General features: G+C 43.4%; 2 protein-coding genes, 1 long non-coding RNA gene and 1 pseudogene across 6 annotated transcripts; 2 read left to right on the top strand and 2 right to left on the bottom strand.

Annotated features, from left to right (window-relative positions):
* Window positions 1-2,619: 2,619 nt before the first annotated feature.
* On the bottom strand, window positions 2,620-11,407 carry LOC311428767 (zinc finger CCCH domain-containing protein 11A-like). 2 transcript variants are annotated; one of them, XM_084540056.1, is made up of 6 exons: window positions 10,866-11,067; window positions 10,660-10,721; window positions 8,359-10,115; window positions 8,150-8,176; window positions 7,664-7,726; window positions 2,620-2,909 (listed from the first exon to the last, which is right to left on the bottom strand). In XM_084540056.1, exons 3-6 carry the CDS (start codon window positions 8,728-8,730, stop codon window positions 2,754-2,756), a joined length of 618 nt encoding a protein of 205 aa, XP_084396182.1. In that variant the 5' UTR covers window positions 8,731-10,115; window positions 10,660-10,721; window positions 10,866-11,067; the 3' UTR covers window positions 2,620-2,753. The 2 variants fall into 2 exon arrangements, with proteins under 2 accessions (XP_084396182.1, XP_084396183.1); XM_084540057.1 differs by lacking the exons at window positions 2,620-2,909; window positions 7,664-7,726; window positions 8,150-8,176; window positions 10,866-11,067 and adding an exon at window positions 11,136-11,407 and having other exon boundaries at window positions 8,651-10,115.
* Window positions 11,408-12,112: 705 nt separating this feature from the next.
* On the bottom strand, window positions 12,113-19,710 carry LOC311428757 (zinc finger CCCH domain-containing protein 11A-like; annotated as a pseudogene). Its single transcript has 8 exons — window positions 19,658-19,710; window positions 19,096-19,270; window positions 18,776-18,895; window positions 17,873-17,996; window positions 17,240-17,442; window positions 16,576-16,695; window positions 15,990-16,070; window positions 12,113-12,138 (listed from the first exon to the last, which is right to left on the bottom strand). The product of its transcript is annotated as a zinc finger CCCH domain-containing protein 11A-like (transcript).
* A 9,516-nt stretch (window positions 19,711-29,226) lies between these two features.
* On the top strand, window positions 29,227-31,651 carry LOC311428766. Of its 2 annotated transcripts, XR_014687879.1 has the most exons (4): window positions 29,227-29,367; window positions 29,810-29,969; window positions 30,830-30,921; window positions 31,349-31,651. It is a non-coding gene; the product is annotated as an uncharacterized lncRNA (long non-coding RNA). The 2 variants fall into 2 exon arrangements; XR_014687880.1 differs by having other exon boundaries at window positions 29,227-29,969.
* Window positions 31,652-34,952: 3,301 nt separating this feature from the next.
* On the top strand, window positions 34,953-62,057 carry LOC311428770 (ubiquitin carboxyl-terminal hydrolase 17-like protein 6). Its single transcript, XM_084540060.1, has 24 exons — window positions 34,953-35,119; window positions 36,624-36,828; window positions 37,975-38,134; window positions 38,468-38,581; window positions 38,678-38,826; window positions 39,769-39,911; window positions 40,971-41,017; window positions 42,016-42,169; window positions 47,709-47,800; window positions 49,392-49,629; window positions 50,368-50,568; window positions 51,157-51,267; window positions 51,427-51,529; window positions 51,734-51,801; window positions 51,958-52,028; window positions 52,560-52,642; window positions 53,561-53,672; window positions 54,050-54,190; window positions 54,385-54,485; window positions 54,949-55,090; window positions 55,771-56,052; window positions 56,851-56,939; window positions 59,074-59,385; window positions 61,322-62,057. The coding sequence occupies exons 10-23, from the start codon at window positions 49,401-49,403 to the stop codon at window positions 59,291-59,293; spliced, it is 1,953 nt and encodes a 650-aa protein (XP_084396186.1). The 5' UTR covers window positions 34,953-35,119; window positions 36,624-36,828; window positions 37,975-38,134; window positions 38,468-38,581; window positions 38,678-38,826; window positions 39,769-39,911; window positions 40,971-41,017; window positions 42,016-42,169; window positions 47,709-47,800; window positions 49,392-49,400; the 3' UTR covers window positions 59,294-59,385; window positions 61,322-62,057.
* Window positions 62,058-70,000: the final 7,943 nt, after the last annotated feature.

Here is a 70,000-nt window from a genome sequence, read left to right as displayed (position 1 = left end):
AAGTAACAAGTGAAAAATAATGAGGAACAAACATTTTTCCAGCTTTCTTCAGTTAATCAAATCAAGTTATCAGTCTCTCAAAGAGAGCAAAGCCTTGAAATCAGCTGTTACATGAACTAACTAAATATTAAAGTTCTGTAAAGCTGCCAGGAGCTTTGTCAGCAAGCGTTCTCTTCCACATCCTCAATAATATGACCTGGAGCACATCTGGAAGCCTGAAAACGGAGTCACTCCTTAAAAAAACACCTGATGATACATGCAAGTCAATAATCAACTATGGCTACAAATAACTTCTCTAGAACACAGTAAGGACGCATTAAACAGCACGTTCCAGGCCCTGTGGGTCTTCGATTTCACCTACCTGGACAACCTCAGCAAAGTTATCGATCTTCAAAGGCTTCCAGTTAACTGCTCCTGTAGGCCGAACCAAGACTGAATCCGTGAATTAATAATAAAGGGGTAGGAAGAATTTTCCTCCTCACTTTGCCAAGGGAACCTCTCATCCACAATTCAAACAAAGGATGCGCTTTTAAACAGCTTATAACTAAGAGAGGAAGCAAGTCCATTTGAATGCTCTCTCAGACTGGATGCAGCCACGGTTAGTTAGCTCTTCAAAAAAATAAAAAACAAAAACCAAAACAAAACAAAAACAAAAAAAAAAACAGCGCATTTAGAGATGAACTCGTGATTCAAAGTGGCTGCAAAAATGAGGCTCCATCTTCCACAGCCGGACAATTTAACTTTTTTTTTTTTTTTTTTTTAATTTAAAATTCAGCATGTTCCAATCTCTGGTCTTCAAGATTTCTTCACCTATTAAGAAAACACAAAAACCTTTCCCCGTCTTTATTACCTGTACAGCAAAAAACATACCAGTGCATCTAAATCCACAGATGTGCATACGCATACACACATCTGTGTTTATACACACACGAGGAGGGAGTGAGAGAAAGTTAGCGAGAGCGACACTGAAAATCAGAATTTTTGCCTTTTCGACACAGAGAGCGCGTAAAAATTCTCTCATTTTGAGGGAACTAGAAAAAAATGGAGGCTCTGCAAAAGATTTTGATGAGTATGCCTTCGAGGCCGATGCTTTGTAACATGAGGGATCTGGGGGCCAGCACACAAATATGCATACGGATGTACATGCATACAGGATAAACATATCTATACACACAAGCGTGCACAGTAGATGTTGTATGATCTCCATATCGAGAACAACTCGTAGCCCTGATCAGACATGTAGAGTTGCAATCAATTAACAGCAGCAAGACAGCAGATCAAGGGTACAGCAAGCTTTGAGAGGCAGGGGAATGCTCACTTTGCCAGTGGCACGGCTGCATGATACCAAGGATTTTGAATTACTTTGATTTTTTGGAAGCAATTTGGTTTTTCTTTCTGCGCTGTAGCTGTGGTGGTTTTACCGTGCTGGGCAGCTAAACCCCACAACCGCTCTCTCACTCCCCCTCCTTTAGATGAGGAGGGGGAGAAGTAAAGCAAAGAACAACTCACGGGTTGAGATAAGGATAATTTAATTAAAGGGAAAAAATTATAATAATTAAATAAAGACTACCATGAACTAAACAATTTAACTAAGGGGAAATAAAAAGGGAAAGGGGAGGGGAAAAGGAAAAATAAAAAGAAGGGAGGAAAACAAACAAACAAAATAAATGAAGGCTATATGGAAGTGCAGAGGAAAGAAATTACTCTCTACTTCCCACAAATGAGCCATGATTGACCACGTCCTTGAAGCAAGGCCTCAACGCACGCAGCCGGTGTTCGAGAGGAGGACCGACGTTTTCCCAACGAGAGCCCACCCCTCCCCTCTTCTTCCTGTTTCCACCTTTTATTGCTGAGTGGGACATCACATGGTATGGAATATCCCTTTGATTGGTTTAGGTCAGCTGCCCTAGTGATGTTTCTCTCCTCACCTTTTTGCCCACCCCCTAGGAGGGTTAGAGAAAGGCCCAATGCTGTGCCACTGCTGCTCAGCAGTACACACAACACTGGTGTGATAACACTGCTGTTCCTGCTACAAGTACAGAGTACGGCACTGTATGGGCTGCTGCAGGGAAAGTAAACATTCCAGCCAGACCCAGTACAGTAGCAAATACCACAGGTTTGCCATCACGTGCTGTTCCCTAATCCATATATCCATCATCAGCCATTGCTGCAGGATCATGAAAGGTTAGAGAAGACGACTTAGGTCCAATTTAACAGCCAATGAGTTTTCGATGAGCAGAGCTGCAACAGATTTTATTTCGCCACAAGCATTTTTTTTTCTTTTTTTCTGATATGAAGTCAGAAATTTTGATTTTTTTTTTTTTTAAAGACACTAAATGTCACAAAACCTGCAACCAGACCAGATAAAGTTCAATTCAGAGTGATTCTGAATCCTTTCATTAAAACGCTGCACATTTCTGTGCAAATTATTTCTGACTCTTCTGGACAAAAGTGGATGAAATAGTTCTTACAAATTAATAATAAAAGGTTGGAAGCTTTTACTCACACAAACACTAGTGAATTTTCCAGGAAATATTGTTTTGGCAGGGAATTTTCCCAAATCTAAAATAAAGAGAGGAAAAGTTGGGTTCTCATATTAGTTACTGCTTTTGACTGCTGGACAAAGGGAATAAAAACAGTAGTTAAGTGCAAGGTTTCCTTCTCTTCTTTAGTATGGGTAGGAATCGTCACTTCGGACCTTTAGCACCTTCAGAAACACACCCAGTGCCATGCAGGTTCCTCTGCAGCTACTTCTAACAATTACTGGTGCTCCTTAGCATGGAAGTTTGACTCAAAACACTCTCCAGATTTAGCTCTTTTGACTGCCCAAGGAGCTCATCATTTTGCTTGTTGCCTTCCATTTTCCTGAACACACCGGGAACGCTGTTCAGAATCTGAATGGATCTGGTCTAAGGAATGGGAAGAAAGCAAAACCAACGATACCTTGCAGTATTCCAAATTCCAAAAAAGCAGTCTCATTTTAAAAAGGACCTCAAAAGCTTTTTTTTTTTTTAAACTGACATCTGCCAACATAGCAATCCAAGCGCTAAACCAACTGAAGTTGCCCCTGAAAGCCTGAATAAAAATGAGTAACTCTGGTGCACTCAGCAGGTCTGTAATAGAAGTTGGTAAGGGTTTTAGATTTCTTTTTTTTTTGCTCCAGGGTGCTGGTAAAATTTTTGCATTAAGAGATTTTGAACCTTTTGTACCAAAGAATTAGAGATGCGCTACAGTGCCAGTAGCTGGGGGTCTGGAAATACACACCAACAAGTGTCATAAGCTTTGCCTTTGCTGAAGGAAGATGAATAGTACAAAGAAAATCTGTCTAGTTTGTTTTACAGGCTTGTCTTTCTCAGTACGGAACAAACTGACCTCCCTGGTCTAACTTTGCAGTGCCTATTCTGCCTTTGTCCTGCAGAGAAGAGCAAGAAAGGAACAAATCTATTTTTGCACCCCAAAAACGCATTAGAGGAGGATTATCACACCCACCTAAGGGTACTTCCTTGTTTGTTTATAAAGCACAAAGCATTTCTCTTGGACAGTCTCTGTTGCTGGCCTCTTTTGTGCCTTCCATTTATAATAAAGATATTAAGATGCTTACCCCTTGCTTGTTTTTTTTTTTTTTTTTATTTGTTTGTTTGTTTGTTTTTGTTTTTTTTAAAGAACAGTGGAAGTGGAGAGTCGGATGACAAGCAAGAACAAACACTAGAAACTCCTTGTTCTGCCCCTGCTTTTTAATCACCCAGCATCACCCCGGCTGCAAAACAGCCTCTGCTGATTTACCTGCTTGTTAAAGCACCCCACAGGCTGCAAGTGCGGTGTGCTAGGTGTCAAGTTATATTTAACGGTGCACACGTAACCATTCATCTTCCCACAGTCGAAGCACAGAACAGCCTCTTGCTAACACAACTCATCCCTGCTGCTGCAAGAAACCCTAAGGCCTGCAGGAAAACCTCAAGCTAAGAGTTCCAAAGCAAAAGCAGAAAACGCATCATTTGTACTCTTTCTATTTGAGGGAATTCTAGCTGCTAAATGCTGCCTACATCTGAGGGCACGTTCTGAGGCTGCCGGGAAGGACACTCAACACCCACTGACAGCAGGAGTGCAAAGATGCCAGCCAAGAAGGCAAAGGTTAGAGCTGAACGCTGCCTCAGCTTCCTCCAGCAGCCAGCTGGGGGTCACCTTTCACCACGCTCTCTGAGACTCGGAGCCCCGAGTTACCGCAGCCGCCACGTACAGCTGCTCCTTGCTGGCCCAAACTATTTGAACAGTCTTCAGACTTCAGGGACCTGTTTTACGACAGCCTCAAGATCAAATTCATCTGTTCCTGAAGGCGCTGATCGTCCTGCTGTTTCTGTAGCTGTCAAAGAACAATCCTGAACTGAGGCACTCGTCTGATCAAACAGTGCTTCGGCACAGATTTGTCTTTAGCTTGACACATCAAGGTGAAGAGGAATCGATTCTTGCAAGCAACCTCTCAAGCAGGGATCTAATAAGGTGACCAAAACGACAGATCTGTTGTGCAGATCTGAGCACGTCACTCTGCAGGGAATCACTTTCAAGCCTAAGATGTTTCACCCATCTCCCTGCCCCAGAGCGACACAAGGAAAGCTCTTAAGCAATTGCTAGCCTCTCCTCAGTGCTCACGAGTCCCAAATCACTAATTTTACAATATATAAACCATGGCAGCTGGCACCTAGATGGCACACGGTGACACTGCACACGTTGGCAGTGCTGTCAGGAGCTGGAAAGTCAGGGGTGAGGGGGTTAAGGGAAAACCACACATCAGTTTAGCAACTTGGCTCCCGTAGGATACTTCCTACGGCAGGAGTTTTAGCAAAGTCCCTCCCTCAGAGGGACCTGCTGGCTAATTAAAACAGGACTTCTGCTGGAGCAGTCAGAAGGCAGCAGGGTATCAGGAGATATCCAGTGGGCATCACCGTCAGCCTGTGGCAGTTTGGGGTCCAGGTATCAGTGGTTATGCGTGGTTTTCTCTGCTTCACTTTCTCCAAAGCTGTGAAAAAATAGTTCTTTTACAGCACTGTACAGTCACACGTTACGGATGGAACCAGCTGCATCAACTTCCAGTACGACGGTGTTGGAAAAAGGTGCCTTTGGTGGTCAGGAGCACAACAGCTCTGGTGAGGTGTTATTTAAGTGTGTTCTTACATCTGAGTTTCCTCATAGCAGTATGTAGCTGAGGGGGTCCAGGTTTCCCAGGTAAGATTGATGTTTTTTCTCCTACCAAGCACCAGCTCAGTATACAAAGCTCTGTTAATAACACCCAAGCGTGTAGATGTTAAACTGAAACTGCTTTTAAACCTATTTGTTGTTACGAAAATAGCTTAATACACCATCTTCACAGGGTAAAAATTCACATGGAAGGACAAAAAAACCCAGAAGCGCTTCCTGAGCTTCAGTTTACCAACAGCACCATCGGATTTAGATCCTGGCCTGGCAGCCAGGATGCAGGGTCTGTAAGCATTGCTGCGATGTGCAAGTGCCAAGGCAGGTTTCTGGCCTGCCCTGAATAAAATACCTTTTTTTTTTAATACAAACAGCGTGCCAGGTACGCTGTAATGCCAATGTGCCAGCTCAATAGAGGATGTCAAACAACAGAGGCGTTTATCCTAATTTCTGGAATGAAAACACTTTTAACAGCATTCTTTTCATGAAGAAAACCCTCTCTATCTTCTCCAATGCTCCAGGATCTGCTGCAGCTGCAGCAGCCGCGCTGGTACAACCCACATCTTTGCCAAATCTTTTCAATAATTGTGCTTTACCTCGGCAATGTTGAGGTCACTCCTCTTCCTCCTCCAGCTGAGCAAGCAGCTCGCTGGCTCTGCCACACCGCAGGTGCGGAAGCGAAAGCTGGGAACACAGGAGTCAAACTCTCAGTGCTCACAAAGCCACCAGGGCAGAGGGCTGACACAGAGGCACCCCGGATCCGCTCTCCCTCCCCGCTGCGAGGCTCGCAGCAGCCCCAACCCGAAGCACACACAATGCTTCGCATGGTGATGTCACCGCTGATTCTGAGTCCCCACGTGAGGATCTGCTTCACCACTCTCAACGTTGGTGTTGGTTTTTGATTTTTGTTTTTTTTTTTTTTTCTTTTAAACATTCTCAGCTTATGGGAAACCATCAGGTAAACCACAGATCGCTAGGGAAGAAGGCCCACACGAGGGAAGTCCGTGCTTTTCTTCCAGGCAGTGGCACGTGCTTTAACACGCCGCGTTCGACAAAGCAGCTCTCCCCGTTTTGCTCAGTGGCAACAGGCACGACTGCAACGCACACAGGTGTAGGCAGCACCTGCAGGTCCCAAACCCTTAACCCGTTTTTAGAGAGCACCAATTTTTTAAGTAGTGCTTTTCCCTTAATCCATGACCCCTTCTTTCCTTTATTTCTATCGGGTGGCTCTCCTCCATTTTCCTCCTCAGTGTCTGAGCAGACACTGGGAATCGTTTCCGGAGGAAGGGCACGGCTGAAGCTCCTCCATCTACTCTCCGAGAAAAGAGAGTATGTTAAAGAATACATCTTTCCTTTCTTTTCCCTTTTTTAAATACAATTTCTGAAATCAACGCTGCGGCCTGGCAGCAAATACCTACGGGACTAAAGGTGATTCCTCATCCCCACTGTAACGTTGTAGTTAACCTCCCAACGAACCCATCTCCCCAGGAAGCGGCCATTTGAGATGGGAAGGGGCAGAGCAAGAGGAAGCTCTCCTTAGCCTAGCTCTTCCCCCAACACCACCTCGCCACCCAGCACCAAATTCAATTCACCTGCTCCGCCCGATCACTCGAACGGGCGTCCGACGCTGGCACACGCCGCAGCGGTGGTTCTGACGTGCCTTAAATCACCTCTCCGCAGAATATCTCGGGTCTGTACGCTCAAATAACGCAGTATTTGAGAAATAACGCCCAGAGCTCACACTCTGAGTGCAGCCCAACAGCACCGAAGCACCGGTAGGCTAAACATTCCAAACCTGGCAACAAGGCTGACCCAAGCAACAGCACGGAACCCTTCTGCACCTTCAGCGTGGACATCAGCGTAAGGAAACACAGACCTCCTCGATCCAAATTTTAAGCGAGAAACGCAAAAGGTCACCCAACCGGCTTGTTTTCAGCAAGCTAAAGGAGAAATTAAGGCGACAACCGGGTGCATCCAGAGTTAGTCAGATCCTGAAGGCAGTTCCTTGGGGGAACGGAGGAGCAACGCGCCAGATGAGGGCTGCCTTACAGCGCACCCCTTAGAGGCACTGCTACGGAAGGAAGGCAGAAGGTTGGAACTCGAAAGAACTCGCAAGGCGCCCGTTAAGGGGGAAATCTTTCATTTTTTTCTCAGCAGAACCTCCCCTCTCCCTCCCCCCCCCCCCAACCCCCCCATGAAGGCAGACCGGGGACTCTTTGCTTCCTTAGGGAGAGGGCAGGGACGGGGCAGGGTGGTGGGACAGATGGCCAGAGGTTCGGATGGACGGACAGACAGCCGGACAGAGGGCCCAGCAAGGCCTGACGAAGAGCTCAGGAGCGGGAGGGAAGGGCAGGGCGAGGGGAAAGGCAGAGAAGTACAAATCTCTTTTTCCTTGTGATAACTTTTCTTGACCAAAAAACACGATTGTGAATGAGGCAAAATGAAAGATGTAACATGGGGACGTGCGGATACTCACGATGATGCAGCCTTCTATCCGCATGTTCACCTGCTCATAGAGCCACACCTGGATCCTCGACCTCTGCAGAACGAAGGAGGAGAGTAAGTCGGGCCACAAACACTGAGCACTTTTGTTCTCTCATGTGTTCAGAAATACCTGCTAGCCACAGCCACGACAGCTCCCAAACGCTCCGAGGAGCAACTCTCAGGGGCAGTTCCAATGTGCAATCTGACATTTGAGCGTTATACCATCGGGTGAATACTACACGTTTGGTGAAGAACACGTTTCCAGTCACAAGGGAACACCCCTGCACGCCCGGCTACACGAGGGGGAAATGCCGGGCTCCTTGTGCCCACCAGCACACCGCACAGCTCTCCATCCCCCACAAACCCGTCCCGGGACACAGCCAGGAGCCGAAAACTCACCGAGGGGAATCCCCAGACCCTCCCCACTCCCCCCACACTCCCCAAATCCCCATCCCCGCCCCCTCCCCGCGGTACTCACGTTCTGCAGGTAGCGGAAGATGAGGTTCTGGGGCGCTGCGTTAAGGGCTCAGCACGGGGACGACAGTTCCGGGCTCGGGACAAGGCCCCAAACCCCACAGCGAGGCCTCAGGGCCCCGCGACAAGGCCTCAAGGCCCGGGCCGAGCCCCCTGAGGTCCGAGCCGCCCCCCACCCACCTCCCCGGCACCCCCCAGCCGCAGGAAGGATACGATGGGCTGCACCATCACCTTCTGCACCTTCTGGCCCTGCCCGCGGTACGCCATGGCTGCTGCCGCCTCGCCGCTCCCGCTCCCAGCACCGCAGGCAGAAGAGGCGAAGGCTGATGGTAGAACAGGGCTTCTTGGGGTGAAGGGAAAGCGAGGGCAGGTGGGCGCAGTCTCTGAGCTCTCCTCCTCCTGAGTTTGCTTTTTCTCCCCCATTTCTGAGCCGCCAGAAGTCCCCGTGAAGTCCTTCGGCACGATGAAGGCCTGCGTGAGCTCCAGCAGCAGTTTCGTCGGCGGAGGTTTTCCCTGGTGGGGCCGGGGCGTCACAGCACACACACACACACACACACACAGAGACGCGTGGTTTTGTCCAAACATTAAGTATTTACAACAAATTCGACAAGCGCTTTTCCTCTGCCAGCAGCAAATGCCTGAGGGCCCCCACAGCTTCACAAATCATAGCGGGAAGTGCCTACCGTGCCGCGAAAAGTTCGGAAAATAATTCAAAATTGATCTGCTAGGGGAAAAAAAACGATGGCTGGTGGCAGGGTACACAATACACCCGAATCTCAGCTCTGTCCTCCGCAGGGTCAGTGCCCACGCCCAAGTGCGATGCTGATGGCACCCGAACATTTGCTGTAGCAGGCAGCAGAGCCAGCAGCTCAGGGGAGCAACTTTTAAAACCAAGAGGCACTTAAACAACCCTTCATCGACCCTGTGACTGCGGCAGAGTCCCGACTGCTCGCCCCGGAGTCCTCACACAGGCAAAAAGCACCAACCAAAGCCTGGGGGAACTTTGGTATAGCACAAGAGAAGGGAGTGGGGGTAGTGGAGCCGCATGGCAGAGCTGCTGCTTTTCACCATTTGATCCTCCCTGATAATTGAAAGGAAGGCTGGGTGGGCTGACCCCCACCCCCATTCCTGGCAGCAAGTTTGGTCCACAACACACTGGAACAACGATTCTGCTCCCTCCCACCCCTACAGCTTCATCATCTGACACGGGTACAGTCAAAACAATGGCATACACGAGTAAAAGTCAAGAGTTGACATAGTAACTCCAGGATTTGGCTATCAACTGTCCGAGAAATCAGAACACCGAAGCTTCACAATGTGCCCAACATCGAGTTGTGCCAAGGGCGGAGGAAGGAAGAAGCTTTACATTTAAGCCTTCAGAGCATCGCTCCATCAGAAGATCGATTTGCAGCCACCATGGCGTGCCAATGGAGATCTTTCTGTGCCAAAAGAAGTGCTTTGTCCTCTCGATATCGAAGGTAACCACCTATAGTTACAGAATGGATGCACAAGACCTTAACTCTGACCAGCAGGGAAATTTAGGACAACTGAGGGCAGATCCTGCCAATTTCTACCACTTCGGACTGTGCTTTAAGTCTCATTGCAAAGCCTCAGTTAGAAAAAGGATCACCTCGGGGTATCCAACAAGAAGAACAGTTTTAATTTTTTTTTTTTTTTTAATTATACCCTAGGACTACGCAGTTCAACTGTCAATCATCTCGGAGAGTTCAAGGAGGAGGTCATCCTCGTCCTTCCCTGGGTCTAAGTCGATTTCGGCTTCCAGTCTGCCTCCTGAGATTTCCCAAAGTAGCTTCTCAAAATCTTCATCCGCAGATAAGGGCACGTTCCCTGTGGAACTCAGCCAGCGTGTCCGTGCCTCTTCTGGCTGGGAAGAAGCTGAGGTCGAGGTCTCGAGATCCATCTCCATCTGCTCCTCAAATCTTTCCGGGCTTCCAAGACGCACTTCAGGTCTTGGGAGAGCAAGAAAGAACAATCAGGATATGCCATTTCTTAACGGGAAATCCTTTTCCTGCAAACCGGCTCTTAAAACTGTAGGCAAGCCCTCCTATGCTTCAATCTTACACAGGGATTGTTATCAATCAACCCAGGGCTACATTTAGAGCCCGATGTGTTACCAGGTACATTTTTCAGTCTGGGGGTTTATCTGTGAAGCCAGGGCACCTGGAGTTGAGGTGGCATTCTTGAGGACCAAAAGGCAGAGGACACTACTCATCATCTATCACCTCACGAGGAAGTAGAACTTCACCTCATCCTCGTTCAGGTATTCAGACAACCCAAGAAGTCACCGGAAAGCTGTGCTGACTTGCAGCATTTCAAGAAAGCCTAATTAAGCAATCCTGCTAGCTGCTAGAAAGTGGTTTCAGGTGACTTATTCCTTTGATGGATTTTGGCTTCAATTATCTCAGAACCCTCATTTTTTCCCACATGTGACAGAACTTATGTTTCCCTGGGGATATACACTGATTAAGAAAAAGAACAAGTTGGGGTTGTCACCTGTTTTGGGGATTTTCTTCAAGTCTGATGGCTGGGACGTGCTCCGGCACGTCTGAAACACCCTAGAAAGCAGCAAAACAGTATTTATGACACATGGGTAAAAGATTCCTTAATAGCTTTTTCCTCCACACTGCTTCTCCTCTGGCATTGCGGAGCCGTGGCCAAAATACAAAACCAAGGTGCTCCTGAAGAAAGTTCACATTCACCTGGAGGTTACTCACGATCTGGTGTCTTTTAAGAACATGGCATTAATGGACAAAATCCCCCACACCAGAGAAATCACAGCATCAGAGTACCGGTTAAAGAGTGCCATTCATCTCATAAATACAGAAGGGTTCTACAAGCATCCTGGAGACAGCTACTGGATTTCTAAGGAAACAGAAGGCCTGCAGAACGTTTGAGTTTTCCACCTTTTCAAATAGAGGAGGGTAGAAATTTAACAAGGGATCCATCGCTGCATTAGCCCCTGGCCTTACCATGGCTGCTTTTCTGGCTGGAGGTCCCATCATGTCAGCATCAAAGGCAGTCTGTAGTTCCACAGCTGCTATGGCAGACGGGTAACTCCCAGGTGCCTTACGTTTCAGTGCCTTCTTCTTGGGGAAAGTGACTTTCCCACGCGAAGGCTTCGCAGATGTCATAAAGTTGGCTAGAGTAAAAGGAAGAGAGAACTGATACAGTCTTGCTCTGCCTCAGGAAAAATCCAGGTTCTCTTAATCATTTCCACAGTCCTTCTACACACTTAAATGCATTTGGCCAGCACAATTACACCGCCATTGCCTGGATTCTCAGGAATCTTTTCCACATAGTAAACTCTGTCTACCAACAAGCCATACAAAGGAACAAAGAAACCGAAGAGCTACAGTAAATAATAATCCAGGACAAGGGAAACCTCAGACACATAGCAATCCTAAGTGCAAGCTAGGTTCACAAATATAGACAGCTTTTATATTTAAAGTCCCGCTCCCGCTAGGAAAGGAAAAAGCAGCAGTTATAGTAGGACAAGAGTGTATGCAACTCTTGTACCAGCTTCCTCTCCCTTGCAGTGATGTCCCACAGTTAAGTTGTTCTACAAAGTCCACATTTGTAGTGTCATTTTCTAGTCTCCCGTTCCTTACCTAACATCTGGCTGGCAGGAAAAGAAACAAACTAAGAAAAAGAAAGTACACCCTTCGCTTCGTAGCACTGCGTGGCAAAATGCACCCAGCCAGAGTTACAGCATGAGAATTGTCATCTTCTGTCTGTATTTCAGAAGACAACCTAAGTAACTCTTAACCTTCAACACTTACTTTTAGCTTCCTGGCCCTGAAATTGAGCTGCCACTTTCCCTGCTGGTTCAGTATTAAAGAAGCCAGCAGTAGATTTGACAGCAGCTTCCTCCTGCCGAAGCTTCTCTTGTTGTTCTCTCTGTTGCCACTTCTCCCACCGTCTCTCTTCAAAGCTCTTCTCTGGACATTTACGAGTTCCACTCTGCCGAGTGGGCTAGAAGGAAAGAAAAGTAGTGCATGAGTAGGACAAAAAAAATAAATAAAATCCGTGGAGATTTCGTTAAGAAAATCTGATCAGCAATCCCTCCAAAATGGTCTTGATGTGGAACAGCATATTAATCTCGTTCAGGTTACTGTTGGTTTTTTTGTTTGTTTGTTTGTTTGTTTTTTTTCCCATAAAATTCTGCCTGTAACAAGAGCCATGCTTTACTATGGACGCAGTCTCACATATCTGCAATATCCACTATGGCAAGCTTCTTTAAACAGCTAGGGTGTTCTGCTGTACATCTATTTATCACATTCTTTTTAAGCAGCAGAAAGTCATACAAGTTCCCCTATACAGTATCCACTGACAGATTGATTTCCTTGAACACAGAACTCTGGCCTTCTGTATTAAATCCTTCATGTCTGACAGATCAAGTCAGTAAGAACAAAAAGAATTCCCTCCACGTTAACTGTGTAGATTTCAGCTGGTGCTAACAGGGTTTCTTTCTTGCTGTGGTATAAACAGACTGATTCCAAGTTTGAGGATTACAGAGTTGTCTGGAAATGCTGCTGGCGATAGGATTTAGACTGCACTGCAGCTCCTACCAGCTGCTGAAGGGTAAGAACACACTCAAGAGGGTGGCACACGGTGAGTAACAAAACTTGTCAGAATTATCAGAAATTGTACGAATGTATGTGTGTCTTCACAGAGGACTCACCTGTACATCAGGTCCAGAGGAAAGTTTAGGAAAAGGCCGGTTCAATTCCACTGCCTTCTTTTCTTCTTTTTCAGGTGCTTTAAAAAAAGACAAAAAAAAGTGTTGTCAACGGCAGAAATAAAGAAAGCTGGGTACTTGTTTCCTTTGTGCATTTATTTCCTTGTGTCCCATGAGAGAGAGAGAGAAAGGCTACAATGTGCAAGCCATTCAGCATTTATCCATGAAGCAGATCCTGAGCAAACTGAACTTGCTCAACATGGGAAGCACCTCACTGGGGCAGGCATTAAAGCATCTTATTACCTGTTAGTTTTGTGCTCCATAAAGATTTCTGCTCTGCTGGGGCAGGTCCGGGTTGTGCTGAGGGAGCTGGCACATCTCCTTCACTCTGCTGCATCCGCAGAGCTTTCTCACGCTTTATTTCTTCCAAGGTTTTAACACGCACTTCTCCTTCTGGCTTCACTTTTCCTGCCGGCTCCTTCGCCTGCCCTTTGCTGGGCCCGGACAGAGCGAGCTGCTTCTTGGACTCACCCTGAATTTTGCTCTTGCTATGGCATTCTCCTGCTTTTTTCTTCTCTTCTACCAAGCGATTATTCTTTTTTTCAGACAAGGCTTCAGAGAAAGTTTGCATGCGACCTGCACGAGCAGCTCTTGCCCCTGCGCTGGAATCTTCAGTTTTACCGTGCCCTTCAGCCTCAGCTTTGGCTTGAGGTTCGCGTCTCTGAAGAGCTTTCTCACGACGGATTTCCTCCAGTGTTTTCACATGGATCTCTCCCATCGGCTTAGCAGCCTTCCCTGTCATCATCAAGAAATGAGGAGAAGCACCAACATTTAAAGAGAGTCCAGCAATATTTTAAGTCTCCAAAATTTGTCAGAGCACTAAGGAAAACTCATCTTGAGCGTTCCCAATAAATCATCTTAGAACAATATCCTTAGAACAACATTCTCCTCCTCCTCTGAGCCACTTGTATTTTGAAGACCAGCCCTATCCAGAGAGAACTGCTACACAGAAATGCTGCTTTACTTTATTACTTTTTCAGACTGCATTTCAAATTCCTGCTCCTGGCAGTGGTTCTATTCTAATTGTACGTAACGGTTCACAGAAGCAGCTAAAAACCTCGACAAGGCACAAGTAGAAAATAAACACACACCTAGAGCCAGAGTTCTGATAGTGGCTGTCAGAAGAGCTTCAGCACTCAACCAAGAGGCGTCAGTTCTTTGTTTTCGTTTAAATTAGTTTGTAGGGATGTATGAAAGCAGTCCAAGTTCGTGGAAAGGACGGAGGAGAAAGCATATTTAAGATCTAGCTGTTACCTCTCTCAGTACTGGTCTGTTTAGGAGGTAATCCCAGCCTGTCCTTCAGAGACTTGGGAACTCGAACTGCAAAACAGAAAAAGAACGAATTAGGGAGGCTGCATAATGTCAACTTCAGGTTCACATTTCAAAACAAGACAGGAAAGGTAGCTTTGAATCCCAGTGATTACGACCTCAGCCAACATGCAAAAAGAAACATCACTGGAAAAGGACAAACAGAAAGACTAAATACGAAACCCAGGAATCCAATCCAGATGCCCGTTTAGTACCTGTCTCTCTCTTGGGTGCTTTGTCAGCATTTCCCGGAGCCTCTACCTTCTTCCCCAGCCTTTCAGCAAGGCTGCGCTTCACTGGAAGGCTGCCTACATCATCTTCAGAGAAAACAAGGAATATTGTAAGAACTTTTCTTTGCAGGAAGGTTTGAGAACAGTCAACAATAAGCTTCTCTTTTTCAAGCATATTTTCATAGAATTGCCTTTCAGCTGCTAAATGATTTTTTTTTTTTTTTTCCATTTCTGCCGTCAACACAGATCTCCACTGCAATGTATTTTCCTTTCATACATCACAAATACTCTTTAATGCAGTCATATATAGAAGGCAGCACCTACGTAACAGCTCGTAAAAAGTTCTCACCCGCGGAGGCTTTCCGTTTTCCTTGTCTATCAGCAAGATCTACTCGAACCACAGGTTCCTCCCCTAAAACAAAAGGGAATTTTTTTTTCTATTTCACAGAAACCAGTAGACAACAGAAATATTATCCTGTTAGCCCATGTCCAAAAAACCCTAGTCAGACACTGTTTTGACAGCTAGACCACACAAACTCATATTTTAACTATAATTAACATGGAAAAAAAATATTAATAGTCTCAGTGCTTGCTTCAAATTCCAGCTGAGATAGTAGAGAGTGAATCTGAGTCTGCTTGACACCTATACTTTGTGCAGAACAAAGCTGCATAAGCAAGCAGAATATTCTTAGGTGCAAATGCTGAGAAATATTCCTTTCTAAGGTGAATGTCTACGAGTAAAAGTACTTCCACACTTTTTTCCCTTTAAAAGGCATTTGCACAGCTCTAAACAATTTATACACAAACACCTGTCATACTGTGTCCACACCTGCCACTGTACGCCTCTTTAATGCTTCAGAAATTGCTTCTTATATAGCACTGGCTTCTACAGCTCGCTCTTCTCGTTACTCTTCTGTTTTTCAGTTACCCCCCTATTGGCATACTGACACTTTTTTTTTTCTCCTGCCACTGCACTTAACCTGAGCACCAAATCTTTCCAGTACAACCAGGGACTTTAAGCATAAAAGCACGTTTTGAACAGAAGGCAGCACCAGAAGGCTAACATGGGTGAATTGTTTTAATTATTGCTTAACCCTCCAGTTTAGGAGTAATGAAATCAAAACAAAAGCATTCATTATTACCTTTCTTGGAAGACACTGTCACAGTTCTCACCACTGTCCGGACATTTTCCTCTTCTGGAGCAGGAAAAATCATAGAATCAACGGGACGAAGAGAAGATCTTGAAGAACCTTCTGTTCAGAGCAACCAAAACATAAGGAAGTTTACCCAACGTAAAAAACTATCACAAAGAACAAAAAACTTTAAATGATTTGTTACTGTCAAAAATACAGCAAGCAGAGCATGTAAAGAAGAGAGGTGACTAATTTGCCTCTGGTTGCCCTTTGGACTCCCATTTAGAATACCAGCTGGCTGAGAATCAGGTTGCTTTATGCCCCCAGCTAAAAATGGAAGTCTGTCCCTCAAGCAGCTCCCAGTCACCATCACCTGCCGTGAACAGGATAAGAAAGTAGGCAATATTAACTCACCACCGTGTCTCTTATTTTTTTCCTTCATCTTCTGCCATTTGATTTCCTCAAGTGTTTTTATTCCAAAATTCAGATTGCCCTCTGAAAACAGGAAACAGTTCATGAGACAGGCTTAGAGGCACTCACTGAGGACCACAGGTCCTCAGGCTTCTTAGCGCTCAGGAACTTTCTGAAGTATTTCGAATAAAGCCTGTCAACACTCCTCACAAGTGAAAGAGCCATAGAACCAATGGCATTTTGCCCCTCCTTTCATCCTTCAGGGTTCAAAATGTAGTTTTAATTTTAATCCATTTACACAATATTAGATCCCTCTATCGTTAGATATGGCTTATCAACAGTGGTTGCAAGGCTGCACGTGCAGCCATTTAAACTCCATGCTGTGGCCCTGTTTTGTTCTCCAAAAGTAAAGAAAAGGAGTTCACCTTTCTGACCCAATGGGCACATGATGGTATTAATGGCAGAAATGAGATCATGGAAATAACCGACTCCATTCAGCACCCCTACATTTTGTTGTGTTTTTACACCACGCTGCTTTTGACTTAACTGTCAAGTTCTTCTGATTTATCCTACTAAGGTGCTGGCATACCTTGTTTAGTAGTAATAGAACTGCCTTTCCGAGTGGAAATCACCCGTAATCCATTTTTGCCTTCCGCAGCTGGATGCTGGACGGGAGTTTTAGTTTCTTCTCCTTCCTCAGAAAGTTGGTCTGAAGGGGAAAAATCGATTCAGTTATGCATAGACCAGGTTGGTCATGATTACGTAGCTCATGCAGTGACACTTCAGCCCATGGTTCATATAAAAAACTTTGTTGCTGTTTTGTTTTGTTTGTTTGTTTGTTTGTTTGTTTGTTTTTAAACAGCTACACTGACCTGATGAACTCCTAAGTAGAATACACTAGGACAAAACATCTAGGACTCTAGATTCTCTCTGCAGCTTTAACTACTACACAACACATTGCTCTTCAGACAGAAAAAAGAAATTTCCTTCCTAGTTTCACATAGAACTTTACACAAAAGACCAGCTAAAGCCAGGAGTGGTTCTAAGCTTTCCTCCAACGTTTCAGCTTCTGTCCACTGACTGCCAGACAAAGCCACCAGGGACCTGGCCAGACTGCCTGCCCTATCGCTAGTCAGACCTCAGGTCATCTGTGATTTATACACTCATTTACAGCACAGATTCCTTCCAAGAACCAAAGATTTAACACATTCATTTACAGCACAAATTCCTTCCAAGAACCAAAACATGCTCACCATCATCATCTTCATCATCATCTGCAGCATTGATTACAACTGGAGGGTGTGTAGGGCTTGGGACATTTTCAGAGTTTTCCACTTTCGTCACCCCCTTAGCTGTGGAGAGGGATTTGACTGGACAGAAAGTTTGTTTTGCTGCAGTGACATCTGAGCCACTTTCAGATCATCGTCCGCGCACTCAGGCGGACTTGGCAGTGTAGCTAGAGGAAGAGGAGGATCATCGGTAATATGGCAGTTTAAAACTTTGACCACAATGCAAAGAGATGGTAGCAAAGGCAGATAACCCGCACAGACAACGAATTCAGCATCTCCTTTTGCCCATCCCATCACTGCTTACACCGTGAACAATGATTTCCCTTCCAACAACAACACATCTCCCTACCACCCAGCAAAAGCGGAAACAACAGGAAGCAAACTGCAAGGCAAACATCACACAAAGCAAAGAGAAGCTGAGCACGAAAGCAGAAAACAAACACCAGCAGTACACTCGGTGCAGTACACCTATGACTGCAGACCTTTTCCTGCCCTCACAAATGAACAGTTACCTGACGCCCCCTACAGGATTGGCACCCACTAAGTAATACTCAAAATTAATTCTTCAGCGCTTAAAGAAAAAGGACCTAAACTCACTCTTGCTTGGTGGTAAGAATTGTCCATCGATGTAACGTCCCTTTGCATGATGAAAAGCACAGTTGGCTTTCTGACAGCCTCCCGGCTGGTTCTCCCAGTAGCAAGGAATCTCACTGCGCTTTTTCTGAAGACAGAAAGAAAGAAAAGCTCGTGATAACATGCACCTGAGGCTTGCAAAGAGATGCACAGCTCCAGATCGTGACAGCTGTCACAACACAGTGCTGAAACAGCATTCCAAAGGTCAGTTTCTCAGTTAAGTGTAGTATTTCTGGGCATATTCACAAAGTTTGCATAAGCTGTAACCACTATGCACATTTAGTTTGGTCATCACTCAGTTTGAGAAGACAGGCACTCTCAGACATCACTTGAGGGTGGCTTAAACTAATACACCTAGGATTATACTAGGATTATTCAGAGGGAAAAAGAACATCTGAAATTGCCTAGGTTAACCCTGTCTAGAACTACTTCTTGGAGACTTAGTTCTGCTGCACCTTTAACTTTCCCCACTTCCTACCCCAGGCAGCTACAACAGCGTTATCTGAAGGACTGTGGGTCAGAAGACACCTGATAGTTCATTATCAAGCCTGCTCCCATGAGGATAGAACAGCCTGTTTATTACCCCCCTGCTCCAGCACGTTTTAGCAGTCTATTTAACAGCTATTCTGCATCTCTTGAGAAAACTGTCAGCATCTAATAAAAAAAAATAAACAAATATCTTGCTAAGACATACCTAAGGCATTGATTTTATTTCCCTCTGCTTCCTCCCACCCCCTCTCTTGGTAACAGAAACCAGTATGATTTTGAAGCAAACAAATCTATCCTGCAAAAGCGCAATCAGTACACCTACGGCACTGAAAAATGCTTTTGTGGATTTATTTTGAGAACACATTGTTAGGCACTCACGTCAATTTCCATGTGTCTGAATCGGCAGACATTCCTGAAACAACGACCCTCCTGCCACAGCTTGCAGACCGTCTCATTGCCCAGAGCAGCTTCGCAGTGGCGGTAGGCACATTTGTCTCCCTGGAACCAAAAGGAAACCAACAAGGAAAATAGAGTACAGCCTCAAAAATGGCCATGCTGCTGCCTAATGGTGCTACAACTGAATTCACAATCTATCTGGTTCTCAAGTTAACCAAAGACCAGTGTGCTTCCTCCTCCTAATCTACTCCTTCCTGAAAAAAGGGGAAAAAAAAAGCAAAGCAAAGGAAAGCCAGCCATACCTTGCTACAGGTAGAATAGAAATAGAAGTAGCAATCGTCTCCTTGTTTAGACATGCCGACGAGTTCTGCTAACAAGCTCGGGTTCTCTCCACAGGGACTTCCTCTGCTCTTGGAGAGAGCTGTCTTCACCCTTGCTTGGGCTGAAAGTCTTCTACTGGCTTGTGATCAGTGAAATCTTCTTTTTAAAAGTAACCCGAAAGAAAGTAACAAGTGAAAAATAATGAGGAACAAACATTTTTCCAGCTTTCTTCAGTTAATCAAATCAAGTTATCAGTCTCTCAAAGAGAGCAAAGCCTTGAAATCAGCTGTTACATGAACTAACTAAATATTAAAGTTCTGTAAAGCTGCCAGGAGCTTTGTCAGCAAGCGTTCTCTTCCACATCCTCAATAATATGACCTGGAGCACATCTGGAAGCCTGAAAACGGAGTCACTCCTTAAAAAAACACCTGATGATACATGCAAGTCAATAATCAACTATGGCTACAAATAACTTCTCTAGAACACAGTAAGGACGCATTAAACAGCACGTTCCAGGCCCTGTGGGTCTTCGATTTCACCTACCTGGACAACCTCAGCAAAGTTATCGATCTTCAAAGGCTTCCAGTTAACTGCTCCTGTAGGCCGAACCAAGACTGAATCCGTGAATTAATAATAAAGGGGTAGGAAGAATTTTCCTCCTCACTTTGCCAAGGGAACCTCTCATCCACAATTCAAACAAAGGATGCGCTTTTAAACAGCTTATAACTAAGAGAGGAAGCAAGTCCATTTGAATGCTCTCTCAGACTGGATGCAGCCACGGTTAGTTAGCTCTTCAAAAAAATAAAAAACAAAAACCAAAACAAAACAAAAACAAAAAAAAAAACAGCGCATTTAGAGATGAACTCGTGATTCAAAGTGGCTGCAAAAATGAGGCTCCATCTTCCACAGCCGGACAATTTAACTTTTTTTTTTTTTTTTTTTTTAATTTAAAATTCAGCATGTTCCAATCTCTGGTCTTCAAGATTTCTTCACCTATTAAGAAAACACAAAAACCTTTCCCCGTCTTTATTACCTGTACAGCAAAAAACATACCAGTGCATCTAAATCCACAGATGTGCATACGCATACACACATCTGTGTTTATACACACACGAGGAGGGAGTGAGAGAAAGTTAGCGAGAGCGACACTGAAAATCAGAATTTTTGCCTTTTCGACACAGAGAGCGCGTAAAAATTCTCTCATTTTGAGGGAACTAGAAAAAAATGGAGGCTCTGCAAAAGATTTTGATGAGTATGCCTTCGAGGCCGATGCTTTGTAACATGAGGGATCTGGGGGCCAGCACACAAATATGCATACGGATGTACATGCATACAGGATAAACATATCTATACACACAAGCGTGCACAGTAGATGTTGTATGATCTCCATATCGAGAACAACTCGTAGCCCTGATCAGACATGTAGAGTTGCAATCAATTAACAGCAGCAAGACAGCAGATCAAGGGTACAGCAAGCTTTGAGAGGCAGGGGAATGCTCACTTTGCCAGTGGCACGGCTGCATGATACCAAGGATTTTGAATTACTTTGATTTTTTGGAAGCAATTTGGTTTTTCTTTCTGCGCTGTAGCTGTGGTGGTTTTACCGTGCTGGGCAGCTAAACCCCACAACCGCTCTCTCACTCCCCCTCCTTTAGATGAGGAGGGGGAGAAGTAAAGCAAAGAACAACTCACGGGTTGAGATAAGGATAATTTAATTAAAGGGAAAAAATTATAATAATTAAATAAAGACTACCATGAACTAAACAATTTAACTAAGGGGAAATAAAAAGGGAAAGGGGAGGGGAAAAGGAAAAATAAAAAGAAGGGAGGAAAACAAACAAACAAAATAAATGAAGGCTATATGGAAGTGCAGAGGAAAGAAATTACTCTCTACTTCCCACAAATGAGCCATGATTGACCACGTCCTTGAAGCAAGGCCTCAACGCACGCAGCCGGTGTTCGAGAGGAGGACCGACGTTTTCCCAACGAGAGCCCACCCCTCCCCTCTTCTTCCTGTTTCCACCTTTTATTGCTGAGTGGGACATCACATGGTATGGAATATCCCTTTGATTGGTTTAGGTCAGCTGCCCTAGTGATGTTTCTCTCCTCACCTTTTTGCCCACCCCCTAGGAGGGTTAGAGAAAGGCCCAATGCTGTGCCACTGCTGCTCAGCAGTACACACAACACTGGTGTGATAACACTGCTGTTCCTGCTACAAGTACAGAGTACGGCACTGTATGGGCTGCTGCAGGGAAAGTAAACATTCCAGCCAGACCCAGTACAGTAGCAAATACCACAGGTTTGCCATCACGTGCTGTTCCCTAATCCATATATCCATCATCAGCCATTGCTGCAGGATCATGAAAGGTTAGAGAAGACGACTTAGGTCCAATTTAACAGCCAATGAGTTTTCGATGAGCAGAGCTGCAACAGATTTTATTTCGCCACAAGCATTTTTTTTTCTTTTTTTCTGATATGAAGTCAGAAATTTTGATTTTTTTTTTTTTTAAAGACACTAAATGTCACAAAACCTGCAACCAGACCAGATAAAGTTCAATTCAGAGTGATTCTGAATCCTTTCATTAAAACGCTGCACATTTCTGTGCAAATTATTTCTGACTCTTCTGGACAAAAGTGGATGAAATAGTTCTTACAAATTAATAATAAAAGGTTGGAAGCTTTTACTCACACAAACACTAGTGAATTTTCCAGGAAATATTGTTTTGGCAGGGAATTTTCCCAAATCTAAAATAAAGAGAGGAAAAGTTGGGTTCTCATATTAGTTACTGCTTTTGACTGCTGGACAAAGGGAATAAAAACAGTAGTTAAGTGCAAGGTTTCCTTCTCTTCTTTAGTATGGGTAGGAATCGTCACTTCGGACCTTTAGCACCTTCAGAAACACACCCAGTGCCATGCAGGTTCCTCTGCAGCTACTTCTAACAATTACTGGTGCTCCTTAGCATGGAAGTTTGACTCAAAACACTCTCCAGATTTAGCTCTTTTGACTGCCCAAGGAGCTCATCATTTTGCTTGTTGCCTTCCATTTTCCTGAACACACCGGGAACGCTGTTCAGAATCTGAATGGATCTGGTCTAAGGAATGGGAAGAAAGCAAAACCAACGATACCTTGCAGTATTCCAAATTCCAAAAAAGCAGTCTCATTTTAAAAAGGACCTCAAAAGCTTTTTTTTTTTTTAAACTGACATCTGCCAACATAGCAATCCAAGTGCTAAACCAACTGAAGTTGCCCCTGAAAGCCTGAATAAAAATGAGTAACTCTGGTGCACTCAGCAGGTCTGTAATAGAAGTTGGTAAGGGTTTTAGATTTCTTTTTTTTTTGCTCCAGGGTGCTGGTAAAATTTTTGCATTAAGAGATTTTGAACCTTTTGTACCAAAGAATTAGAGATGCGCTACAGTGCCAGTAGCTGGGGGTCTGGAAATACACACCAACAAGTGTCATAAGCTTTGCCTTTGCTGAAGGAAGATGAATACTACAAAGAAAATCTGTCTAGTTTGTTTTACAGGCTTGTCTTTCTCAGTACGGAACAAACTGACCTCCCTGGTCTAACTTTGCAGTGCCTATTCTGCCTTTGTCCTGCAGAGAAGAGCAAGAAAGGAACAAATCTATTTTTGCACCCCAAAAACGCATTAGAGGAGGATTATCACACCCACCTAAGGGTACTTCCTTGTTTGTTTATAAAGCACAAAGCATTTCTCTTGGACAGTCTCTGTTGCTGGCCTCTTTTGTGCCTTCCATTTATAATAAAGATATTAAGATGCTTACCCCTTGCTTGTTTTTTTTTTTTTTTTATTTGTTTGTTTGTTTGTTTTTGTTTTTTTTAAAGAACAGTGGAAGTGGAGAGTCGGATGACAAGCAAGAACAAACACTAGAAACTCCTTGTTCTGCCCCTGCTTTTTAATCACCCAGCATCACCCCGGCTGCAAAACAGCCTCTGCTGATTTACCTGCTTGTTAAAGCACCCCACAGGCTGCAAGTGCGGTGTGCTAGGTGTCAAGTTATATTTAACGGTGCACACGTAACCATTCATCTTCCCACAGTCGAAGCACAGAACAGCCTCTTGCTAACACAACTCATCCCTGCTGCTGCAAGAAACCCTAAGGCCTGCAGGAAAACCTCAAGCTAAGAGTTCCAAAGCAAAAGCAGAAAACGCATCATTTGTACTCTTTCTATTTGAGGGAATTCTAGCTGCTAAATGCTGCCTACATCTGAGGGCACGTTCTGAGGCTGCCGGGAAGGACACTCAACACCCACTGACAGCAGGAGTGCAAAGATGCCAGCCAAGAAGGCAAAGGTTAGAGCTGAACGCTGCCTCAGCTTCCTCCAGCAGCCAGCTGGGGGTCACCTTTCACCACGCTCTCTGAGACTCGGAGCCCCGAGTTACCGCAGCCGCCACGTACAGCTGCTCCTTGCTGGCCCAAACTATTTGAACAGTCTTCAGACTTCAGGGACCTGTTTTACGACAGCCTCAAGATCAAATTCATCTGTTCCTGAAGGCGCTGATCGTCCTGCTGTTTCTGTAGCTGTCAAAGAACAATCCTGAACTGAGGCACTCGTCTGATCAAACAGTGCTTCGGCACAGATTTGTCTTTAGCTTGACACATCAAGGTGAAGAGGAATCGATTCTTGCAAGCAACCTCTCAAGCAGGGATCTAATAAGGTGACCAAAACGACAGATCTGTTGTGCAGATCTGAGCACGTCACTCTGCAGGGAATCACTTTCAAGCCTAAGATGTTTCACCCATCTCCCTGCCCCAGAGCGACACAAGGAAAGCTCTTAAGCAATTGCTAGCCTCTCCTCAGTGCTCACGAGTCCCAAATCACTAATTTTACAATATATAAACCATGGCAGCTGGCACCTAGATGGCACACGGTGACACTGCACACGTTGGCAGTGCTGTCAGGAGCTGGAAAGTCAGGGGTGAGGGGGTTAAGGGAAAACCACACATCAGTTTAGCAACTTGGCTCCCGTAGGATACTTCCTACGGCAGGAGTTTTAGCAAAGTCCCTCCCTCAGAGGGACCTGCTGGCTAATTAAAACAGGACTTCTGCTGGAGCAGTCAGAAGGCAGCAGGGTATCAGGAGATATCCAGTGGGCATCACCGTCAGCCTGTGGCAGTTTGGGGTCCAGGTATCAGTGGTTATGCGTGGTTTTCTCTGCTTCACTTTCTCCAAAGCTGTGAAAAAATAGTTCTTTTACAGCACTGTACAGTCACACGTTACGGATGGAACCAGCTGCATCAACTTCCAGTACGACGGTGTTGGAAAAAGGTGCCTTTGGTGGTCAGGAGCACAACAGCTCTGGTGAGGTGTTATTTAAGTGTGTTCTTACATCTGAGTTTCCTCATAGCAGTATGTAGCTGAGGGGGTCCAGGTTTCCCAGGTAAGATTGATGTTTTTTCTCCTACCAAGCACCAGCTCAGTATACAAAGCTCTGTTAATAACACCCAAGCGTGTAGATGTTAAACTGAAACTGCTTTTAAACCTATTTGTTGTTACGAAAATAGCTTAATACACCATCTTCACAGGGTAAAAATTCACATGGAAGGACAAAAAAACCCAGAAGCGCTTCCTGAGCTTCAGTTTACCAACAGCACCATCGGATTTAGATCCTGGCCTGGCAGCCAGGATGCAGGGTCTGTAAGCATTGCTGCGATGTGCAAGTGCCAAGGCAGGTTTCTGGCCTGCCCTGAATAAAATACCTTTTTTTTTTAATACAAACAGCGTGCCAGGTACGCTGTAATGCCAATGTGCCAGCTCAATAGAGGATGTCAAACAACAGAGGCGTTTATCCTAATTTCTGGAATGAAAACACTTTTAACAGCATTCTTTTCATGAAGAAAACCCTCTCTATCTTCTCCAATGCTCCAGGATCTGCTGCAGCTGCAGCAGCCGCGCTGGTACAACCCACATCTTTGCCAAATCTTTTCAATAATTGTGCTTTACCTCGGCAATGTTGAGGTCACTCCTCTTCCTCCTCCAGCTGAGCAAGCAGCTCGCTGGCTCTGCCACACCGCAGGTGCGGAAGCGAAAGCTGGGAACACAGGAGTCAAACTCTCAGTGCTCACAAAGCCACCAGGGCAGAGGGCTGACACAGAGGCACCCCGGATCCGCTCTCCCTCCCCGCTGCGAGGCTCGCAGCAGCCCCAACCCGAAGCACACACAATGCTTCGCATGGTGATGTCACCGCTGATTCTGAGTCCCCACGTGAGGATCTGCTTCACCACTCTCAACGTTGGTGTTGGTTTTTGATTTTTGTTTTTTTTTTTTTTCTTTTAAACATTCTCAGCTTATGGGAAACCATCAGGTAAACCACAGATCGCTAGGGAAGAAGGCCCACACGAGGGAAGTCCGTGCTTTTCTTCCAGGCAGTGGCACGTGCTTTAACACGCCGCGTTCGACAAAGCAGCTCTCCCCGTTTTGCTCAGTGGCAACAGGCACGACTGCAACGCACACAGGTGTAGGCAGCACCTGCAGGTCCCAAACCCTTAACCCGTTTTTAGAGAGCACCAATTTTTTAAGTAGTGCTTTTCCCTTAATCCATGACCCCTTCTTTCCTTTATTTCTATCGGGTGGCTCTCCTCCATTTTCCTCCTCAGTGTCTGAGCAGACACTGGGAATCGTTTCCGGAGGAAGGGCACGGCTGAAGCTCCTCCATCTACTCTCCGAGAAAAGAGAGTATGTTAAAGAATACATCTTTCCTTTCTTTTCCCTTTTTTAAATACAATTTCTGAAATCAACGCTGCGGCCTGGCAGCAAATACCTACGGGACTAAAGGTGATTCCTCATCCCCACTGTAACGTTGTAGTTAACCTCCCAACGAACCCATCTCCCCAGGAAGCGGCCATTTGAGATGGGAAGGGGCAGAGCAAGAGGAAGCTCTCCTTAGCCTAGCTCTTCCCCCAACACCACCTCGCCACCCAGCACCAAATTCAATTCACCTGCTCCGCCCGATCACTCGAACGGGCGTCCGACGCTGGCACACGCCGCAGCGGTGGTTCTGACGTGCCTTAAATCACCTCTCCGCAGAATATCTCGGGTCTGTACGCTCAAATAACGCAGTATTTGAGAAATAACGCCCAGAGCTCACACTCTGAGTGCAGCCCAACAGCACCGAAGCACCGGTAGGCTAAACATTCCAAACCTGGCAACAAGGCTGACCCAAGCAACAGCACGGAACCCTTCTGCACCTTCAGCGTGGACATCAGCGTAAGGAAACACAGACCTCCTCGATCCAAATTTTAAGCGAGAAACGCAAAAGGTCACCCAACCGGCTTGTTTTCAGCAAGCTAAAGGAGAAATTAAGGCGACAACCGGGTGCATCCAGAGTTAGTCAGATCCTGAAGGCAGTTCCTTGGGGGAACGGAGGAGCAACGCGCCAGATGAGGGCTGCCTTACAGCGCACCCCTTGGAGGCACTGCTACGGAAGGAAGGCAGAAGGTTGGAACTCGAAAGAACTCGCAAGGCGCCCGTTAAGGGGGAAATCTTTCATTTTTTTCTCAGCAGAACCTCCCCTCTCCCCCCTACCCCCCCCATGAAGGCAGCCCGGGGACTCTTTGCTTCCTTAGGGAGAGGGCAGGGACGGGGCAGGGTGGTGGGACAGATGGCCAGAGGGTCAGATGCACGGACAGACAGACAGCCGGACAGAGGGCCCAGCAAGGCCTGACGAAGGGTTCAGGAGCGGGAGGGAAGGGCAGGGCGAGGGGAAGGGCGGCCCCGGGCCTGACAGGAGACCTTGGGCCTAACCCCGGGCAGCAGCTCCGCGTCTCACAGGGCCCAGAAGGGGCTGGTACAGGGGGAGGGAACACCCCAGCCCCCAGCCCTGCCTCCAGGCCCTGCGCCCTTCACCCCCCCCCCTCCCCTAAGGGCACCCCGACCCACAGGGCCCGCGACACGGCCTGCTCCCCCTCAGGGCAGCAGAGGGGAGCCCGGCCGGGCAGGAGGCCTTTCCCCTGCCCCCCGCTGGTCTATGAAGGGCTCTAGTTACCGGCGAGCAGGGATTTTTACTGATACTGGCCGGACAACAAAGACTACTTATTAGAGAAGTACAATTCTTTTTCCTTGTGATAACTTTTCTTGACCAAAAAACACGATTGTGAATGAGGGAAAATGAAAGATGTAACATGGGAACGTGCGGATACTCACGATGATGCAGCCTTCTATCCGCATGTTCGCTGCGCTGCTGGGATAGCAGCTGCGGGAGCCTGGCAGCAGAGGGCAGTGAAGCCAAGCAGCTGGGATCCGTCTCTGGGGAAGGGGGCACTGAGAAAGCGCTTGCAAACGGGGCACAAGCCCTCAGCCTCTGGAGGCGGCGCCTGTCAGGCGTGAAGGAAAGGGATCCCTTCACGGAAGATGCTGTGGGCTTGCTGAGGCTCGAAGAACAGACGGTGCTGGCTGCTACCAGCGTGCTGCAGCAGCGGCAAGACAGAGCCGTGGTGGTTTTCCTCATCTGGGCAGCCGAGCTCCAGCACAAGCGCTCTCTCCCTGCCCCTCCTCCAACGCCAAGGGGAGAAAAGAGGCTGGCAAGGGCTCAAGGGCTGCCAGAAGGACAGGGAGATCACTCCACAAGGAGCGTCACGGGCAAAGCAGGCTCAGCACAGCCTGTTCCAGTCCAGCCCGGGGCCTGCTCCTGCGGGGGCTCTCCACAGGCCGCGGCCTCCTCCAGGCCACAGCCACCTGCTCCACCGGGGGCTCCTCCACCCGCAGGGGGGCTGCAGCGTGGAGATCTGCTCCACGGGGGACCCATGGGCTGCAGGGGGACAGCCTGCTCCACCAGGGGCACAGCCTGCTCCACCAGGGGCCTCTCCCTGCACAGGCCGCAGGGGAACTGCTGCTGTGAGCCTGGAGCACCTCCTGCCTCCTGCTGCACGGACCTTGGGGACTGCACAGAGCTTTCTCACTCCTCCCTGAGCCAGACGCTGCTGGGCAGCAGCTTTTGTTCCCTTTCTTAGATGCAAGATCTTCTTAAATTCAGTCCAGCCAAGTAGGAAAAGTAAATGTGGACAGCTGTATCTTGGCAAAGAAGATAGTAGGGAGCAAGGAGGTTCAGCAGTCAAGGTGGAAGGTGATGCCATGAGGCTTACAGGCTAGTAATGTTCTAGTGAAACCCAGCCTTCCTAAAGAAACCTGCCTGACTACTTGATGTGAATAACAGACTCTGTTCAGCTCTTTCCTAACATAGAAACGGTGCTGACTGCTTCTTCAGAGTAACAGAAGTTCGTGATACTACTGAAGTAGTTGTGGTTCAGATGTAGATCTGATTTCTCGTAAGCACACTGAATTCACAACTGTTGATCCTCCAGAGGAGGCTTTGCAATTGAACACCTGGAGAATAGGTAAATTTCCCGCTGTTGTTCTCCTCTCCTCTTGTTTTGTTTTGTTTTGTTTTGTTTTGTTTTGTTTTGTTCCTAGTAGCATAGGCTTAAGACTCTGAAGAAACAGGCTGCTTTTTTTCATTTCCAGCACTGGCTGTTTCTCCTGAGCCCCGCCTTCTATTTTTGCAGTCATAGGATATGTGGATGTAAATTCGTGGAGAGAGGTAGAAAACTCTTTCAACTGGTGTTTTTTCGGCTATGTGGGGAGAACAAATAGAGTGGCTTTGAATATTCTGGCTCTTATTCAGAGCAGCATGTGGAGGGAGACAGATGCGTTTGCTTTTTTAGTGCAATGGCTTCAGAAGCAAGAGGGGAAAAAACACTTTCTCTGGGAGCTGAAGAAGGTGTCCTAATCACAGGAGAGGTTTCTAAATGGCATATCTTTGCGAGGGTTCCTGTAGTTCGGAGGTTTTTGTTTGTTTGTTCGACGTTGGAAGGTTTTACTCTTAATATTCATGTCCTTCAGCAGAAGTGAGAAATGTGATTTTATTTTGTGCAGTGTCGTGGACCCTCCGAAATCTCCTGGGAATGATGAATACCTCGCCCAGTACCAATGTGATGACCGTGGAGACAAGGAGAAACCAAGAAGATCAAAAGAACGTGACCTCATTTCAAAAGAAACCGTTTTGTCCGGCAAAGAGTCTTGTGAGCCTGGTGAGAAATTGCGGCAAACTTCCTCTCTCAAGTGTGACACTGAATGTAGCTCTAAAAACCTTTCCTCCTCAGCTGTTACAGAGAGATGCCAAGATACAAAGGACAAGACTAAAACCACTGAGAAAGAGCATTACGAATGCAAGAGGGAACATGCTCCTAGTGAAGAGAAGGAGAGTCAAAAAGCAGGTCCTTCCAGCAAGAGAAGGGTAAAGTTGAATACAAAGAATACAAACTTGAGCTCCTGATTGGCTTCATGCTGAACTCTGTGCTGTTCTTGTCCTAATCTTGGTCTCTCCATAGATAATATGGTTTAAATCCAAATAGAATCGTGCGATGAGGAAGATCTCACTGCAACAAATTCAACATCTAAAATCAAAGTTGACATTTTCCGTGATTTTCTTCCTGAGCAGAAGTGTGCAGTACTCCTTTTATATTAACGTAGAGATTATTTCAAACAGTCTTGAAGTGCTTGATGACTTAACAGTCTGCAGATTTATTATCAAATCAAAAAAACCCCGACTTGGTAGACTATTTTTTTCCCAGTTTTGAATGACCACTAGGAAGAAGGTTATTCCGGCATCAAAAAAGTCATGTGGAATGTATCAAAATTTACTGAACCAGTAAGTAAAAATTATATTTTTCTATTAGTTCCATTGTTTCAACTCTTCAGACGCTTATGGATGGCATAGATAACAGAGGGGAGATCGTGGTAATCGGAGCTACCAACAGACTGGATTCTATAGATCCTGCTTTACGAAGACCAGGACGCTTTGGCAGACAGTTCCTCTTCAACTTGCCAAATTAAGAGGTGAGAACTTAAATTCAACGTTAGTGCTACCATGGCAAAGTCCAACTTTATAGGAAAAAAAAATAATTGACAACTTGAACAAAAGAGTGACACGTGGAGACACTGCGTTGTTCCATGGAGGGCAAATCTGGTACTGGATATATATGGTCAGGATGATACCACCAAGTAGTTAGTTCTATAATCAAACCTTTAATTCCCAAAGTTGTACCTGTTTGCTTAATTATTTAGTCCACTTGGGCGCTTTCATCATGAAGTTGTGTTTTTGGTCTCAATCCTTCCCTTATGAGTGAATAGTGGACGTGTTTGCATTTGATTGTGCCCCGGATCAGTGGTAGTAGTTTGAGTCATAATTCTTTTCTTCTTTATAGTAATTGTAGCAATTGGAAGCATTGTGCCAGAAGTGCTTTCTGTGAATTTACTGGCTGGAAAGCAAATGTGATGAAGTAATGAGACTGTCCCAATGAAAGCTTGCTAAGTTTTAGAGAAGTTTTTTGGACAGCAAAGAAATGTTTCTGGATAAATTTTTCATTACAGTATTTTCCTCTGGGTCCTTAGGTCTCGTAGTTTGGAAACTTGTTATTGAAGCTATAAATGCCTTTTCTTTCACTGTAGGTTCCTAGAAAAAGTTCAGTATAACAAATAAGAAATATTCAATTTCCTGGTTGACAATGCAGAGTGTATATTAAATAACTGTAAAATACTTGAAAGTTGAGCAAGTAAGAAAAGTGTATTAGTAGATGAGGGGTTTTGAGGGAGGACTGTTTTTTTTGTCTGTTTGTTTGCCTTTTGGTTTGTTTGTTTCTTGTTGGTATTTTTAAGGAAAACTTGGGACAAGCTAAAATGCAATGATTTTGCTTCAGGGTTGGAAAAGAAATTTTCAAGATTCATACTTGTGACTGGACCCCTCAGCCACCGGACATGTTGCTTGATGAACTAGCTGAGAAATGCATTGGTAAGACTGAAACAGAAACGGATTCTTGCTTGTGACCAAGTTGTAAAGAACCTTAGCTTGTACCAGGCAGTACCCATGCTCTTGTGCCTTGCTGCACAACTAGTCAACGAGGCAGCTGGCACACCTTCATAGCAATCTGAGTGAGATGCTTTCATCTATTTACTCTTTGTTATCGTTCCTCTTGTTGTCTGAGAACATTAAATGGTTCTGGGGCATCTTCCTCAAGAGTATAGTTTTTGATGAGGAGTCTGCTTCAGCTGCATAAGCGCAGGATATCAGGCAGTGAGCAACATGAAACACCCCTGCAGAGCGGTAGCACTTTGAATTCCCTGTTAAGCTGTTTGGTTTTGGCATTACAAATTCTTTAAATGTTGCATGTTGTAAACCTGGGCCTTGACCGATGTAACGTTTGATTTTTGTTTGTTAGGATACTGTGGTGCAGATATCAAATCTTTATGTACTGAAGCTGTGCTGTGCTCTCTACGCCGATGCTATCCTCAGATTTATGCAAGTAGGGAGAAGTTGCTACTAGACGTTAATTCTATTAAAATAAAAGCAAAGGACTTTTTCATGGCTATGAAGAAGGTTGTTCCAGCTTCAAACCGGATCAAGGCTTCACCCGTATAAGCACTATCACCCATTTTCAAGCCACTTTTTCAAAGATCAGTAGAGAATATTTTACAAGTTGTGCAGAAGATCTTCCCGCATGCACAGCTTGCGCTAAAGAAGGACCGACAGCAAGGTATAACCACAGCATCCACTTCTTTATAATTCTGCTAAAGCAAAAACTTGCGGTTTGTGCAATCAACTTAAACCTTTCAGACATAATGGTGGTAGAATTTTATTATTTCCATGTGCATGTCTTTTTTTTGGGCAAGTCTGGAATACAACGCATAGGTTTTATTGTGGATTCGAAACTGAAATGCCAAATGGAAGCTCTGAATGACTCAAAACACAGTAAAGGACGATGCGTTCTCTACTGAAGCATCCTGCTTCTGAGGGCAGCTAAGATAATTAGCATTTGTAGAGGTTGACTTGAGGTTTGAAGTATAAGGCACCTATTTTTCTTTTAAAAATCAAAACTCAGATCTTTGGAGGGGAAGCATTTCTAGGTCAATGTTTCTAATTCCTTTCTGAAGAATGTCAGGACCAGGATACAAGTATAACTGGTCTAAGCTAAATATTGTTTTAGCTATCATCATTTTTAACCAGTCTCCTAATTTAAATGTTTGTGAATCGTACTATACACGTGAGATCAATTAGCATTGATATTTACTAGATGAATGGAATTCTGTGGCCATCACATCCTTTATCCCCATGCTTTCATTGTGGGAACCTCCTCCAGAAAGAAATGGTCTTGTTTGTTTTTGTTTTATTTTAGCTATTTAGCAACTGCAGAAATTGTTCGTAATCTCCTTTATTCTAAGGGGGAGAAAAAAATCACCAAGAGTAGCGTACCTTACACGTACACATCAGTGGGACTTAGTACAGCTTTGTCGGGCCTTGTTCCATCTCCTTAGATCTGTGGTGGGCTGAACTCTAGGAAATAGCTTTCAGTGTGTGCTCTCAAATGAAGAAAGGGTTTTGGCACTGATTTAGAAGCTGTATTAATGGAAGAGAAAGAGACAAAGGCTATTCAGGAAAGTTAACAAACCTCTTTTGCCTTTCAGACCATTTCAATCCTATTTTACAAGATGATATGTTTGACAGTGATGACGATGCATCCTTGGTTTCTGGAGATGAATTAAAAGATGGAATGCCTGACGGACCAGAGAAAAATTGCCTCTGTTTCAGCAGGTAAAGAAAGATAGATCCCTGTTACGTTTAAATTCTCAGGTCTGCTGAGTCTTTGTAAACAGTTCCAGCTGTTAAAAGTGCGAGGGGTGGTAGACGAAGGGGCAACATCAAGTTTGTGTGTTGAAGGGGTGCTTGGTATTCACAAGAAGAAAGGGTGGAGGGACTAAAGTTGTAATGAAGTTGCTCTGAATGACCAAATTGAAAAGCCCAGGCTTCTCTTCGTAAGCCAAAGTGATCCGTAGACTACCAGAACACGTTGACTTAATCCATGGCATTCTTTGAAAGACTCAAGACCACATAAATGTGCAGTCTGTCCTTTTAGCTAAAAATACCCCAGCTTTATGGGTTTGTGTTGCCACCTTTTGCCCTTCTGTTTTCCAGGATTGTTAAACCAGTAGTGAATTATGTAGCAGAAAGAAAACTGAGAAAGGGCTTGTTAAAACACCTTGAGAGAAAATTGAATGGTGTCTTTATTTGTTAAGCCACCGAGTTGTGTTAATCTTGTGATATTTTAGTATGGAAGTCATGCAAGCCCACAGTTGGAAAGTTAGATCATGTTGTCACAGCTGGATCAGTTATTTTTCTCAGTTTCTATTGCTGTGCTGTCCAGAAGATTTTCTGTGCTTTAGAGCAAGGCTAAGTCTCTAGCATCTTTGATTTAAGCCAGCAGAGGTACAGCCTGATTGTAGTGGGGAAACAAATGCTCCTCACCAATTTATTTTTAAATAAAAATAAATTTATAATAAAGTAAATAATAAATATATAATAAATAATAAATTTATAATAAAGTAAAGCAAGATTGCAGGGATATTAATTTGCAGTCTTGGTTTAGTAAAGAATAGGAAACACAAGGGAAGAAGGTGAAACAATTGGAATGACTGAATAACTTAACTGGAAATCTTACATGTATTTAATGTACCGCTGCCATTTGGATTATTTGGGGAGGGAAAAGAAAGTCTATAGGAAAATTACTTGGAACATCTGTGTGTCTATTCAGCACCTCATTTATAAACTTGTTTTCTTAACTCCTGTTCTAGGAGTGCTTTCTGTGAACCAACATCATGCCAGCCCCGTCTGCTAATAGTAAAAAAGAAGGGTACGGCCAGGTTTCTTACGTGGCACCCGCGGTGTTGCACGCTTTGGAGAAATTTCCCGTTCACACCCTGGACCTTTCTGTTCTGCTTACAAACGTTGCATCGCCAGAAGAAATCTGCGGACAGGTACCTTTTTTCTTTTTCTTCTCATCGGATTCACTGACTGTATGTAAAGGATCAATGGAGTTGCAAGTAAGGTGAGCAAAATTCATTGGTAATGGAGGTGGCCTTGTTTTAATGTGCTGGGATGTTTGCTTCTGTCTGAAAATGCCCTTTTCTTTTAGACAGCACCACAAACAATCTGGATGTTGTACATGTCGACATTTTCCATACCCAGTTTTACAGTGAGGCTGTTGCTAGCAGCTCAGGAAGCTGGGCGGTGTTGCTAATAAACATCTCTTTGTGGAAAGAAATGCTGCTCATGTCACTGGGATCCAGAAAGTAGTTCTCATTGCCTCCTAAGACTGTGTGCTCCCAGTAGATGGCTCTGTATCAGACTGCATGTCGGCTACTTTTTGTAGGCTTCTTCTAAATTATATTAGTAAGGCAACCAAGGTTTGGGGCTTCTGTTTATTTTGTTTTCGCACGGACATACACAACTTGTGCTGTTGCAGTATGTGCAATAAAAGCATTAACATTCAGAAAACACTTCATTTGCACGGTGATGTGGTTTTAACTAGAAAAAATGAACAGATTTGGTGTTTTTACTTTTAGGCAGGAAATCCATTTTCTTGTTTGGCATCACTACCTTAAAATATTTTTACCTTTAGTGGAAACATTTGAGAGCCATACAAGTAAGGACAGACATGTTACACGACTGAATACTGATGTGTCCCTTAAGAGGGACATTTCCTTTCTTTGTTATGCGATGATTGTGGCTGTGGCCATATAGTTACGGTGTCTAGCCACTGCCTGAATATATCCTTCCCATCTTCTGACTAGAGTTCTCCGAATACTGATAATCTGAAAGGGTGCACAGAGAAATTCCTTATGTGAAAGGATGCTTGCCACTCTGTTCACGCAGTTTCATTTCATGGGGCAGTCAGATGGCTATGTAGCTATGTATTAAGAGGTTCTTGTACGTGTTTTAGTTTTCTTACCCAAGCTTTCCTTTTCACTAGCTGATCCGAAATGCTCAGAAGACAGCACCAAGCACAATTTATGTCCCAGATATCCATTTATGGTGGGACAACGCTGGACCTGCCTTGAAACTTACTTTTCTAACTCTACTACGTAACATTCCAGCATTTTCGCCAGTTTTGCTGCTTGCTACGTCTGATGTACGTCACTCAGATCTCCCAGAAGAGGTATTTGTCAATACTTTTCTTACTATTTCTTCAGTGTCTTGTAATTTATATATGCTTTCAGCATCAAAATGCTGTGCTTTCTTAAATGCATGCTGTTATTACTCAGGCACCCTAACAAATCACTTAAAATTTGCTTAGAGAAAAAGAATACTGTGAAAGCATCTGCTTCAGGTTTTTTCTGAATCAAGCAAGTGACTTTCACCCCCTTCTCACACATGCAAATAATAAATTAATACAAGAATTCTGGTGGCTACAAAGTGGTTCAGTCAAGAATATGAAGTGCTTGAAATGACAAGAGGATGTTCTTACTGAAGAGATTTCTTCTGACAGTCTGCCATTCCATGCTATGTTGGGTAAACTGCTAATAATGCAATTTAGTAGAGAATTGAAACACTTTGATTAAAAAAAAAAATAAATAAATCAGTTTCTTTCTTCATATAGGCCAAAGCTTTCCAAGCTGGAAAGCTGAGTTCCAATTTCTGCTAAAGTAACTTTGGAATCGAATTCTAGTTGTAGTCCTAAATAAAGTGTAGTAAAAGTAGGTGCAGAACTTCATTGACTTCTGAGAGTTTACATTAAGGGAAGGTGCCCAAAACAGGACCACGCTGTTGTCATTCTGATGATTTGGTCTCAGTCATTGGGGGAAGAGAACGGGTCTTACCTAGACGTGTTTATTATCAACTGCTTTGAAAGTGCTTGAGTTCCCACAGAAGTTTTTGTACAGGCTGTAAATTCCTTCTAAAATAAGTAGTGAAATTCCTTACCTACCTTTTAATACTAGAACTTGAAAATGGAGGAAGACGTAGAGGTACTAGCTACTTCAGACACCTTTTGGGAGAGAAATAAAAACTCAGCAAAAAGCCCTCACTTGTCTGCTGAAGCCTTTCTCTTCCCTCTATAGCCATAAAGGTTCTAAGTAAAGGCTGCAGCAAGGCAAGTAAATACAAAGGAGGCGCTGTTGGATGTGGTGAAAGCCATTACTTTATCAGTGTAGCGTACAATCCCTTCACCGAGCATTAATTCTATAGGTGATTCTTAAAGGTGATATTTGAATTTGCCGTGCCAGCCTGTGAAAATGTAGCGTTTTAAGGCCAGGAAGATAACTTTTTTCAGTTTGTGTTCTTCAGGTTATTATTAATTTGAAAAGGTACTCGTCTTTTTGGAATAGAAGATGAGTTTTTTGTGGCCTTAAATCTGAAATGTCTCTCGTCCTTCTGCTTTAGATCCAAAAATTATTTAATAAGGAATTTGGAGAAGTGTGCAATATTGAGTTGCCTGGTAGGGCAGAGAGAGCATCTTTTTTTGAGGACCTAATTCTAAATGAAGTGGCTAAGCCTCCTGTAAAGAAAAGAGGTGAGGAGGATATGAGAAGTACATCTAAAACTTTCCTATCGAAGTTACTAGCTCTTTGGGCTTTGCTTTGGTGGTCATTTTCTGTCAGTAATTTGTCATATGCTTGTATTTGAGTACTGTAAATTGGCTAATTTTTCCTGATGAATTGAAGTTGATTGGACATTGGAAGTCGTGCCTGTAGCACCACCAGCTGAGCCTCAGAAGCCACAAGAGTGATCCCCACAAAAGTAGGGATGTTGGAGGAGGAAGAGGAGGATACCTTGCGTGACCTTAGAATTTTCTTGAGGGACGTTACTCACAGACTTGCCACTGACAGACATTTCAGGGAATTTGCAAAGCCCGTTGACCCACAGAAGGTAAAGTAGTGCTGATCTGTGTGTGTCTGTAACTTCTCAGTGTTCGTATTTCTCAGCGTTTTGGGTGAGGTTCAACTTTGTTTTTAGGGCTGCACTGTAAGGATTTTGCAAGAAGCAGAGGCAGTGCTTTTACTTCTGCTGACTCTCAAATGTCTCTTATGGGATTATTCGCTGAAAGCCCTGGTTTCATTCTAAAAAGCCAGTCCAAATGCCAACACAGTTTGCTCGTGAAAAGGCTTTGATATGTAGGCGTGTCACAGCACTGAAAAGCACAGAGATCTTTCCTTATAATTACAAACAGTATTTACAGGACTACTTTAATGAAGTCTGAAGCCCTTTATTGGACTGTCAGTTCCTGTGGGAACAGGAATAAGAGCAGCAGTTTGTAAAAATAAGTTTTGAGATCCTGTTCTCTGTTTCATCTGGAACTCCTCAATAGGAATCAACCATAAGTGCAGTGTGTTTTCTTTTTCCTCCAATTGGCTGCTTAGATGCCTTTTTCTCCTTAATTTATGAGATAAGCCTAAACTAGGGGCGTATATTTCAAAGACAGATGTAACTTGAATATACCTGCGGATCAGCAAAGTCCTCTTCTTGTGGGCATCCACTGGCTTTTCTTCCCCTTTTCTCCTAGGTTCTTGAGCTGTGAAAAATCTAGACAGATACATATGTCCTCATCTGAACTGGTCATTAGTCTCCTCTTCTGGTCTGAGGGAAGAAATGAGCACCTCAGGGCCCAGTTATCTCATTCTAAAGTAGATGCCTGCAATAGGTACTTCACAGGTGCAATTCATGCACCTTTTCCTCAATGTCGACAACGAAGAGAATGCCGGATGGCTTGCTCAGCTTTCACTGTTGTGATTTTCTGAAGCAAAGTGAAATGAATCTCCCACCCTCAGTGTTTCTTCTCTACCATGCACATGCTTCTGACCTCCCTACTTCTTGTTGTCCTCTCCTAGCCGCTCTAATGAAAAATGAAAGAGCCCTTCCATTTTTGAGAAGCAAACTGGTTAATTTCAGCGTCTTCTGATGCATCGCAAATGTTCAGGGTTTTTAGGAAGTCGTTTATTTAAAGTTTTCAGAATAATTTTAGTAGACAGTGTGCAAGGTTATGAAAACCTCTGAATGCTTGTATTTGATCTGCAGGTACCTGACTATGCCACAAGGATTAAAGAGCCGATGGATCTTTCAACAGTTCTGACTCAAATTGACTCGTGCCAGTACCTCGCTGCAGGAGACTAGCTGAAGGACATCAATCTAATCTGTAACAATGCCTTAGAGTACTACCCGGATCAAAGATCTACAGGTGAAGATGTGCTTTTTAGCCCTAGTTTAAAAAATCTGTCAAACGTATAGATGGAGAAATGCTGTGTGCGGACAATAGACTTCGGATGGATTAGATGATTTTGGACGTCCAGACTGTAAATATTTTATCATTTTGCTACTTGGGCATGGAATTGTGATATAAGTGTTCCCAAGGAACTAGTGCTTTTGTTTTAATTAACGTCGATGTTATGCTGAAAATATTCACTGAGAGAACCTTTCGGAACCAACCTATGAAGAAAGCAATTTTTTTCTGTGATCAAAACAGTTTCATTGGTTGGTAGACAACATTCAGTTAAAGTGTGTAAAATTTCAGATCGTCACAGCGCCTATGTTTTGCAAGACACTGCATATTCAATGGTGAGGAACGAAACGGATACAGAGTTTGGACGACTTTGTGAACAAATTAAAGAATCTCGTGAGAAAAGAGGTACGTGCTTTAACGCTAAGGATTTGAAGACTTGTCTCTGCATTTGTAACTAAAAATGCACGACGAAGATCTTTGGTATCTATTCTTTCTTGCAAGGTCACACCTCTGCAGCGTGGCTCCATGCGACAGCTCCAAGTCACCACAGCAGAACCCTGCTACTGAAGACGAGAAACCAGATGAAGAGAGTAATGAAAATGAGGAGGTGCCAGCGGCACCTGTAGATGCCAGTACACCCATTTCTAATGGCAAGTTGCATTTTATTCAGCTGCTCTTGTCGTTCATACCTTCTCTGTTCTTGAGGCGCAACAGGTGTCTCTGATGCCTGGCTCTTTATGGCAGAGGTATTTTGTTTTCAAATTGACTTCCAAATGGGAGAGAGAAATCCAGAGGTCATTCATTCAATATAGTGATGAATTAAAGTTCAAAGAAAGTTGGTTCATTTGATGTACTCTTACTGGAACTTCATTTTGTAAACAGAACGACCCCCCACTCAAGGATATCACAGCTTCCCTCCCGTACTAAAAATGATAGTACTCACCCTTGTAGGAGCAGCAATGTGAAGAAGGTCAAGGGCAGTAAGAAGGGTTCAAAGCTTTGATATAACAAGCCTTACACTTTTTTTGACAGAGCTCCTAATAAGCATCTTTAGCAAGGTCTGGAGATGGGAGAAAAACTCAAACTAGATTTTAATTCTAGGATGTATAATGTCAAGCTTGACTGTTCCTCTGAACAGTCAATTGAATTTATTTTTTTTTAATTTAAATTAATTAGTTTAGTTTTTTTAATTTAAATTCAATTGAATTTAAAGTTTTGAATTTAAATTCCAATTGAATTTATTGAAAAAAATTCCAATTGAATTTAAAGTTTTTGTTGTTGTTTTTCACGAAACACTAAGTTTATGTGAAAGGTTTTGCTGCAATATCTTTTTGCCAAGGATATTAAGCTTAAGTTATCCACAAGAAAATGGTGGGGAGAGGGAAGCTTTAGTTTTGAAAGCTTTTTTTTTTTTTTTTTTTTTTTTTTTCTCTCCAGGTTTTTCTTGAGCACAGCAGCGTTTCAGTGTCTGCCTGCCATTAGTTGCCCCACTACCAAGTCAGGAGGGTCAATTAAACTTGCGTGAGGCAGAATTTCTTTATCTGAATCTACGTGGTTCACATAAATATATTCTTGTTTCCTTCTTTCCCTAGGATTATTCTTCTCCCAGTATTGAATGTTTCAACGGACACCGTTTAAGATCAATGAGCAAAAGCATCCTGCGGTGTTCAGTCTCCAGCTTTGAAGAAAGTATGGCGATACTGAGGGGAAATGTCAAGAGAAGATGCTTTTCAAGGTACTGTATTTCTATATGTTCAATCTCTGTTCGATTTGTAGATTGAAAAGCAAGAGAGAAAGCATGTGCAGTGAGTTGTGGCCTGATAAACCTCCGGCTAAAATCAGCAGAGGCCTGGGAGCATGCTGATGGCGTACCAGTACCTTAAAACTAGAGTCCCTCTTCTCAGTGAAAGTCTCCCGCTTTTCTAAAAAAACCTGTTTTTTTTTTTTCCCAACCCCTTTGAGGTGTTCTTGTGGTTTAGCCCGGCCGGCAGCTAAACACCACACAGCCCTTCTGCAACCCTCCCACCTCCCTCTCTGGAACGGGGGAGAGAAATGGGAAAGTGAAGCCCACGAGTTGAGATAAAGACAGTTTATTAAGACAGGAAAATAATAATGATGATGATGATGATGATGATAGTACTGCTACTAGTAATGTGTACAAAACAAGTGATGTACAATGCAGTTGCTCACTACCCGCTGACCAGTGCCCAGCGTAACCCCTAGCAGCCCGGCTGCCCCGCCCTATCCATGGTGCAGCGTGTTGCCATAAGGCATAGAATTCTTTGGCCAGTTGGGGTCGGCCATCCTGAGTCTGTCCCCTCGCAGCTGTTGCTGTGCGCCGATTCTGATCGCCAGTAGGACAGTGAGACACCGAAAGGTCCTTGGCTTGTTGTAAGTACTGCTCTGCAGCAATTGAAACATCGGGGTGGTATCAGCACTCTTCTAAACATCCTTTCACACATTCTAAGCCAAAACATAGCAACCTACCCGCTACTAGGAGGAGAACTAACTCTGTCCTAACTGAAACCAGGACATGTATCTTTTCCACTTGGGTGCTATTGCTCATAATTTTGAGAATTCAACACGAGCAAGCTAGGAAATGTGGGTACATACAGAACCGCGTGTATATGGCACGCAACAGACTTGGGATGTGGATCCTGCGTGAGGCCTACAGGCTTCTCTTTGTATACCATGGAGCACTGGCTTGTAAACATGGTGAAATTTCCCATCCTTGATGGGTCTAATACAACAAGTCTTTTCTCCCTTCTCTGCCCTGTCCTCTTTCTTAATGTAGGCAGTTGAGAAAGCCAAAATTGGAACGAAAAAAAGAATATAACACAGGTAAGTGGCTGTAAGTCCCCGGGATACCTATTTACGCTGGTTACTGAAGAGGATGGCACTTGGTCACTCCATGGCTTTCATTTGGCCCCAAAGCCTTCTGTAGTCATCTGAATTCACTCCTCAGTGACTTTTCTGTGAAGAGAGGTAGGTGCAAATAGGAGATTTTATGAATTCCTTGGGGAGGGAGCAGTGTGAATTGCAGCTTGGTAGGCACAAAGCAAACTGTTCTAATTGTGCAAAGTAAATCGATACTTGATAAGTTCAAACTTAGTTTTATAGCTGGCAAGCACAAAAGTAAACCTTAGCTGTGATCCTACCAGCACAGTGGTGTAGCTCTTCCCTTCCCCTTGTCCTCTTGTCTCTTTTAATGACAGTGCAAGCAACAAACCTGTGCCAAAGGGTGCTGTATGGTAAACAATGGGCAGGCTTTTTTCTAAAAAGCACGAGTTTGAGTTATGTGGTGTTTGGGTGTTTCTCTTGAAACGATTCTTCCCTCCTTGAGCTGTTAGATCCTAATGCAGGAAATGGAAGTGCTGCATGCATAAACAGAGTAATCAAACATACACCTCTTAGGAAGAGGCTTGCAATGTCCTAGTGTTTGTTTTGAGCACTGTTAGATACAGTTTGACATGAATGGAGTGAAAACACCTTAGAGAAAGGTGTTGATTGTTCTCACTTTTCCAAGACAGAAATAACTGGAGTAGATTTCCCTCCTGCATGGAACAAAAGTTGCACGTTTGTTTTTGTCTGGCTAGCTTTCAGTCTCTTTAAAAATTTCCCTACAGGTCCCAGTTTTAAGTAGACAGTTTAAACGTGCAGAGCGATAAAGAAGTGGAATGCAGTGGTTGTGACAACAACTTCTGATCTGAAATGTAAAGAAAAATCAATCCACTTCAGGGTGCCTTTTTTGTTTGTCTGTTTACATTTTACAAGAGCAACGGTGAAATAAGGAGAATCCCATCTTCACTGTTTCAAAATCCTTTGTTTCTGCGTTTCAGTCACCAGAACATTGAGGAGCAGAGCTGGTGCAAAAACTGTGAGACGAGTCCACGGAGAAAACAGGGACTTGGAGCTGTGCCGCAGCTGTAGAGTCGGACACAGTCAGTACTCGACTACTAACTCATCCATTCTATTTGACAAACTTATGACAAAGTAAGTCATCTTTTCTTGCAGACCTCTTAGAATGATCTTTCTTAGCAAGCCTTTGCACTATGGCATGATGTTGGCCTCGACTTGCTCTTTATTTTGACAGCAAAGAGTTATGGCTGCTCCTGGCATTTCCTTCATGTTTACAGGGAGACACCGTTACCTGGCTAGATAAACAGATTTTCTTGAAGGTGCTATTTCAGCATATAAGAATTGATTTAAAAAACAACAACAACAACAAAAGTGCTTCATGGCTTACTAGTTTTGTAATCTCACATTTCTCCAGGAATACTTGATTTGCTGCATTTCACCATTACACTCGTCAGCACCGCTGATTCTGGTTTATCACTATTTGCATTGCAAATATCCTTGTCCAAAGCTTAAACTGATGTATGCACTGCTTGAAAACAAAACCTGAAGTTGCAGAGCAGAAGACTCAAGTCATTATGTTAGCAGCTGTGTAACCATACTGCTTTCCAAGCATAAGATGTCCAGCTTATTTTGTTTCTATGAAGAGTTTAAATGGCTCCCGTTAAGCAAAGATGTCCCCACACTGATACTTACTATTAAGCAAGGATTCCACCTCCTTTGGCTGAGGTCTGCTCCCTTACTCATATTCGAACATTCATCCAAGTAGCCTGCAATTCCACACTCTCGGTGGAAAGTCCATAGAATAGAAAAGGTTCCTCCAGTCTCTTCCTCAGCCTTTTTTTTTTGAAGCATGCAATAAAGCAAAACATTCACAGGCTGCCCTTCCATGCAAAACAAGGCAAATTAGTAAGACAGGAGCCACAAAACTGATTGTCCTTTAAAGTTAAAATGAGATTTGAAATAGATCGAGTTAGCAAGTGTTGTAAGTCTGTAGCTAAGTCTGGTTTTGCCAATGCAGCACAATTCCCTATCACGTAGCCAGAGCTGCTTCTGTAGCTCCAAGAAGCAAAACTGCTTTGAACAAATACTGTGTCATCAAAGCATTCGTTGGCTCAGTAGGCACGGCTCAGGTTCAACAAGTTTGTGAAAAAATGAGTACTAACAGAAGCAGCAGGGTCCAAAGAAACACTTTATGTCCCCACTGCGAAATGAGGGGCTTTACCTTGAGTGTTATGCACACTGTCAATAGAAAAGCACTGTAACAGAATCTGCCACGGCAGTCTGCATGTTACTGAAAGACCATCGGAGTAGGACTGCAGCAAGATCGTTCCGAAGTTACAAAAAAACCATGGGGGTGGGAGTTTAGTTGCGTTAGATAACACAATCTTAGATAAAGATTTTGGTCTTAACGTAAAAGTAAGGATGTCTACTGATCTCTTCAACTCCAACAACTGAAGCCCAAGTCTGAAAAATCGCCTTTAAGAATGCAAAGAAAATATTTAACTCTTCTGTATGTTCATACTTTGCTATCAAGCAAAGGAATGAATGCTGATGCCTTAACTATGTAGGGCTGTAGCTTACAGAGAGACTACACCTTCCTGTTTTTTTCCCTTTAAAAACGTTAAATGCACGTGAAATTATTTGGGGGTGTTTTCACATGCAAAGCCTAATGCAGTGCATGCAAGCCCTGTCATCTTCTTCCTCTAGTAGTGTCGCGTTAAGGGGTGTAGCCAATTGACCGTCATGGGTCCCGTCGGATTCAGGGTGCTGAACTATCACGGTCACGGATTCACCAACAACGCAGTACGGCCTCGCTCTAGTCGCGTTCAAGGAGAACTCTCACAGCTAGGAAGAATGCAATTAAGTGCAATTTCTTACGGCGACAGGTACACAGGTTCTTTGGATTGTCAGTGATAAATTCACTGTCTGCAAAAGCAAGCTAGCATGCATGAAATGCACAGGCACACAGCCTAGGTATTAAGACATTAAAAAGCATCAAAACTCTAGAGATTTCTAAGATTCCACAGAGACACCTGGTATAAGCAAGCGTTCAGATCTTACCCCACGGCGTCCCAATGGAGTGGGGGTGGGGGAGTAAGAGGCTCAGCCTGTCGAGTGATGTCAGAAGGAATCCTTCCTGATAGTATCTTCCCTAACATCCCCTTTCTCTTAAACCAATTGGTATTATTTTCTATCTTTAAGGTGGAGCTTGAGTGACTCTAGTCGTGCATATCTTGGTTGTGCTTGGTAGAAATGATCTCACTTGCGTTTAAAGGTACAGACTGTGAGAAATTCTGAGGGCGTGCTCAGTGAGGGGTGGTTGCACCTTGGAGGCGGGGTGCTTTTGGAATGGAGGTGTGCTTATGATGCCTAGTCGCTTAAGGCAATTACTCCACAAGTAGTAACTTAGTGTTGATTTAACTACAGCATATCTAAAACATAAGAAGGATGTTAGTAAGGAAGAAGCTGATGAAACCAGTCCTTAAATCTTACTACTTATTGTGCGTGAGCAGACTGGCGTGAGTTTTAGCTATACTGGCAAATATCAAACCACACCTGTGTCGTCCCAGAGCTGGGAAAAAAAAAAAAAAAAAAAAAAAACAAGGAAATGTTGAAGCAAATAGGGAGGCCTGTAGCTTGTGCAGTCTTCTAGCTGAGAAAATAAAGAAGGAGAGAGACAGGTAGCCTTGAGCTAGCAGAAGCAAGGAAGAGAAGGGCTAAAAGGGAAAAAACAGGAAGGAGAACACCAGCTCCAGACTGACCTATAGTAACCTTTTTCTCATTAAGGGTCATTAGCACATTAAAAATCACACCTGTCAAAATGCTAATCTATGCTAATGTGGGATTCGGTGTGTGTGTCCCCTCTCCTGTTCCCCCTCCCCCCCGGTATTCCTCTGTAATGCACAAGCTCAGTGGAGATAAGTTAGGTGAGCTGTAATAACCAATCCAAAGGAGCCAAAGAGAGAGTTTTCACAAGTTTCCTGTGTATAAATGATGACGATTCCAGTCAGAGGTGTGCTTGCTTTGCGAAAGATGGCCAAGTACCTGACTCTGCAGAGTTCTATAAGTAATTATATAATTAAAAGACCTTTGTGTGCATTCCGACTCTGGGTGCTTATTGGCGTGGTGCACTCTGCACGAACCTGCGGACAACATCTGTACTCAATGTCATGCCTACAGACAACCCTTTACTGTTGGGACCTGCATATTTTTCTGTGCATTCAACACAACCCCTTTGGCACAACTAGTTAACCACATAGCTGCCAGTCCACCACTCAGTTGCACTTGTGAAGGGGAAGAGCTATTTCCATCTACTATAGGAGCACATCCTCTAAATGCAAGCTTCACTCAGCTGGTCATTTACTGCAGGACAAGATTTGAAAACTGTTGTTGAGTTCTGGGTTTCCTGCTTACAGGAAAAATTAAGTGCTAGATCACCCTCTACTCCGCTTTGTCTGCTGCATTTAATGGAGATTAAACTGATTTCGTTTGCTCCTCCGTTTATGGACAATGAGCTGAAGGAACAGGTACAGCACATTAGCCTGGAATGCCTTCCCTCCCAACCAAAGTAAACTGGATCTGTAACTAACACAAGCAGAAGCAAGGCTTCCGTGTTTTCAGCTGAATAAAGTTCCAACAAAATCATCCTCTGGGATTTGAAGCTTACTTCACATGACACGCCAATGACTCTTTTCCCTCTATTGTAAAGCGGATCCCTGCTGTTAGTTGCTCTAGAAGCAAAAGAATCATCGTTTTGGTTAACAAATAGCCGCTTCTGCAAATGAGAAGTGTTGTGTTCTCTCTTCCCTTTGAATGACTCCACACTTCTCATCAGCTACTGGATTGCTGACCTAGAATCAGAGAACATCCCAAGGTGGAAAGGACTCCCAATAATCACCAAGTCCAACTCGTGGCTCCACACAGGAACCACCCCAAAGTGAGACCCAATGTCTGAGAGCATTGTTCAACACTTGTTGACCTCCGTCAGGCTCGGTGCCATGAGCAGTGCCCTGGGCAGCTGTCTCAGTAGCCAGCCACCCCCTCAGCGCAGCACCTGAGGCGCACGGGGCTCGGCGGGGCGGCCCGGGAGGGGAGGACGGCGGGGCGAAGTGGCAGCTCCCTCAGAGCCGTCTCCCCGCCGCCTCGGCCGCATGTCGGGGCTTTTTTGTGTCGGGGCTTTTTCGTGTCGCGCCCTCAGGCTCTCGCCGTGGGTGAGATGCTGCTCCCCAGTGCGGACCCCTTGCACGCGGGGCCTGCCCGCGGCGGCGGTGGGAGGGAAACCCCAACCCCAAAGCCCTCCCGGCAGGGAGAGCTCGGGGTGAGGGCCGATCCGGCACCGACAGTAAACACACGCCGGAGGAAACGCTCTGGTTTTAGCCATGAGCAGCGCGGCCAGGTTCACAAGGCGTCACGCTGGAGCTCGGAGTTTGGCGGCGTTCCGAGGCCGTTGTGGCGGTTGTGGAGACGGCCCCGGCTGAGGTGGCTGCTGCTGTCGCTGCTGTCCCCTCTGTCCCTGCTGTTGCCGCTGTTGCCGCTGTTCCCGGACCTTGGAGACCCCCGGCGGCTCCCTGTGCCAGGCCCTGTGGCCCCGGGGAGCTGCCCGCCGCCTCGTCGGCCAGCCCGGCAGCAATCCTGCCAGCACAGAATAGCCCACTGTGTTTCAGGGTAAAGTGACGATTAATTTCTATTTCCTGGCCTGGGTGCTGCTTTCTTCTTTAAGGAAGCTTCAAGGTTAAAGGTTCAACTCAGTTATGTCAGGGTTCAACTCCGTTTCGTGAAGGGGCTCTTGTACGAAAGCTTAAGCTGGGATTGACTCTCTGCTAAGCGGAGGCCAAACATGGACCTACTGAGAAGCAGGTCCTAAGTGATAACATTTTCTAAAGAGACTGCTAAACACATCTGAAGAGTGCTGCTGCAGAACTCTGAATGGGGGGATAGCAACTGTCTTAACTGATCTGGAATCTTGAATTTACTTTTCAATGGACAAGAGGTGTGTCTCTCAAGGCAAACAAAGAGAGGAGTAACACCCGATACTCATGTCAACATAAATTTATGCTCAGAGCGTAGGTGTAGGAACAGCATCGGTATGTATATGGAACATCGGGAGAGGAAGCTCTATCGGTATTTACAGTTTTTCTACTACCTTGTCAGAGAGACGTCATCTCCAAATGAGAAATGGATGTATTTTGAAAAAGTGGTGGTGGATCGGATTTCTTCTTTCTAGTGTTAATATTTGCTCTTGAATCGTACTTAATACCTGGTAACACCTCAATCAGTTGTCAAAAATAAACTTAAAAATGTGTAAGGCTTATCTCATTGGTCAGTATAAAGATCAAGGTCTTCCCTTCCCTTCCCTTCCCTTCCCTTCCCTTCCCTTCCCTTCCCTTCCCTTCCCTTCCCTTCCCTTCCCTTCCCTTCCCTTCCCTTCCCTTCCCTTCCCTTCCCTTCCCTTCCCTTCCCTTCCCTTCCCTTCCCTTCCCTTCCCTTCCCTTCCCTTCCCTTCCCTTCCCTTCCCTTCCCTTCCCTTCCCTTCCCTTCCCTTCCCTTCCCTTCCCTTTCTCCCCAGTATTGTTTTTCTGTTCTCCTTCTCACTGCAGTCTTGATTTTGTTTCTTGTCCCTTAAGTATGTTTTCAATGTGTTGCTGAAACATTTTCCCTTTCAATCCTAAAAAAGGAGCTGTCACTGGTGAAGATCAGAGCTTATCCCTGAGCCCAGGAGCTGTCACCTTAGTCTTCCAATCGGACAAGGACGACTTCATTTCTCATGTAAATGCATTTGTCAGGTTTGCGTATTGTTTTTTCAGGAATGGAAAGTGTGTATAGAATGGATTTAAAATCAATTTTAAATGTAAAACGTCAAGGCAAAAAAAGTTCTAATTACAACCTCTGCACACAATTTGCCAGCTGTGGGACTAGGAGTTTTCTTATTTACTGTGTTTTGTTTAACGTGTCTGAAGTTTAATGGATAGCAATCAAGGCGTGCTAGAAATCTGAAAGCACTTTATGCTTTGTTCTCTCCGTCATTTTGGTATAACAAACTAGCTTATGTTTTAAACCCTCCATGAGGTTAGTGGTTTCCCTAAAGGTAACAAGTCCCTGTGTGCTACAGTAAAACAGTAACAAAACATGAAGTACAGAAGTTCATCCTGTCATTATTCAGCTTCTGCCTATGGACACACAGCTATGCTTATTTAAAGCGGTATCACCTTGAAACCTAATCAGCATTTTAAAAAGGACTTTGTAGCAGTTATTGGCTTTTGTCCTGGAGGGCTGAGGTTTGTTTTGTTTTGTTTTACATTCAGCATTTCCGTTTCTAGCTTACATTCCCCTGTTGTTTTGCATGAGGAAAACGTGCAACTTTACAAAGTAGAACGGAAAGAGCTGCTTTTTTCAGTTTGTCGTAGGAGTTTTAAATGTGGTAGGAGTAAAACACCAGAAGTACTGCTGCCAAAGTTATATTCAAACTCGTCTTTCTTGGAGAAGCAGAAGAAGCCCAGGGAGAAATAAATTTGCAAACATGCTCTTCATGCTCTCCTTTCCCAAGATTTCTCTGAGATATAGCCCATCCTCTGTGGGTTTTGAGGTATATGGTTCCCAGGAGTGAAAAGGAGGGCCAAACATCTCTCCTCTTGGATCTCAACATGCCAGGGCTTTAGTGTACTGCCACTTACGGCTCCGCTTTTTCACCTGGAAAAAGCGACCACATGATGTAGACTGAGGAGCCCTCACAAATTAACTTGCTATCACCAAGTGACGCCCATGAAAGGTGTATTTAAAAGCTAGGCTCATTATAGAATCACAACGAACCCCTCATGACTGGTGCAGTAGACAGTGAGGTAGAGGGCGAGCCCTGGAAAGACAGAAGAAAAGTAGCAGTGAGTTCTGGGTACCTTTGTGCAGACGAAACAGAAAAACGCAGGCAGTGAAGTAATAGTGTTCCGTTACTCATGCCAGCAATAGATAATTGCAACAATTATCTATTAGATCATAGGTACTAATTAACAGATAATTGCGCAACTCCGGAAATCAATAAATAACTGATTCCCCTCAGAGAATGTCTTCTACATTTTTATATTAAAAAGACTCCAGAGTTGTAATGGATTAAAATCCTACGGAAGGGAAAGAAATGGCATCAGCCACTAGTTCTGCAGAAGCTAGAAGTAATACTGATAGAGTTTAGATGGAAATTTTCACTTTGTGTGTTTAGTTTGGGGATTCTTTTTAAATCATTCATACCAGCGATTTAGTTCTTAAGGCTGTTTCTTTGAGATTAAGTGACAGGACTTCTGCTACTCTTTTCTTCTTGGAATGCTTCTTGATATTCTTACGTCAACCAGAACTTCTGTCTCTGTTGCAGATGTGAACAATGACCGTAGCTAAGAAGCCCAAATCTTCAAAGCCTAAAAAGCCCTCTTCAAGGCGGTCTGGCAAATCCAAGAAACCAAGTCCTAAAATACTGATGTCACGCACCACCAACTGGGGCCGGATAGTGCCTGCAGAAGATTCAAGCCAAGTCTCTGTGGCCCAAGGACGTGGAGGTGCTATTTACTGTAGATCATCTGAAAAATCTAAGGCTTTTGCCCCAAGAGATCTAAGTAAGTGTGCGTTTTATCCTGCCTCCATTTTCTTCAAAGCAAAAGTAGAAAATGCAGTTCTTACTTGTTGCACTGATAGAGAAGGGGACTACTGTGAACAAAGACTTCAAAAGCGAATCCCCTAAGGCAACTGAAGTGACTGATGTTACAGAAATTAATTTTGATATATTTACAGTCAACAGAGAAATGTGGGGAGCTTTTTGTAATGCACAGATTCCTCCATGTCTTTTCTGTTTTGCAAAGAAAAGTGTTTGATGGTTGCTATTCACAGCTTCCATTCTTCACAGGTTTTTTGAATGATAACATTGCTCAGGAAAAAACCTGGTATCTGTAGGGGTACCGTCATTCCTAGTTCCTAGTTTTTACGTTTTTACCATATAATTTCAAGTCTAAGTTTGTGGTTTAAGTTATAATAAGGAAAAAAACAGTAGTTGAGTTAATCAGGTTAAAGATTATAGATGGAGAGGAACTTGGCATTAGGTGCTACAAACAGAATGGCAGTTAGCCTTGCCTTAGAAAAATTAAAATGGTTGACTAAAGTTGTTTGTTTTTTTTTCCCCAAAACATTGTGTTGACCAGCCAATTTGAATTTGGTGGTATTAAAGCTGTCTGCAATAAGTTTTTCTGGTTTGGATTGTAGCTAGCTCCTCTAGGTGCTCCTGCAGAATAGTATTTTTTTAAATACCTTTCTTAGAAACAAACAAACAAAATCTCTTTTTAAATTTAACTTTCTTGCAGTCGTTAATGATGGAATTGCTCCACCACAGAGCATTCTTTTTCCACCTGAGAAGATTTGTATGGATTGGCGAGAAACACAAAGTGTTGGAGTTGGCCTATACAATCTTGGCAACACATGTTTTCTTAATGCTACCCTACAGTGTTTGACCTACACACCCCCACTTGCCAATTACATGCTTTCTCTTGAGCACAGCCAGTCATGTGAGTACTTTCTAACAGTATTTTGAATCTGTTGGATAGCTCTGAAGGTGAAAGAACAGCAGTGATTCTGTGAGATAAGCTTATTTGCCTGATTTTACCTGTAGAAGCTGGCTTTGAGCACCGTATTAGCAGTGGGCTCCGAATAGCATATGGAGTGCAATTAATGCACCATGTTTTATTTATTTAGTTATTTGTTTGTTTGTTTGTTTGTTTATTAAAGGATCATTTATTGCTTCATGGGAATAATGAAGTGCATTGGACAGTAATGCATTTAGTAGTAATTTTGGAGAGTAATACATTTTGCAGCCTGTGGAGTTCACATTCCTGTCAGCCTTTACAACTGCGACTTTGCAGTAGTCTTTTAGATTTCTCATCACAAAATGCATTTGAATACAGGCTTAGTGGATATTTTTCTTCTGTCAAGTTGTGTGAAATGAAATGTTACAAGACTGTTGGGACATTGGCATCTTGGGAGAATAGAATGTAGCAAGGAGAGTGGATATTGTATCTATAGTTTAAATTGTACTTAGATGTTTGTAGTTATGGATATTTCGCTGGACTGGGATGCTTTGTTCTTTCACTCTTCAGGTCGTGAACAAGATTTTTGCATGATGTGCACGATGGAGACTCACATTAACCAGGCCCTGCATTGCACTGTTGATGCCATCGAGCCTACGCATGTTATCAGTAATCTCAGTCGTAAGTGGCTTCAGATGTGTTTCTTTTCGATAGCTTGTAATCTTCAAATAATTATTTGATGTGTCTAAGTGGTTTTAACACTCAAATGAAGAGAGATTCTAGAAATACAAGAATGATTTCATTTTTAAATGGGGTCAATACTATCATCTTCTTATTTAGGAATAGGACAACATTTCCGTTTTGGCAGTCAAGAAGACGCACACGAGTTCTTGCGCTATACTGTTGATGCTATGCAGGAAGCGTGCTTGAACGGAAGCACCGAATAAGCATAAACAAGTTCACTTTCATACATTCTCTAGCACCTTCTAGTCCTTTATTTACTCTCAGAAATGATCTCTAGCACTTTTTAGTGCCTTATTTACTATCAGCAACGAAAGTCTACATCATCCTTGGTTTTCATCAAACTCTTTGAAGAGTTAACTCTGTGCCTTAAATCTTCTGAGGTCTGATTATAATTTATTTCCAGATTGGACAGATCTTCTCAAGCTACCACCATCATTCATCAAATATTTGGAGGATTTCTAAGATCGAGAGGTACTTGAAAAAATATTCCTGTCCTTAGAACTGATCTGTGTCTTTTGTCGGTAGTAAAGCAGTCTGTAGTTTGTCTAAAGTAGTATCTGTCAACAACTTGAATTTGGACAGTTAGTCTCCTTCACATAATGTTAAGCATTTATATTTTGCTTCCAGTGAAGTGCTTGAATTGCAAAGCAGTTTCGGATACGTATGAGGCATTTCTTGATATCACTTTGGATATAAAGGTAAGATGTTTTCTAAATATAATTCATGATGTTTAAGTACATGCATAACTTTCTAAATTAAACTTGTTTAACTTAAAAAACCAAACCACATATAATGTTAAAACGTAAGAGCTTGGTGGTGCTAAGGAAGTGGATTGGACTTTGTCCTTCTGTGGAACCCATGTAAATAGTCTCCACATTTGCATTGGGTTTAAGGGGAAGGAATTCTCTTTCTGCAAAAATGATAATGCTGTCATACTTCTTTGTTGTTCTACCTCAATATACATCTAATTGTTAGACTGATGAATTTGTCCCCAGTATTGATGACAAAGCACACTATAGATGCTGTCTAGGCTACTGGAAAAGTATTTGTTCCAAAGTCAAATGCCTTCCAGGTGAGGTCAATGCTGAGCATGCTCTTTCTGCCTCCTTCTTCACAGTGCTCCTAGTAGATCGCTTGAGTATGTTAGTAAGATTCTCTTATAAACTACTAGTGTGTCTCTGGAATTTTGAATTACGGTGACTTTACGCTCTTCTTTCTCGCTGCTCTAGACGGTTTCGTCTGTTAGCAGAGCTCTGGGACTCTTTGTGAAACCTGAAGAGCTGGATGGAGAGAATTGCTATAAATGTAGCGAGTAAGATTTTGACGGATTAGGTCTTAATCCTAGATGTCAGTTTTCTATGTTGCATGACTCTGTTGGACTACCTCTAAACTTTGGATCTACTTACAAGTTTTGTGGAAGTTTATAAAAGACTTGGATTTTTGTTTCTTTGGAGGGGGGAAGTCTTGTTCATAGGCATTCCCTATGGGTTTGCAATTCTCTGGCTTGTATTTTGCCATCAGAATTCAAAAAGAGGTGCTTTTGTTCTTTCTATTTATTAGCTCTCGACAGTACTTTTCTTGATGTAAACTGCCCAGTTTCCGTTGTTCTCTGGGCTAGTGGCTAATTTTCACTGCTTACGCCGTAGGTCCTACCTTGGAGCGGGCAATGTGTCAAACTGAACTATTTTGTTTCAAAGGATGGCAGATGGTTTCAGTGTCTTTCCAGACAAGCTCAGTACATGAAGACTTCCTACTGTTAAATGTCTCCCTCCTGTAGAATGACCATGTGCTTCTGTTGTATTTTTGATGTTGATAGTCGACCTATGTTGGAGATTATTTGCAATTTCTAGTCCTGGGGACCAAGGCTCTCTCGTTCCGCTTTCAGTATTTGTATTTCCCTTGAAAGCTGAAAGAATGTATCCAGGATTGGAGTTCAAATAGCCACTTTTGTAGACCAAGAAATGGTACCTTGCCATCCAACCTGGTAATACCCTTTCGTGAGAGATTCCTGTTCCCGCTATGCTCTGAGTTGTTGGGAAAATTGACCTTCTTCTCTGTATTAACAAACCTGACACGCAGTGCATGGGTTTATGAAAAGAAAAAAGACCAACCTATTATGCAAGTAAATATCATTCAAATAGCATAGGCATGCGTGAGACATTAAAAGGAGTTTGTTTTGGGGGCGAAAAAAGAAGATGCCTTCAAACACTTATCTCTGCTTGTTTTTAAGGTGTAAAAAGATGGTTCCTGCGTCCAAGAGATTTACCATACACCGTTCTTCCCAGGTTCTCACAATATCACTGAAAAGATTTGCAGATTTCACAGGTGGAAAGATCAACAAGGTATATTTACCACTGTAATGCAACTATATCATTGTGTAATGGGACATCCCCCAAAGCTGAAAGTTGTTAATATTTTCAGACAATAATTGTAGACTAACGACTATGGCTTATTCTTTCTCTTAATATCAATAAAGTTCCCGCTTGACAAGAAGCATATGCTTTCCTCTGAGAAGGCTGATTCATCAGGAAACAGTTCTCTGCAACTTCTAGTCTTAACCATTGTTTATGGGAAGACTTATTTGTAGTGAATCAAGAAATATATTCTAGAAATATATTCTAGAAATAAATTCTAGTCTGTGTTTTTTGGAAGTGTTTTTCTCTGGCTAGTCCACGAAGTACTCTGGGATAATTTTTCTATCTTCTTGGTGTCTCTTTAGGAGGTGAAATATCCGGAGTATTTGGACCTGAGAGCCTACATGTCGCAGTCAATGGGAGAACCACTGCTCTATGCCTTATACGCGGTGCTGGTACATCACGGTGTCAACTGTCACTCAGGACACTATATATGCTATGTAAAGGTAGAAGTCAACAGCATTTCTAACAGGGTAAAGGTTGTGCTGGCAAACCAATTAAAGCATGACTAGCAGCTACTGTTTCTAGGGAAAAAGATTTCATTATATTTTTATTGGACATGTGTGTATTTTGTTCCTATCCGTGATTTCAATTGGAAAACGTGCAATTCACCTAAAGAAATCGTTGTCTTTATTTGCAGGCTGGTAATGGACTTTGGTATCAGATGAATGATGCTAAAGTAGTGCGTACTGACATTAAAAGAGTTCTTGGTCAGCAAGCTTACATACTTTTTTATATCAGGTAATAACAAATCTTAAAATGTGTTCAGAAGAGATTTACTTTCCCGTTATTGATATTTTTATGTTTTGCAAGTGTTTTTCTTGCTATCCGGGGAGAAGATTATTATTTGTCTAATTCAGTTCTGTCTAACCTGAAATTCTCTGTGTCGTTTATTATCTTTTGTTGCTTGGCCTTAAACTGCAGCACTTGTGTAAATTGCTATCTATGTGTTATCTGTAGCTGGCTAATTTAGAGAAGGAGAGAAATGAAGGTCATCTGTGGTGTAAGAATGAATTATTGCTGTGCAAGTGATAGTCTTAGTAGGAAGACTGTTCTCTACTTTTCAGTCTGTAGTCTTGGCGAAGCCTTCTGTAGAGAAGGCTTCCATATCGTATGAGCTGTTCCTCTAAAATGATAGGATGGGATTTAATCCAAGAGTAGGCTGAAAGAAAAACTAAACTACAATCACTGCTCTTTTCTGAAGGCGCTATGATTTGACACTTGGAGAACGTGCGTTTTACTTGCCAGCTCCATCTTATCCCTGTTTATTCCCTCCTGGTCAGCAGGGGACTAATAGTAAGCAGGCTGGATTTATGGGACCACGACTTCTTCCTCATATGATTAAGGTAATTCAGGGAAGTGGGAGGGCAGATAACGGCACCAAACTGCTAGTGGGTTTGGGGTTTGGTGTGGGGTTTTTGGTTTGGTTTTCGGCATCTTAGTTTTGTTTTCCTTCCCACGCTGCAGCTTTCTTCACAGCCCTCATGCTACAGCCAGAGTCACTCAAACAGTGTTTACTGCTAAATTGTGCAGCCATGCGACTCCATTACTTTATACCTCCAAGACAGCTTTCTAAAGCACAGAGAGCTACGCTCTTTGACAATTTAAGCAGAGTGTACTAATCCTCAAATCATTTAAAAGAGGACTTGTTTTTCCTATCCTCGTCACTTTAGCTAAGACAGGAAAAACTAATTGTCTTATTCCTGAGCACCAGAACAATTATTTCAGGCTTTTCAGGGTATGTTTAAAGGGGAAAATAAATATATTTGGGAATAGCAGCAGGTAATGTTAAGTTGCTTGGCTGGTTTTCAAAGATGATGTTAATTTGATACCAATCTGCAGTAAACCAAAAGCAGGAATTGAATACGCTTATTGGACTTGCATTTATCCTTAAAGGGCAGTGTGTTTTTCTTTTTAGGTGTTAAGACCATTTGTAGAAACACTCAGTAGGAGAGTTTTGTGTTTCAAAATGTTACATGCAGTGTTTGCGTTAATCCATCTTGCAATTTCTTCTTTTTAAATACAGAATTCAAGCCGTTTAAATGGAAATGGATCCATAAAAGAGGACGCAAAGACCACTGGTGTCACCCTAAAAAGGCCATCTTCAGCACCACCAATGGCCTGTGTTCAAAACCAGGCAATTACCAGGCCTTCAATGACTGATACGTCAAGAAAACAGAAGATCACCATCAGTATTCACAATAAATTGCCTGCTCGTCAGACTGTGTCACAGCCTGACTGTCTTAGCAGTGCTGTGGAGGATGAAGATCTCTACCAGGCTGTTCCTTCATCCACAATTACAAATTCGGTAATGCAAATGAAGCAAATGCAAACAAACAAAAAAGTTTCTGATGAAATTTTTGTGGAGCCAACAGTGAATGAAAATCCTAAACTCAGCTCTGATAACACAGTCCCTTATGGTGCAGAATCTTCAGGAAAATCTGAGGAGGAGTCAAAGGGCTTATTTCAAAGGAATTGCAATGCAATGTCCTCTAATGGAATTTTGGTTGGAAAGGTAGTCCGTACATTGCAGCATTCCAACTCTTCCTGTCAGAATGCTGACAAAGGAAGATCCCAGCATGAGCTGCCAAAAACAGATTCACTAAATGGTGCTATTAGGTTAGTTAATGAATCTAAAGAAAACGGACTGAAACTTGATGATTCCACTTGCCGAGTTGAACATGTTAAACCTTCTGAGATGTTCTTTTCTAAAACAAATGGATTGCTTGAAACATAGATTTGCTCCATCGAGAATTTCTCACCTACGATGTATCCGGAAGTGTTTATTGTGTTCCTAATTCAGGTGAAATACTGAGAAAACACAGCACAAATGTGATCGTAAGACTTTGTGGTATTATCCCATTAGAATTTGCAGACCTGAGCTTACATTAGAACTTGTCAACTTAAGCTCAGCTGAGATAAAAATTCCTAATTTCATAAAGTAGATTTTGGGGGGTGAGTTGGGGTTATCTTTGAAGTGTAGATAACGCATACAACTCACAGCGGTCTTGCTTACCATTTAATGGAGACATTCTGACAAGACTAGTCCTCAGTACTACTACAAATAGTATTTTTTTGTCTGCTGACTTGTGCGTTTTAATTGCAGATGCCTGGAGCTATGCCTTCAGTCAATCGAGAAGTCATCACGGAGTCCCTCACAGCCAGCCAGCTGAACAGCTTGTCAGAGGAAATGAGGTAAAATGAGCACAGTCTTATTAAGAAAAGACTTTATGGAAGTTCGTTACAGTTTTATCTGTCTACTAATAGTACTTAATGGAAGGATTTAAATTAGTACAATTCCATACTGTGTGTCCAGTGTCACGAACAGAACTAATGATCAGCACTGAGCATATCACTCTGATGCAGGTTGGTGCCTCAAGGAGAACTTGTGTTCCTTTATAGAATGTTTTTCCGTTTTTCTCCACTGTCTGGAGAAACATTGGCTGTTCCCCGCTCGCCCCTATGCCTTTTTTCTCAGAGCAGCAGGTGGAAGGAGACAGATGCGTTTGCTTTTTTAGTGCAATGGCTTCAGAAGCAAGAGGGGAAAAAACACTTTCTCTGGGAGCTGAAGAAGGTGTCCTAATCACAGGAGAGGTTTCTAAATGGCATATCTTTGCGAGCGTTCCTGTAGTCTGGAGGTTTTTGTTTGTTTGTTTGCCTTTGGAAGGTTTTACTCTTAATATTCACGTCCTTCAGCAGAAGTGAGAAATGGGTTTTTATTTTATGCAGTGTTGCGGAACCTCTGAAATCTCCTGGGAATGATGAATACCTCGCCCAGTACCAATGTGATGACCGTGGAGACAAGAAGAAACCAAGAAGATCAAAAGAACGTGACCTCATTTCAAAAGAAACCGTTTTGTCCGGCAAAGAGTCTTGTGAGCCTGGTGAGAAATTGCGGCAAACTTCCTCTCTCAAGTGTGACACTGAATGTAGCTCTAAAAACCTTTCCTCCTTAGCTATTGCAGATAGACGCCAAGATACAAAGGACAAGACTAAAACCACTGAGAAAGAGCATTACCGAAGCAAGAGGGAACATGCTCCTAGTGAAGAGAAGGAGAGTCAAAAAGCAGGTCCTTCCAGCAAGAGGAGGTGTTCTCAGAGCGTGGAATTTGTTGAGCAAAAGAGTCACAAGCAGGAGTACTGGGAGGGAAGCAGGTACAGATCTTTCCCTCGTGAAAGAAACAGCCCTGAGAATGGCAGAAGAGCAGTCAAATATTCAAAGTACAGATCTGGCAGCGGAGGAAGATCAGAACAAAGTAGCAATAGGTACTACCGATCCAAAGGGGAAAGAAGTTGGAGCAGAGAAAGATACTATCGAGACGAAGCACGGAGATGGGAAAGATGTAGCTATTACAATGATTACTATTCACCTCATGCGACAGGAGACAGTAGAGAGAGAAAGTTCTCTCACGGCGATGCAGCCTTTGACAGATCGACTGCAACTTACTACAGCAGGTCACATAAGCATTATCGTTACAAAAGCGGATGGCCTCACGGTTCCCTCTTGAGAGAGGAAGATGTACGTCGCTTTAGCACACCCCGAGCAGACTTGCATCGTTGCTCGGTACCTCAGCAACATTCCGGAAGACATTCTCGTGAAAGACATGCGCTTCCACCTGTGTCAGCTCATTTGGAGAACTGTCGCCAGAAAAATGAAACAGAAGGAAACAGAAAAAGAAAATATACCCGTGCAGAAGGTAGTGAAAGTGAAATAGAAAGGAAAGACAGAAAGATAGAAAAGGAGCTTTTAGGTGGTGAAAAAAATGCAAAAATATCACAAGTTCTGGAAGAAAAAGAAGTCTAAGGATAAAGATGGAGAGAAGGATTCCAAGTAAGCAAGGATTCCAGCATACTCCGCATTTTTTATCCTAATTCTTTTCTGGGTGCTTCTCATGTCTTCCTTTTTTTTTTTTTTTTTTTCCTGGTAGTTTCTAAGTTATTTAGATAGCATCAGCTGGCTGGGGATCATGTTGTTAGGTTGATCAGTGAAGACAGGAAAGCTCTTGCTGAATTGTGTCAGAGCACTAGCTTTGGACCACATAGTTCGAATCACATCCGTACACCATTCCAGATTAGGTTAAAAGATTTTTTCTGCTTGCACGTATTCCAGAGCTAGCCATTGTTAATGATCTGTGTACAAACCAGGACCTATGGTCCTTCAATCTGATGGCTTAAGTTTGCTGCATCTAAAGTAAGTTGCGTGTGCACAAAGCACCACAAAATAGCTGGCATGCTGCAAATCATCACCTGTGGTAAAATAAATCAAGTTTCATATAGGCAACAAGTGCCACATCTTTTTTTCCCTTTTTAACTTGCATGTTTCTTTCAGACTTCATGATCTGTGTTTCTGTGCGCTTCACTTTGACAATGCCAATCGCAAGCGTAAGAAAAAGAAGAAAAAGGAGAAGAAAAAGAAGAAAAAGGAGAAACACCAGGAAAGCGAAAGGCTCCTTGGAACACTTAGATCCTCGTTTCCAGAAGATAACGCGGGAGAAGAAGGAAGAATGCCATCCTCCAGATGGCTCTTCATGTCAGTAATGCAGAAGTGAGAGCAGTAAACAACCTTACAAGGAAGGGAAGACTTCCAGTGCAGGCGAAAGCAAGAAATACAGCTCCATCACATCCAACAACTATACTAAAGGTAAGCGGCCGCAGCGTGTTTGAGGAATTCCTTTTATATTAATCTCGAGACTATTTCAAACAGTCTTGAAGTGCTTGATGACTTAACAGTCTGCAGATTTATTATCAAATCAAAAAAACCCCCGACTTGGTAGACTATTTTTTTCCCAGTTTTGAATGACCACTAGGAAAGAAGGCCTGAAATAAAGAGGTTAAAGGCAAATGGTTTTCATCTGGTTTGATGATGAAGTGGCAAACAAGAGGAAGAGTTGCAAGCTCCCTTCTTAAATTCAGTCCAGCCAAGTAGGAAAAGTAAATGTGGACAGCTGTATCTTGGCAAAGAAGATAGTAGGCAGCAAGGAGGTTTAGCAGTCAAGATGGAAGGTGATGCCATGAGGCTTACAGGCTAGTAATGTTCTAATGAATCGCAGCCTTCCTAAAAAAAAACCTGCCTGAATAATTCATGTGAATAACATACTACCTGCAGCTATTTCAGCTTCTTGCTGTACAGCTGAATGCCTTTTACGTAATGTTTGGAGAAGTAAAATCTTGGAAGAGGTTTTCATATCTTTTGCCCAGTTTGGATGATGAAGTAAATTGCCAGAGTCAGTAGATTCTGGCACTGACAAGCTTCTTCAAGCTTAAGAGCGAGTGCAATTGTTTCCAAGCATTTTTCTTTTCTGAGACAGGGAGCACCAGAAGTTGTCATCTTAAAATACGACATGGAGGGGAGGCTGGTTGTTCACACATTCTTGCCAACATTCATGCAATCTGTCCCATTATCAAGAACAAAATTAGGGACTGAACGGAGGTCTTTCAATTTCCAGTGTTGCAAAAATGGACTTTTTACGATACTAATGTCAAAAGAATCCTGATTGTACTGGACTGGAAGTATCTCTTCTAGCTGAAAAATCAGGAAGAGCACAGAAGAAAATGCCTCTGCTCTACTGCTCTTCGGGCTTCAGTGAATTCTCTGGCCAGCAGATGGCGAACTCGTTCTTTCTAAACCAGTCCAAAGTAGAGGAAGAAAGTAAACGTCTTGCATGCATTACACAAGCGCGGGGCATGGGGATCCCTGGGCTATATACGTGAAAGAGATGTTCGTTGATAAATACAGCAGTACCCACCCCACTTGGATACACTGCTTGCAAGGTAAGCAGGATAGGAGGGCTGTGCAAAGCAATTCTGTTAAATTGAGGAATTCAAGTATTTCGTCAAGCCTAAAGATACTAATTAGTTTCCTTTTGGGGAAGGTCAGTCTTTCAAAGCAAAGAAAAAATGTCTCTTAAGCAGGATTTTCTGAATGGTGGAATCTAATCTGAAAAACGACCACTTCCACATGTTAATTATTTGCTAGTTTATTATTTTTAATTTTCTACTGTATTGAAGCTCTCAAAGAAGCTAGGGACAGACTAGGAGCAACGGAGGACTTGTTAGAGTGCCTTTTCAACCGGAATCATGTTCCTTTGAATAAATGAACAAGGATAGCTAGTGACAATTTGTGATTTAAGGAAATTGCAGATACGTGAGAGAAAGAGCAGCATTAAAGCAGTTAAATTCCTGCATTCCTAAGTGTTCTCTCTAGCAAGTTTCTGAACGCTTCTGTTCTGTGGCTAGGATTTGGTCAGCTTTGATCACTAGTAAACCAAGGATGCCGTCCAGTCAAACCTTCAAATGACTGTAACTTACCTAAGGGCAACCATTTGCTATCAAAGCAGGTAGCTTTGTCCTACTATTCTGTACAGCTCACCAATTTTAGCATAGAATTCAAATGTAGTCCGTTTAATGGGAGGGCTTTGGAAGCCGCCTTCTCCAGTCAGTTCAGCCCTGTAGTCAGAGAGCAGATCAATCCGTGTACAGGGTTGTGACTTCTCTCTTTGGAAAGAAAACCAGTGAGCCAGACAGTTCCATGTAGACTATCACAGCAGGGAATGACATTTCTTCCCTTTGTCTTTCAGATGCAGAGCTTACTGCTGGAAGCCTTCAATACTCAGACTAAACCTACCATCAAATCCGACAACCTTTTTACCATCGAAACGCAACAACTTCTTACCGTCAAACCCAACAACGTCTTATGACTTCTTACCATCAAAAACCCAACAACTTCTTACAATTTCTTACCGTCAATCCCAACGTCTTCTTACCGTCAAAACCGACTGCCTTTTACAGTCAAAACTGACTGCCTTTTACCTTCACAACCGACGATGCAACCTCATCATGTTATAAATGAAGTCTCAACTCCCTCTGAATTTAGTAACATAAAAGAATATTTATAAAAGGCAAGTAAACAGCGCTGGGTGCGTGGGGAGTCTATGCTCTACCACCATGCGCACCCAACTGTCAAACTTTCCAAATATATAGAGGACATTGCTGTTACATATTTACAAGAAACCCAAGTACGCCTATACATATGGATATCCTATCCCCGCTTCATATTAGAATTCTCTTTGTGGCGGTCCTTGTGGGTGAAAGGCTCACGGTTTCCCCATCACCATTAGCAACCTTTTGTTCCAGACTGCAGGAGCGGCTTCGACTGTCTCCCTCTTCTTCTGCACATGCTCTGCCCACCACAAGGTTCCCAAAAGCAACAAAACGGGATTGCTTTTCCCGCGTTTCATTAACCCTTGAAACCACACTAATAATATTATTATCATATAACATAAAACAATAAATGTTAACAGTTCTAACCAGCAACCCCCCCAGCAACTTCCGTGCCTTGTGCCTTAACAGAGGGGAAAACAAGCAACCCCAGACAGCAGGGCGTTGCCTCAATCCCCCTTCTTTATTTCCTCTAACCTCTTTACATTCCTGATGACCTCACCGTTAAGAGTCTGATGTTATCATCAACCAGGAGGCTTTCCGACCCCCATTGCCACATTCCCAAATCTCTCCCTTCTTTATTAATATCAGCCATTTTTCTGACACAAATTACCACTCCATATATAACAATCCCTCCTCTTCTTTTGAATGTCATTAATTCGTGTCCTGGCTTTGAATTTGGCCAAGGCCAATTGAACCATAAAAGAATGCTTTCACAATATTCTCTGTAAGATTTATAAACAAGTTTTTAGCAATGGTTGGAATCCCATAGTTAGCTCGTGTTTCAATTTCATGATTCCGCAGGGTGTATAATAATTGTACTTTTCCCAGTTAACCCTCCTTCATTATTAGCTCTTACCTCTATCCGCCATTGATAGGGGACCTCTTTCAGCTTGTAACTGGTTATCTTATTGCTTTCATTACATCGAGCATACTCTGGTTTCCATAGCATAGGTTTAACAGGCATAGTAGTGTTTGTTCCTGAATTCTTCCCCTCCGGGTGTTAACAATACATTCACTACAATTCTGAGACCAATAACATGTAATTAGGAGAGGTCCGGTAAAGGCCATGTTACCCGGTGGTTATTACCCTAAGGGGTTGCAGCCCTTGGTAAACCTTCTTGAGCCACAGTACTGGTCCCTTCTCCGGTCTTGCCCTCTCCCTGATGCTTCTTAGGAAATGGTCCAGACTTACACACGCAATAGTTCTTCTATTTGCGTTCAACTTTTCCACGAGTTAGTGGGGGCTTGATTCAAAGCAGATAACCAATCATCTAGGTAAATTTTCCCACCTATTATTTTAAATTTTTCAGGTAATTCAAGATGTTGTGGGTATCTCTACTGGAGGTGGCACTCCCCCTATGGGATTTTGGGGTCCCCCAATCCTTCTATTAGGGCCTTTATATGAGTTTCCAATGATGGCTAATATTCTAATCAGTACAAGATTTAATATACATACAATTAGCATCCAAAGGGTAGCTATGCCCTGATATGCTTCAAGTTCTTTTAAGCTTAACTTTCGGATCTCCAGAAGTAGACTCAACCTTCCAGGTTCCTGTTACGGGTCCCTTTACTCGTGATGCATGTGTTCACCCCTTTTCCACCGTTCTTCTAGCCGTCTCTTTCGTAGTTCAGTAAAGTCCACCTGTATTCTCTCAAATGGTCGATATGCAATTCGTCTTCCTCCAGCAGGTGCTTGCCTAATCACCTTCTTATTCACCTTTTGACATGTTAAGCATCCTTGGATGGTTTGTTTGGCTATCTCATATATTCCTACAGACCCATAAAATTTTAGAAATTGATCACTCAATGCTTTTGTTCCCCAGTGGGTTTGTAGGTGTAGCTGTAAAAGTAGACACCTAGTTTGTTCCTTTGGCAGTATTTCTCTTCCATCAGGCAGAATCCATTTTCCTTCTTTCAGTTCTGCTCCTATGGTCTTTATAATTTTTATTTCTGCTTCTGTATACTTTTTCTCTTGTGTCCCTTTTCCGTTATCCGTTTCTTGTAGGGTGAGGACTACATCATGCTTCCTAAGAGCTGCTTCCCTAGCTTCTCTATCCACTAGGTTATTCCCTCTTATGTGGAAGGCAGTTCCCTTTTGATGTCCTCTGACATGTACCACAGCAATCTCCCTAGGTCCTCTCAGTGCCTGCAATATTTGAGTAACTAAAGTTTGGTGAATCAGCCCTTTTCCCTGTGTGCCTATGAGTCCCCTTTCTTCCCAAATTTTCCCAAATGGGTGGACTATTCTATAAGCATATTTAGAGTCTGTATAAATAGTGCCACTTTTTCCTTTCAATAGTTCTAGGGCTCGTAATAATGCATAAAGTTCACATGCTTGAGCGGACCAGGCAGCGCTGAGTGGTCCTGACTCTATTAGGACCATATCCCCATTTACGATGGCATACCCTGATCTTCTTTTTCCATCTACTACTTTGGATGATCCATCAATAAATAATTTTTCCCCTGTTTCTAATTCTGTCTCCTCGAGATCGGGTCGGATTTTGGTTTGCAATTCAATCACTTCCACGCAGTTATGTTGTAGTTCTGTTAGGGGTTCCCCATATCGAAATTGTGCAGGGCTCTGTGCAGCAGCTATTTTTCATTCTAAATCAGGGGAGTCGATCAGGATGGCCTCATCCTTCAGCATCCTACTATCAGTTAACCATTTTTCAGCCTTCTGCTGGAGTACTCCCCTAACATTATGTGGAGTATATATCTTCAGAGGTGCCCTACAAGTGACTTTTCTAGCTTCCTCAATCAGTAAGGCAGTAGCCACAATAGCCTGGAAGCACACTGGCCACCCCCTCCTCACAGGGTCTAATAGTCTGGAACAATATCCCACAGGTTTCTTGATTCCTGCCCATTCTTGACTTAGCTGTAATTGCAACTAACATATGCAGTTTGGTTAGAAACATTTACAAATAAATAAAAGGGTCTTTGTAAATCTGGGAGGCTCAGCACTGGCGCTTCTGTTAACGTTTTCTTGATCAACCTCAACTTTTCCTCATCTTCCTCGTTCCACTTAATTTTTTCTCCAGTCAATTTTTCATATAAAAACTTTGCCTTTTCACTAAACCCTTCAATCCAGGGTCTACAATATCCCAAGAGCCCGAGCAGTTGCCTCACTTCCTTCTTCGTTTTGGGTGATGATAGGGCTAAAATCCCAGATACCCTGTCAGCATCCGATTTTTTCTTTCCTTGGCTAAGCCCATGTCCTAAGTACCTTACTTCTTTTTCCACGAATTGTAATTTAGATTTTGAGACCTTCAACCCTTTTTCCCTAAGAAATTAAGTAATTCGATAGTGGTTCTCCGTGTCTCTTTTTCAGTCTCCCCAGCTATTAATAGGTCATCCACATATTGCAACAATTTCACTTCCCCCTTTACCTCAAAAAGTTGTAATAATTTTTCTGAGGTTTGGCCAAATAACTTTGGGTATTCAGTAAATCCCTGAGGAAGTACAGTCCATCTAAGCTGTTGTCGCCTTCCTGTTTCAGGGTCTTCCCATTCAAAGGCGAAGTAATTCCAAGACCCTTCACTTAATGGGCAGGCCCAGAAAGCATCCTTCAAATCTATTACACTATACCATTTATGCAGAGGTGTTAGGTGGTTTAATAAAGTATATGGGTTAGCCGCCACTGGAAATTTGGTTATGGTTCGCTGATTCACAGCCCTAAGATCCTGAACCAACCTGTATGATCCATCAGCCTTTTTTACTGGCAAAATGGGGGTATTATGTGGGGACATACATGGTTCCAGCATCCCCTTTTGGAGCAACCTGTCTATAACTGGTGTTATAAATGGCTAAATCCCCAAATAGGATTATAATCAACGTTTACAATTTATTAAAGGAATAGAAGTAAGCAAACAGTGCTGGGTGTGCCAGGAGTCTCCGCTCCACCTAGACGCACACCCGTTACATCAAGATGATGATTTTTTTTTGCTCCTAGACTAATACATATTCATTACTACTTCTAAAAAAAGCAGGGTTATTATAATTAGTTCCAGAATCTGAACCCCCCTACTGGAGCATGCGTATCAGTCTCTGGTGGTCCTTCTGGGGGTCTCTGGAGGTCTCCCATACTGAAGGCTCATAGTCTTCCTCTCAGGCTTTTTTTCTTGTCCTTCTTCTTTGTACTTCTTGGGTGCATGTCAAAAGCTTGCACAGCGTTCCCTGCAAGCTTTGTCTTGTAGCCGTCCTTCAGCTTTTCCCTTCTCCTTCATCTCCTGGCCAGATATCAGGGGCTTGCATAGTGTCCCATGCAAAAGTCGTAATAGTTAGCAGTTGTTCTGAAACCCCCGGATATCAGAGACTTCAAGGAAAAAACTTACGAATACATTTTCCTTCAAGCTCTCTATTGACAAGAATTGTTCAAACATTCCTCACACTGGTTTGAGTCCTCTTTTCCCCTCCAATGGGATAGGATATTACCTAATCCTTATTGGCTGTTGTGGATCCACTATTTCTACTACCAAGGGTTCCATATCTAATTTTTCTGAATCTCCCTCTTGGTACCATACCTGTGGGTCTATTTCTCCCTCATCTTCTTGGGTTAGGGTATATAGCTGAATTTTAAATTCTCCCCCCTGGCTCTTGATTTCCAACCCTAATCTTATTATTAAGTCCCTTCCTAATAGATTGTGCTCAGCCTCAGGCACCAGCAATAGGTCATTGAGACATAGTTTCTTTTCTGATTCTATTTCTATATTTTCCAATATAGGAACCTTAAAGGGCTCCTACTACCATGGTATTCCCCTTTCCTTCCTTAACCCCTTTTGGTAATTTTCTCATAGGTGATTTCTCTGCTCCAGTATCTACCAAAAAATACACCTCTTCCCTCTGGGGACCTATTAATAATTTTATCAAGGGCTCATTCGATGTTCGGGTCCCCAAAAGATATAGCCCCTGACACCCCTAGTCTTCCTTCAACATTTCTTCATCCTGTTTCTTTTTTCTACAGTTCCTCTGAAGATGCCCCTTTTTGCCACAATAGTAACAGATAAGGATTCTATCTTGTCCATTCCATTTATCCATGGGTTCTCTTTCACCCTGTTTTTCTCCTGATCCTTTCCTGCTTTCCTGTCCACTTTGTTTTTGACTTTCCCTTATTGCTGCCACAAAAACTTGCTTTTGCCTTCTGTTTTTCCCCATCTCTCCTCACATAGACCTTTTGTGCTTCCCTCAATAATTCTTCTAATCCTTTTTCATGCCAATCGTCAAGTTTCTCCAATTTCTTTCGGATGTCTTCCCAGGATTTTGCTACCAACTGGGTTCTCAACAGTGCCCCTCCTGCAGGGGAATCAGGATCTATCCCCAAGTACATCTGAAGGCTTTTTCTCAGCCTGTCTAACCCTTCAGTTGGAGATTCGTCTCTGCACTGACACTCGTTAAAAGCTTTATTTATATTTTGTCCCCTTGGAACCGATTCCTTTATCTCTTGTATCATTATGGTCCTAAGATCCCTCATATTTTGCCTCCCCTGAGCAGCCTGATGATCCCACTTAGGGTTGGTATTTGGCCATTTCACATCCCCTGGAGGACCTCCCTGATTTTGTCTTTCCCACAGTCTCATTCCTGCTTGCCTGATCATTCCTCTTTCTTCTATAGTGAAGAGGATTCCTAATATGGACTGCATTTCTTCCCAGGTATACGTGTTTGGACCTAGGAACTGGTCCAATCTTTCGGCAACTCCTAAAGGGTCATCTAAAAGGTTTCCCATTTCCTTCTTAAAATTTCTTACATCTGACGTGTTCAAAGGAACCACTACAAACCCTATTTCCCCCTGGTGCCCCCCAAGGGGTACCTTCCTCAAAGGTGATTCAAAGATTGAAGCCGAAATTCCTTGAAGTGGTATATTCTTTATTGCAGCGCTGGATGCACGGGGGATCTCTCCACCTATCATGCATACCCAAAGCGGAAAGCAGTCTTGAATTTATACAATCAATCTATTAATGTTCTACAAGCGCCTATACATATTCATCACCTATCCCCACCTTCCCTCGTTTCTCATGCTAATTAGCTTTTTGGCACCTTGCACCTGTGTATAGCCTCCCAAGAATTGCAGGCAGGGGTCTTTGGGATGTGGGCAGTGGTCTTTGGGAGGAAGAGCCCGAGTCCTCCTCACAGTGTACTTTTCACCATTGGTCAGAATTCTGCTGGGTTGGCATGTTTCTGAATTGCAAGAGCTGGCTTTTGCTGATTCTTCTGTTTGTTGTATCTTTATCATGAATTCCAATGTTCTGTTTTGAGATTTATAGTCCTTACATCTGTTTCTCTGTCTGTCTGCCGCTTCCTTATCGGGGGATTGTCCTTGCCTCCCCAATGTCTATTGCCCTTGCCTCCCCAATGTCTCCTTAATCAATCCCCCCTTTTCTTTTCCCATGCAAATTCTTTTGCATCAGATTTATTATTCGCAGTAACACAACAAAGCAGGCATCTAAACAACATGTACACAAATATTCCTAACACCACTAGCGCAATTAGAGCAATGAAAACTTGTTTCAACCATTGGAAATTGGGCAACCAGGAGGTTAACTTATTCCATATTTCACTAAAATTCCATGAAAGATCATCTTTACTGATTTCATGTATGATCTTTGTTTGCTTCCCTATTTCTTCCAGGTCAGCAGAGATTCTTCCGCTCTGATCTACATACAGACAACAACTTGTGTTTATTACTGTACAGACTCCCCTTTGAACGGCCAATAACAAGTCTAGGGCCATCCGATTTTGTAATGCTACCTGTGATAAGCTAGATATCTCTTCTTGTTGAGCCTTTATAGCATCCGGAGTTTTGTTTTCTAACTTCTCTATAATTGCAGAAATATTAACTATTGCCTTTTCCAATTCACTCACTCCTAACCATGGGATAAACCATCGAACAAAACTATGAAAAGCGGTGGGTCTCTCTATCAACGGATTGTTAATTTGTCGTCTGATTCTCCTGATATGATCACTCAAGTAACCATCATATTGGGGACTGCTGCTCCAAGAGTGCAAGTTCCCTTCCAATTCTCGGGCAAGACCTTATGGGCTGTATCATTGCATAGCCAATACCACCCTTTTCCTTCTGGAACCGGCCAGCTGGTTGAATTTGCCCAACCGCTAGTCGTACTAATATCAATTGTTCGATCACAAGATGTCTGATTTCCCACAGAAGTAGTATTCGTATTTATACAATCCTGTTTTCCCATGCCCTTAGGCAGGTTACACCTTTGTACACATGCATAGTAAGATTCCAACGGCAGGAAGCTACTCACTTCTAGTTCCAAAACTTCTTCATATTTTCGACCCCAAGATGTGTTTTCCCACAAATTAGTCCAAGATAAATCTGCAGGCAAGGGAATCCCGATTAACGATACACTCTTATTCCCATGCTCTGGCAGATGGGTGCATACCCAACATCTCGTCTTATTAATTACTTGAGATATTGTTTGTATCAGGGACAGGTGTAAGTTCTCAACCCAAGTTGCCCACCCCAAATCCGAGAACATCACCCCCGCAATCATTAGGATCTGGAAAACCGCAGTTTTGCTGGTCCAATTGGGGTGGTGCTCCATATCCTCGCCGGGGCCTTCTTCACCCTTGAATAGTGGATCCAAGCTGCTTGCTCCTTAATCTTAATGGCAGCGTGTGTTGTCAGTAATACCTGGTATGGTCCCCTCCACTTCCCTTCCATTTTTCCTCTAGGGGTTGTCCTGAAAAAGTCTTTATATAATCCCCAAGCTTAAAGGGGTGGATTGGTTGATCCAACCCTCTAGCCTTGGTCCCTAAAACAAATTTATGTACTTTCTTTAATTGTTTCTGAAGTTCAGATATATAAGCATATAAATATTCTGATCCTAACTGCGTTAGGTCTTCTCCACTAAATAGAAATTGATACGGCCTTCCATATAAGATTTCAAAGGGACTCATATTCCCTTTTATTTTAGGTTTCACTCTGATTCTAAGTAATGCTAAAGGGAGGGATTGAGGCCATGACAAATTAGCCGATTTTAGCTATTTGTTGTTTAATTAAACGGTTCATTTTTTTCTACCTGTCCACTTGCCTGCGGTCTATAAGGAGTATGCAGCTGCCAATCTATCTTTAGAATCTTACTTATCTGTTGTACCACTTGCGCACAAAAATGTGAACCTCTATCAGAAGACATTGCTACTGGAATCCCAGAGCGTGGTATTACTTCATTTAACAAGACTTTAACCACTTCTCTTGCTTTGTTTGTTCGACAGGGAAAGGCTTCAGGCCATCCTGAAAACGTGTCAGTCAGAACCAGTAAATCACGATACCCCCCCTTTTCTAGGGAGTTCTGAAAAAT

This window comes from Aythya ferina (assembly GCF_964211825.1).
Source record: "Aythya ferina genome assembly, contig: HAP1_SCAFFOLD_136, whole genome shotgun sequence".
Lineage (NCBI taxonomy): Eukaryota > Metazoa > Chordata > Aves > Anseriformes > Anatidae > Aythya > Aythya ferina.
The sequence above is the reverse complement of the archived record's forward strand: the minus strand, read 5'-3'. Positions and strand labels throughout refer to the sequence as shown.

Excerpts from the sequence above, each read along its gene's own strand:
- LOC311428767 (XM_084540056.1), bottom strand. The coding sequence starts at position 8,730 with ATGTTTGGACAAAACCACGCGTCTCTGTGTGTGTGTGTGTGTGTGTGT. Across the intron at positions 7,727-8,149 it reads TCTTCCGCTACCTGCAGAAC|AGGTCGAGGATCCAGGTGTG; the intron begins GTGAGTACCGCG and ends TTCGTTCTGCAG. Across the intron at positions 2,910-7,663 it reads GGATAGAAGGCTGCATCATC|ACCAGATCCATTCAGATTCT; the intron begins GTGAGTATCCGC and ends CCCATTCCTTAG.
- LOC311428770 (XM_084540060.1), top strand. The coding sequence starts at position 49,401 with ATGACCGTAGCTAAGAAGCCCAAATCTTCAAAGCCTAAAAAGCCCTCT. Across the intron at positions 51,268-51,426 it reads TGTTATCAGTAATCTCAGTC|GAATAGGACAACATTTCCGT; the intron begins GTAAGTGGCTTC and ends CTTCTTATTTAG. Across the intron at positions 56,053-56,850 it reads CATCCACAATTACAAATTCG|ATGCCTGGAGCTATGCCTTC; the intron begins GTAATGCAAATG and ends TTTTAATTGCAG.